The following is a 72,089-nucleotide window of genomic DNA, read 5'->3' as shown; positions in this document are numbered from 1 at the left end:
GCACTCCTCACAACAGTACTGATAACTCAAGCATGTATCAGTATAAAATCCTCACAGCAGTAATGATCAGCAGCAAGACAAGTCAGGTACAAGATCAACGGTATATTTTCAGTCAAAGGTGTGGGTCATATACAAAATTTTGGCTCAGCAATGCACGCTGCTTGAAATATGTTATCATCCGAAATAAAGTCAGAATGTGATATGCTCAAGGAAGACAGTTAAACAAATTTTCTCATGCAAATATCCAGCCATAGAATATCATGGGTGTCTGTGTGTGTGGATTTCAGTCTGCATATCAGTATGAAGTTTTGGATATAAGAAACTCAGTATTCTTCCACACGTTATCGGAAGAAATTTATTATGCAAGGCCCCTCAGCATGATATGTGAATAATTTCTGGTCCACGATACCCGGTATTTCTCAACAAGATACCTCGGTAAAAGCTTCTGACAGACGGAAATGAATCTTTCTCAACAAGCAAAACCGAGGAGAAGCTTCTCAAGTACGGAACTCAGGCTTCTCCTGCACAATACTCATGTCAAGCTTCGTGTGTAAGCTATCGAGGCTTCTTGTGCACGCTACCCAGACAAAGGCTTCGAGCAGAAGCTAGCGAGCCTTCCTCGGCAAGCTACATGAATGGATTTTCTCTGAAGTGCAAGGATCAGATTTGCAATCATTTTGTCCGAAATAGAATGCAACCAAAACATATGCCTACCTCAAGAATCAAGTGTTCGGTGGCATATTCTTCTTCTACATATGGTGAGCATGCATCCCCAATCATATCAGTCATTCATACGAGGTACGGCAAGGATCCAACAGATATACCTAAAGGAAAGTACGGATCCCACAATCTCACGAGTCATGCAAAGGAAAATAAGCAGAGATACATCTCATGAATAACAATCTACAAGAACTGGAGATGACATCACAGAATCCACAGTCTTGACAATGGTCATCAAGGTCATTATTCTCGCACCACACAAGGTGTTATCAGGAAACCTTGTCACCTTCTTGTATGATTGGCCTCAGCAATGAGCTCCGTACAACTACAAACCCCGAGTATATGTCGTATATGTGCGGACACATGTCAGAAAATAAGCAAAAGGAATAATGCCAACAATATTGCACTAATCACGTCCCTGGCCATACGAAGAATCAAGGACCGGTGTGGCCAAGTTATTCCAGTAAGGTATCCTCACAAAGAAAATCATGACCGTTATAGGGTGAGACTGACAGCAAAGGTAAGATGATTTTGCATGACCATCAGGGTCCGGATACCCCAAGTCAGTTGGAGGCCATATTTCCATATGGATCCACAAGGACATACACCTTCAGCGGCCTACTCTGCATTACAAGGATTTCATATCCCGCTGACCCGCTTGGAATGATTAGTGTGGAATATCCAAGTCTGTTCTGTCAGATCCAAGATTCCTTTGCAACCTCAGCAGTTTGAATTCAGCGACAGTGTAAAAGAATCTCACAGCCCATTACCACAAATGGGTATACCGACAAAATGAGAAAATCAAAAGCCGAACAATCAGTTCAGACCCGGTATACTCACCAACGAAATCAAGTACATGGTCAGTCAGTCAGGAAAAGAATTTGGCTGTCAGCCCCCTGTCAGGCCAGTCTCAAGATGTAAATATTTGAGGAATGACTCAGTTATAACTCCATACCCCGTTATATCGCTCACGACAGGAGGCAGTCGAATCTCGGGTACAGGCCCCATGCTCGAGCCAAAGATAAATCGGTGCCACCTATGAGCAGTCAGATCCCGTCAAAAGATGGCCATGACTAATTCTAAGCATTTATTGAACCTAGAAGGCCGGCATTTATTTGAAGCAACCCCATGACAGAAGTAAAAAGGTTTTCATGACCAAAGGAAATTTATGCTCAGATTCATTGGATATCACCGCAGATATGAAAGAATCAACGTCAGCAAAAATAAATTGGTATATGAGCAAAAACCCGTCAGAACTTGGGGAAAGGTGAAGCAAGCCACCCCAGAGCAAGGTAAGTTGATCATCAAAAATTCTTGGGGGAACAATAAATAAAGCAAAAAAGATACCCGAGTTGGAAACGGTGTCCTCAAGACATACTTGTTCCTTGAGCAACTAAATCTCGAGGACGAGATTTCTTTAAGGGGGTAAGAGTTGTAACAGCCGGGATTTTGGCCCTTTTCTTTTTCTTTTTGATTTATTGGTTTTTGCTCTGTTTTTCTTTTTCGAGTGGTTCTGTGGCCTTGTCACCTGGGAAATCAGCTTCATTTCCTCTACCTAGTGGCTCATCATCCTAAAAACTTTGCCAAGATCATGTCACTCCACTGCTTCACCAAACCCTAATTTCTTTTTCTCCGGAATATTCCTTTTTCTATTAAAGGAATAATCCTATCTGCCCTAGGTTGTGAAGCAACCTATATTTCTGTCCATCAAAATTCCCAAATAATTCTCATAATTTCTTTGGGACATATATTGCTCAAATATGCCCAAACTTTCTTGTCCTAGCCCAAGAATAATCCCTCAATAATTAATCTTCATTTCTGTCCAGTGTGCCTTTCTGGGAAGGAAGTGCCACCTATCCAATCTTGTTTGCTCCCAAACTTGTTGGGCATTCTTTTATGTCCAAATAATTGCCTCATGCCAAAATTCAACTTTATTTGCTTAGCCAATCTTCCTCAGCAATTTTTCAAACTTTCTGTCAGTCAGAAGGCCTTGTGAAGGAAGTGCTAGCTAGGTTTACCCAAATGAGTTGAAATTTCGCATGCCTCTTCGTGTGCTCATATCATTACTCTCCTCCAAATTTCAGCTCCATCCCTTGATCTATGTTAGCACAACATCAAATCTTTGATTCTGTCAATATTTTTAGGTTGTGAAGCAAGTCTATTTTACATCGCTTCATTTTTCCTGAAAATTTACCAGAGCGTTCTCCTACCAAAATAACTTCTCTCCACCAAATTTGGCACCATTTCACCTAGCCAATACTCCTCTAGAATTCTTGCAAGATTTTGGCCAGTGAAGATAGTTGTGAAGGAAGTACCATTTTGGTAAAACCAATTGGTATGAAATTTTTACAGCACCTTTGTCTGGCCAAGTCACTAAGCCCTGCCAAGTTTTACCTCAAGTGGTTACTCCATGTGAGTGCATCATCCAAATCTTGATTCTGGACACATAATGTGAGTTACAAAGCAACTATGTTAGTTTGTGCTCCATAATGCCTCAAAACCTCCAAGATCATAGTCCTTCCTTAGTTAATCACCCTAGACAAACTCTTTGGCGCCAGTAAAATCCGTGTTGATCATCAGTGTTCACCCAAGTTTACTGCAGTAAACTTCAGAGGGTGATTTCCAGTTAACCATAGTAGTTTTAATTGAGATACCACCGCGGTTGTAACCTACTCTAGATGAACTACCCACTAGACAACATGGTCAAGCCCCTCTCCCTCGCTCCCTGCCAGTGCACGTGGTGACCGCGTTAATGGCACCATAGTGCATGCGCTCTGTGTGCAGTGGCCGCGTCCAGTGGTCGTTTATGCGTCGGCAGCTCCTCCTCTCGTCGGCTTCGCGCGCGTGAGCATGTCCAAGAATTTTACCGCTTCATCGCTGTCCTCCTGGACCTCTCTCCCTCTCAGTAAAACCCATCACCCACGCTCACCGACACTCGCTGCCGAACGCCCACGAGAGCACAGTGGCGTTTTGGCTCGGTTCATCGCCATCTTCTTCCTCCCTGTGCTCCCTTGGCTTTCTCCTCCCCGTGAGCTCTCCACTGTGTCTCCCTCGTCGCCTGCCTCCAAGTTCATGCGAGTGGACACGCGTCCACGGTGCCGGCCACGCGTCCACGGCGACGCCAGCTCGGCCTCCTCGCCCCGCGGCTATATAAGGCCACCCCGAGACCCCCCGACCTCACCAGCCTCGTCTACTCCCTCCTAGCTACTTCCCCGACCAGTCACCCGAGCTCTAGATCCCCTCATTCCTCCTCCATGTCCGCCATGTCTGCCTCGGGTTCGGCCTAAATTGGCTCAAGCTCGACCTTCTCCCTCCACTCTACCACCACCAGAGGATTCCCCGTAGTCCGGCGCCCCTCCCCCACCCCTCAGTTTGGCGCCGGAGTGCTCGTAGCCGCGAGTTCCCTAGTCCGGCCGCCGCCATGGGTTCTCTGCCACCACGCGGTGCCACGGCCACACCCCTCCCTGACGCCTGCTTTTGCTCCAGGCGGGAGCAGCTCGTCTTCCCGATCTTGCCGGAGACGTCCTAGGTCACCGGAATGGGCGCCGGCAGCCGCGGTCATCCTCTGCCTTCGCGGGCGAGCGTCAGGTAGAAGAAGGAGCCAGGCCAGGAGGGGCCCATCTCCACGTGGCCCCACTTTTCGGCGGGTAGGCGTTGACCCCACCTGCCTAGCTGGATAAGTGACGGGCCCCACAGACCCGCCCATCAGTGGCCACACGCCCGGTCCCGCCTCTGCCTAGTCAGATAAGTGGACACGTATCCTCTGGAATACGTTTTCTTGTCCAGAAAGCGTACTTTGGTTAATTGTGACTAAAAATACGTTTCCCTTTTCTGAAAATGTATTTCAGCCGTAGGCGCTTTCAGTTTTTCTGTTTAGGCCCAAGTTGAAAAATATTTCTTTACAGATGGGTCCCTGGCAGAAAAACAACTATATCTTTTTATTCCCAACTCCAAATGAGGTGAATCCAATGCCCACTTCTTCGTCTCTTCGAGCCCATTCTGTTGGTATCATTTTCATTATGTTTCAACATTCTGAAAATGACCATTTTGCCCTTGCGCTTAATCAGCCCCCTCTAAGAGAGAATGTTTTTCGGCAACTCTTCCCGCGAGCTTCTCGCACTTCTTCTCGGTGATTTCTTCCACCCCAGGCAAGCCACACCCTCCATTTGCATGATTGCAATGCAGTGACATGGTTTGTTTATTTAAACTTGTTTAAAATATTGTTCTAGCTACTTGTGATTTGTTCATGGCATATTTCAGAGTATCGTTTTGATCTTGCTATTGCCATGATATTGCTTGGAGTTCTAGGACCTACATTTTGATGAGTATGTGGATGACATGTGCCTTTGGATTCTTAGTGGCTATTATGATTATTTTCATGATGGTATCTGGTATTATTTTGAAGTATTACTTTGGATATCATGTTGCCTTTGGATTACTAGTGGCTAGAGTTATTTTCATCATGATGCTAGATGATATTATGCTTTGGAGTATGATGTTGGAGGTGATGCTTGCATGTGGATCATAGTTGGATAATTAGTTCTTGACATTTGAGTAGTAGATTTATCATTATTGGATTCATCATGATAGTAGTGTTATGTTGTCCTCGGAGTATTTTGGTATGATGATATTATGCTTAGATTATTTGTTGGATATTGCTATGACTTGGATTATAGTTTGATAGTTGATATCAGAGTAGCAGTTATCACAGTTATATTTTTGGGGATAAATTCCATCATTAAGTTGGTTAGGTGCCACCGAACCGGGCTTTTCCAGTGCAACCACATTTGCCTTTATGGGAAGGCCCTAATACGGTCTATTGCCGTGCCTCTCGCCGGCGCCTCCAACGTAGGGAAGGTTATGGGAACGAGCTACCTTGATCAGGTAGGCGGACATGAACCTTGTGAGCCCGAGTTGTTTTGCACGCTTTGTCCCCGTTTGGGACCATTTTTGCCACGACGGTGGTCGTAAGACCTTTGGTAGGCATGGGCCACCCAGGACTGAACCCAAAAGGGGTGTTGGTCAGAGTGGCCGGGAGAGTGTCATGGTAGTAGATCGGTTTTGTCGGGACGCCGTTGGTCCACCCGAATGGGAGTGCGAGGCCATGGATTCCGTGGTGTGGGTAAAGTATGCTACCTCTGCAGAGTGTATTTAAATCTATCGATAGCCACATCCTCGGTCATGGGCATGGGTTCGTACTATGTCACACCGTTCGATAAACACTCACATGACGGAATGACTTATAGGTGATATATTTATATGTTGATATGTTGAGCAGTACAGATTGGCAGGATGCTGATGATGAAGTTGGAGACCAAGTGTTGGTCATGGTAGTGATCGCCAGAAGGATCACGGTTGAGACCAAGTGTTGGTCGTGGTAGTGATCGCCGGAATGATCACCATTTGGTTTGGATCACGAGGTGATCGAGATGGTATATTGCTTGGTCGGTTAGCGAAGAGAGAAATGGTTATGGAGATCTGAGATGGTGATTTATCAGTATTGTATCAGTTTCATACCATGTTTAGTAGTTGTTTCATCATAATAGTTGTTAATTTAATTAACCTGTTAAATGCTATGTTATTGTCTTGCCTTGATGTTATGGTTGTTGTGAGCTTGCAAGTACATTCAATATACTGACCTGGCGTGTCATGCCAGATTGCAGGTGATGCCATGATTGCTTGATTGCTTGTCAATGGTTGCCGTGCGTGCGAGCTAGATCTGTCCCAGCCAGAGTCCCTACGGAGTGGAGTTCACCACCTTCGTCGTTGTTCCACTGCTAGAAGTATTCCGCTGCTACGAGTTGTTCTGCTGCTAGCATAGAGCAAGTATAGTATATCAGGCATAGTGTCGCAGTGCTGATGTGCCTCTTTGTAACATCAGACCCTTGTATTATTATTCTTGTAATAAGAGCTGATTTGTTCTATGTCAAGCAGTGCTGGATTCCAGAGACTTCTCCTCGATCTCTGGGCTGGAATACGGGGCGTTCCGGTTTCTCTAAGCCGGGGTGCCACAGGCTTGATATCAGAGCAGGTCTGGCTGTAGGACACCCTAGTCAGTGCGAGCGGTAGAAACCGGTAGTAATCAGTAGTTTATAGTTTGGCTTGTTTATTACATTTGGTTGCTGCATTTGTTTGTGCATAGCATGCATATAGCCTTATTTGCTGCTGACGATTTATTTGGTGAGTGTAGATGGCATCGGTTCGGATCCACTATAGCTCAACCTTTGCATTTCTCCAGTTTTCTTTTCCTGCTCGTTCTTCGGTGTTTGGTGTCATTTCTGTCCCAACAGAGTGATGCCAAGTGATCCTGACAATGTTGGTAAAAATGGTGCTCAGGTATCACACCGAATTCCTTCCTTCAGCCCCATTTTATTTCGGTGATAGACATGCTTCTATCCCGGATCGTCCTTTTTATCTTGTCATGTTGGCAACCCTTAATGGTCTCAGTCATCATAAAAAGGGCAATGTCAGCAGCCTCAGTTCCCCCCCGCTATCCTATTCCTTGGACGAGTACGTATATTTTCCGTCCGCTTGATAATAATGTGGCAACGACATTTGTGTCCTGCTACATGGTTACCAAATACGTCCTTGCCTTCGAGCTAGTCCAGGTTGTTACCTGGCTAAGCTAGCAAGTACATTCAATGTACTGACCTGGCGTGTCATGCCAGATTGCAGGTGATGCCATCATTGCTTGATTGCTTGCCGATGGTTGCCGTGCGTGCTCCCAGCCAGAGTCCCTGCGGAGTGGAGTTCACCACCTTCGTCGTTGTTCCGCTGCTAGAACTATTCCGCTGTTACGAGTTGTTCTGCTGCTAGCATAGAGCAAGTATAGCATCGTAGGCGTAGTGTCGCCGTGCTGATGTGCCTCTTTGTAACATCAGACCCCTGTATTATTATTCTTGTAATAAGAGCTGATTTGTTCTATGTCAAGTAGTGTCGTATTCCAGAGACTTCTCCTCGATCTCTGGGCTGGAATACGGGGCGTTCCGGTTTCTCTGAGTCGGGGTGCCACAGAAACCGTCGGGGATATGCCCTCCTGGCACGCACGCTCGGCAAAATGAGATCGTGTGCGACCGGCGAGCGCTCAAATACGGAAATATGTACAGTAGAGCTAACAAAATACAAGTATACGGCGAAATTGTTTCCGATCGCAAGTACATCCCACACAGTCAGTCCCCGCCAAACGTTTCTGTTCGTATGTACACCCCACATAGTCGCTCCAAGGAAAACGTTTCCGTTCACAGGTACATCACAAACATTTTTTCCTATTAAATTGTTTGCGTTATTGAATGTATCACACATGGTCCGTAGAAGAAACTGTGTGGCAAAGGCTCTCCACCACACATAGTTTTTATGTGGTAAACGTTTGCGCAAGGTGGCCTAATGCAAATAGTTTTCAAGAGAAAGTCGTGTGTGATTGTTCATTGATCCAACACGGTTTATTCCTAGAAACTGTGTGCGTTGCCTGAGGTCATCGCCCAGGGTATTTTTTCAACAACCGTTTGCAATAGCAAAACCTAATTAGTAGGCTAATTCACCATTAGCAGGCTAATTATATGATTATTCATAATCCATTTATTAATCTAATTGACATTTCATATTAAAAACACAAAATATTTTATTTTCATAATTGAAATACATCAGAGTACAACATCATATAGCTTCAGCACTCAGCTACTCCATTACACAACTACACCAGGACCAAGTTTCACATGCAACATCTATAACCTTTCAAAATTAGCATCATAGACGGTACATAGATAGATGTATCTCATTTGGAAAACTACTGAAGCAGAAGGCGAATATTGAGCCTTCATTGATGTTGAAGGTCTTTGTAACTTTAGGCCAGTGTCTGTGGATGATTGACCGTCCATCCTTCGTCCTCTTCAGGAACACTTCAATATTGAACCGTGGGTGTTGTATGAATACCTTCCTCGCCTCCTGACCATACATGTGGTTTGAGAGGTAATCATCAGTGAACTGCTTTGGAAAGGCCTGAAAACAAGGATGTGCATAAATATCTTCTCTATATTGGAAATGGGGCAAAGGAATAAAAAAGGCAAGGCATAATAGTTAGTACCATCCTGTAGTGAACTGATGTCTTATTCATTGTGCAGACAAAGATCTTGTTGTTTTTTGTCGCTAATTTCTTTATCCTAAAAATCTTTCTGAGTTTCTTGACTTGACTGATACTCATGGACAACTCATTTCTGTTGGGGAACGTTGCAGAAAACAAAAAATTTTCCTACGTTTTCACCAAGATCCATCTATGAGTTCATCTAGCAACGAGTGATCGGATGCATCTACATACCTTGGTAGATCGCGAGCGGAAGCGTTCAAGAGAACGGGGATGAGGGAGTCGTACTCAACGTGATCCAAATCACCGGAGATCCTAGCACCGAACGGACGGCACCTCCGCGTTCAACACACGTACGGGCAGCGTGACGTCTCCTCCTTCTTGATCCAGCAAGGGGGAAGGAGAGGTTGATGAAGATCCAGCAGCACGACGGCGTGGTAGTGGATGCAGCAGTCACCGCAGCAGGGCTTCGCCGTTCTTCTGCGAGAGGGAGAGGTGTAGCAGGGGAGAGGGAGGCGCCAAGAGTCAAGGGGTGGAGTGCCCCCCAAGCCAGGTGGGGCGCCCCCCCACCCTAGGGTTCCCAACCCTAGGCGCATGGGGTGGGCCAAAGGGGGCGCACCAGCCCACTATGGGCTGGTTCCCCTCCCCACTTGAGCCCATGGGGCCCTCCGGGATGGGTGGCCCCACCCGGTGGACCCCCGGGACCCTTCCGGTGGTCCCGGTACAATACCGGTGACCCCGGAAACTCTCCTGATGGCTGAAACTGCACTTCCTATATATAATTCTTCACCTCCGGACCATTCCGGAACTCCTCGTGACGTCCAGGATCTCATCCGGGACTCCGAACAACTTTCGGGTTACTGCATATTCATATCTCTACAACCCTAGCGTCACCGAACCTTAAGTGTGTAGACCCTACGGGTTCGGGAGACATGTAGACATGACCGAGACGGCTCTCCGGTCAATAACCAACAGCGGGATCTGGATACCCATGTTGGCTCCCACATGCTCCTCGAGGATCTCATCGGATGAACCACGATGTCGAGGATTCAAGCAACCCCGTATACAATTCCCTTTTGTCAATCGGTACGTTACTTGCCCGAGATTCGATCGTCGGTATCCCAATACCTCGTTCAATCTCGTTACCGGCAAGTCACTTTACTCGTACCATAATGCATGATCCCGTGACCAGACACTTGGTCACTTTGAGCTCTTATGATGATGCATTACTGAGTGGGTCCAAAGATACCTCTCTGTCATATGGAGTGACAAATCCCAGTCTTGATCCGTGTCAACCCAACAGACACTTTCGGAGATACCCGTAGTATACCTTTATAGTCACTCAGTTACGTTGTGACGTTTGGTACACCCAAAGCATTCCTACGGTATCCGGGAGTTACACGATCTCATGGTCTAAGGAAAAGATACTTGACATTGGAAAAACTCTAGCAAACGAACTATACGATCTTGTGCTATGTTTAGGATTGGGTCTTGTCCATCACATCATTCTCCTAATGATGTGATCTCGTTATCAATGACATCCAATGTCCATAGTCAGGAAACCATGACTATCTATTGATCAACGAGCTAGTCAACTAGAGGCTTACTAGGGACATGTTGGTGTCTATGTATTCACACATGTATTATGATTTCCGGATAACACAATTATAGCATGAATAAAAGACAATTATCATGAACAAGGAAATATAATAATAATCCTTTTATTATTGCCTCTAGGGCATATTTCCAACAGTCTCCCACTTGCACTAGAGTCAATAATCTAGTTACATTGTGATGAATCGAACACCCATGGAATTCTGGTGCTGATCATGTTTTGCTCTAGGGAGAGGTTTAGTCAATGGATCTGCTACATTCAGGTCCGTATGTACTTTACAAATATCTATGTCTCCATCTTGAACATTTTCACGAATGGAGTTGAAGCGACACTTGATGTGCTTGGTCTTCTTGTGAAACCCGGGCTCCTTGGCAAGTGCAATAGCTCCAGTGTTGTCACAGAAGAGTTTGATCGGCCCCGACGCATTGGGTATGACTCCTAGGTCGGTGATGAACTCCTTCACCCAAATTGCTTCATGTGCTGCCCCCGAGGCCGCCATGTACTCCGCTTCACATGTAGATCCTGCCACGACACTCTGCTTGCAACTGCACCAGCTTACTGCCCCACCATTCAAAATATACACATATCCGTTTTGTGACTTAGAGTCATCCAGATCTGTGTCGAAGCTAGCATCGACGTAAGCCTTTACGACGAGCTCTTCGTCACCTCCATAAACGAGAAACATTTCTTTAGTCCTTTTCAGGTACTTCAGGATATTCTTGACCGCTGTCCAGTGTTCCTTGCCGGGATTACTTTGGTACCTACCTACCAAACTTACGGCAAGGTTTACGTCAGGTCTGGTACATAGCATGGCATACATAATAGACCCTATGGCTGAGGCATAGGGGATGACACTCATCTCTTCTATATCTTCTGCCGTGGTCGGACATTGAGCTGAGCTCAATTTCACACCTTGCAACACAGGCAAGAACCCCTTCTTAGACTGATCCATATTGAACTTCTTCAATATCTTATCAAGGTATGTGCTTTGTGAAAGACCTATGAGGCGTCTTGATCTATCTCTATAGATCTTGATGCCTAATATATAAGCAGCTTCTCCAAGGTCCTTCATTGAAAAACTCTTATTCAAGTAGGCCTTAATGCTGTCCAAAAGCTCTATATCATTTCCCATCAAAAGTATGTCATCTACATATAATATGAGAAATGCTACAGAGCTCCCACTCACTTTCTTGTAAACGCAGGCTTCTCCATAAGTTTGCAAAAACCCAAACGCTTTGATCATCTCATCAAAGCGAATGTTCCAACTCCGAGATGCTTGCACCAGCCCATAAATCGAGCGTTGGATCTTGCACACCTTGTCAGCATTCTTAGGATCGACAAAACCTTCCGGCTGCATCATATACAATTCTTCCTTAAGGAAAACATTAAGGAATGCCGTTTTGACGTCCATTTGCCATATCTCATAATCATAGAATGCGGCAATTGCTAACATGATTCGGACGGACTTCAGCTTCGCTATGGGTGAGAAAGTCTCATCGTAGTCAACCCCTTGAACTTGTCGATAACCCTTAGCGACAAGCCGAGCTTTATAGATGGTCACATTTCCATCCGCGTCTGTCTTCTTCTTAAAGATCCATTTATTTTCTATGGCTCGCCGCTCAACGGGCAAGTCAGTCAAAGTCCATACTTCGTTTTCATACATGGATCTTATCTCGGATTTCATGGCTTCCAGCCATTTGTCGGAATCCGGGCCCGTCATTGCTTCTTCATAGTTCGAAGGTTCACCATTGTCTAACAACATGATTTCCAAGACAGGGTTGCCGTACCACTCTGGTGCGGAACGTGTCCTTGTGGACCTACGAAGTTCAGTAGCAACTTGATCTGAAGTTTCATGATCATCATCATTAACTTCCTCTCTAGTCGGTGCAGGCACCTCAGGAACATTTTCTTGAGTTGCGCCATTTTCCGGTTCAAGAGGTAATACTTCATCAAGTTCTACTTTCCTCCCACTTACTTCTTTCGAGAGAAACTCCTTCTCTAGAAAGGATCCATTCTTGGCAACAAAGATCTTGCCTTCAGATCTGAGGTAGAAGGTATACCCAATAGTTTCTTTAGGGTATCCTATGAAGACGCATTTTTCCGACTTGGGTTCGAGCTTTTCAGGTTGAAGTTTCTTGACATAAGCATCGCATCCCCAAACTTTTAGAAATGACAGCTTAGGTTTCTTCCCAAACCATAATTCATACGGTGTCGTCTCAACGGATTTCGACGGAGCCCTATTTAAAGTGAATGCGGCAGTCTCTAAAGCATAGACCCAAAATGATAGCGGTAAATCGGTAAGAGACATCATAGATCGCACCATATCTAATAGAGTGCGATTATGACGTTCGGACACACCATTACGCTGAGGTGTTCTAGGCGGCGTCAGTTGTGAAACTATTCCACATTTTCTTAAGTGTGTGCCAAACTCGTGACTCAAGTATTCTCCTCCACGATCTGATCGCAAGAACTTGATTTTCCTGTCACGTTGATTCTCAACCTCACTCTGAAATTCCTTGAACTTTTCAAAGGTCTCAGACTTGTGTTTCATTAAATAGACATACCCATATCTACTCAAGTCATCAGTGAGGGTGAGAACATAACGATAGCCACCGCAAGCCTCAACACTCATTGGACCGCACATCAGTATGTATGATTTCCAATAAGTTGGTTGCTCGCTCCGTTGTTCCTGAGAATGGAGTCTTGGTCATTTTACCCATGAGGCATGGTTCGCACGTGTCAAATGATTCGTAATCAAGAGACTCTAAAAGTCCATCTGCATGGAGCTTCTTCATGCGTTTGACACCTATGTGACCAAGGCGGCAGTGCCACAAGTATGTGGGACTATCATTATCAACCTTACATCTTTTGGTATTCACACTATGAATATCTGTAGCATTACGCTCGAGATTCATTAATAATAAACCAATCACCATCGGAGCATGACCATAAAACATATCTCTCATATAAATAGAACAACCATTATTCTCGGATTTAAATGAGTAGCCATCTCGAATTAAACGAGATCCTGATACAATGTTCACGCTCAAAGCTGGCACTAAATAACAATTATTGAGGTTTAAAACTAATCCCGTAGGTAAATGTAGAGGTAGCGTGCCGACGGTGATCACATCGACCTTGGAACCATTCCCGACGCGCATTGTCACCTCGTCCTTCGCCAGTCTCCGCTTATTCCGCAGCTCCTGCTTTGAGTTACAAATGTGAGCAACCGCACCGGTATCAAATACCCAGGAGCTACTACGAGTACTGGTAAGGTACACATCAATTACATGTATATCACATATACCTTTCGTGATGACGGCCTTCTTGTCCGCTAAGTATTTGGGGCAGTTCCGCTTCCAGTGACCACTTCCCTTGCAATAAAAACACTCAGTCTCAGGCTTGGGTCCATTCTTTGGCTTCTTCCCGGCAGCTTGCTTGCCGGGCGCGACAACTCCCTTGCCGTCCTTCTTGAAGTTCTTCTTACCCTTGCCTTTCTTGAACTTAGTGGTTTTATTCACCATCAACACTTGATGTTCCTTTTTGACTTCTACCTCTGCTGATTTCAGCATTGCAAATACTTCAGGAATGGTCTTTTCCATCCCCTGCATATTGAAGTTCATCACAAAGCTCTTGTAGCTCGGTGGAAGCGACTGAAGGATTTTTTCAATGACCGCGTCATCCGGGAGATTAACTCCCAGCTGAGTCAAGCGGTTATGTAACCCAGACATAGTGAGTATGTGCTCACTGACAGAACTGTTTTCCTCCATCTTACAGCTGAAGAACTTTTCAGAGACTTCATATCTCTCGACCCGGGCATGAGCTTGAAAAACCATTTTCAGCTCTTCGAACATCTCATATGCTCCGTGTCTCTCAAAACGCTTTTGGAGCCCCGGCTCTAAGCTGTAAAGCATGCCGCACTGAACGAGGGAGTAATCATCGGTACGTGTCTGCCAAGCGTTCATAACGTCTTGTTCTGCAGGGAGAGCATGTGCTTCACCTAGCAGTGCTTGTAGGACATAATCTTTCTTGGCAGCTATGAGGATGATCCTCAGGTTCCGGACCCAGTCCGTATAGTTGCTGCCATCGTCTTTCAGCTTGGTTTTCTCTAGGAACGCGTTGAAGTTGAGGACAATGTTGGCCATTTGATCTACAATGCATGTTGTAAAGATTTTAGACTAAGTTCATGATAATTAAGTTCATCTAATCAAATTATTCAATGAACTCCCACTTAGATAGACATCCCTCCAGTCATCTAAGTATAACATGATCCGAGTTAACTAGGCCGTGTCCGATAATCACGTGAGACGGACTAGTCAACATCGGTGAACATCTTCATGTTGATCGTATCTTCTATACGACTCATGCTCGACCTTCTGGTCTTCTGTGTTCCGAGGCCATGCCTGTACATGCTAGGTTCGTCAAGTCAACCTAAGTGTTTGCATGTGTAAATCTGTCTTACACCCGTTGTATGTGAACGTTGGAATCTATCACACCCGATCATCACGTGGTGCTTCGGAACAACGAACTGTCGCAACGGTGCACAGTTAGGGGGAACACTTTCTTGAAATTATTATGAGGGATCATCTTATTTACTACCGTCATTCTAAGTAAACAAGATGCAAAAACATGATAAACATCACATGCAATCAAATAATAATAGTGACATGATATGGCCAATATCACATAGCTCCTTTGATCTCCATCTTGGGGCTCCATGATCATCTTGTCACCGGCATGACACCATGATCTCCATCATCATGATCTCCATCATAGTGTCTTCATGAAGTTGCTCGCCAACTATTACTTCTACTACTATGGCTAACACGTTTAGCAATAAAGTAAAGTAATTTACATGGCGTTTCTCAATGACACGTAGGTCATACAAAAAATAAAGACAACTCCTATGGCTCCTGCCGGTTGTCATACTCATCGACATGCAAGTCGTGATTCCTATTACAATAGCATGAACATCTCATAAATCACATATATATCATTCATCATTCATCACAACTTTGGCCATATCACATCACAAAACACTTGCTGCAAAAACAAGTTAGACGTCCTCTAATTGTTGTTGCAAGTTTTACGTGGCTGCAATAGGGTTCTAGCAAGAACGTTTTCTTACCTACGTGAAAGCCACAACGTGATTTGTCAACTTCTATTTACCCTTCATAAGGACCCTTTTCATCGAATCCACTCCAACTGAAGTGGGAGAGACAGACACCCGCTAGCCACCTTATGCAACTGGTGCATGTCAGTCGGTGGAACCGGTCTCACGTAAGCGTACGTGTAAGGTTGGTCCGGGCCGCTTCATCCCACAATACTGCTGAAGGAAAATAAGACTAGTAGCGGCAAGAAAGTTGACAACATCTACGCCCACAACAAATTGTGTTCTACTCGTGCAAAGAGAACTACGCATAGACCTAGCTCATGATGCCACTGTTGGGGAACGTTGTAGAAAACAAAAAAATTTCCTACGTTTTCACCAAGATCCATCTATGAGTTCATCTAGCAACGAGTGATCGGATGCATCTACATACCTTTGTAGATCGTGAGCGGAAGCGTTCAAGAGAACGGGGATGAGGGAGTCGTACTCTACGTGATCCAAATCACCGGAGATCCTAGCGCCGAACGGACGGCACCTCCGCGTTCAACACACATACGGTCAGCGTGACGTCTCCTCCTTCTTGATCCAGCAAGGGGGAAGGAGAGGTTGATGAAGATCCAGCAGCACGACGGCGTGGTGGTGGATGCAGCAGTCACCACAGCAGGGCTTCGCCGTTCTTCTGCGAGAGGGAGAGGTGTAGCAGGGGAGAGGGAGGCGCCAAGAGTCAAGGGGTGGAGTGCCCCCCAAGCCAGGTGGGGCGCCCCCCACCCTAGGGTTCCCAACCCTAGGCGCATGGGGTGGTCCAAAGGGGGCGCACCAGCCCACTATGGGCTGGTTCCCCTCCCCACTTGAGCCCATGGGGCCCTCCGGGATGGGTGGCCCCACCCGGTGGACCCCCGGGACCCTTCCGGTGGTCCCGGTACAATACCGGTGACCCCCGAAACTCTCCCGATGGCCGAAACTGCACTTCCTATATATAATTCTTCACCTCCGGACCATTCCGGAACTCCTCGTGACGTCTGGGATCTCATCCGGGACTCCAAACAACTTTCGGGTTACTGCATATTCATATCTCTACAACCCTAGCGTCACCGAACCTTAAGTGTGTAGACCCTACGGGTTCGGGAGACATGTAGACATGACCGAGACGGCTCTCCGGTCAATAACCAACAGCGGGATCTGGATACCCATGTTAGCTCCCACATGCTCCTTGATGATCTCATCGGATGAACCACGTTGTCGAGGATTCAAGCAACCCCGTATACAATTCCCTTTGTCAATCGGTACGTTACTTGCCCGAGATTCGATCGTCGGTATCCCAATACCTCGTTCAATCTCGTTACCGGCAAGTTAATTTACTCGTACCGTAATGTATGATCCCGTGACCAGACACTTGGTCACTTTGAGCTCATTATGATGATGCATTACCGAGTGGGCCCAGAGATACCTCTCCGTCATACGGAGTGACAAATCCCAGTCTTGATCCATGTCAACCCAACAGACACTTTCGGAGATACCCGTAGTATACCTTTATAGTCACCCAGTTACGTTGTGACGTTTGGTACACCCAAAGCATTCCTACGGTGTCCGGGAGTTACACGATCTCATGGTCTAAGGAAAAGATACTTGACATTGGAAAAACTCTAGCAAACGAACTATACGATCTTGTGCTACGTTTAGGATTGGGTCTTGTCTCTCACATCATTCTCCTAATGATGTGATCTCGTTATCAATGACATCCAATGTCCATAGTCAGGAAACCATGACTATCTGTTGATCAACGCGCTAGTCAACTAGAGGCGTACTAGGGACATGTTGGTGTCTATGTATTCACACATGTATTATGATTTCCGGATAACACAATTATAGCATGAATAAAAGACAATTATCATGAACAAGGAAATATAATAATAATCCTTTTATTATTGCCTCTAGGGCATATTTCCAACAATTTCCCCATATGCAAAAAGGGTCGAACAGTGGGTCAAAACCTTTGACAGAAGGACCTACGTGTGCAAGACCAAATTGTTAAAAATCTAAATATTAGAATGGTTCCTGCAATTGCACAATAATGTGCTAATAGACAACGGACCATGCACGTGCTAACCTCGATTGTAAACCTTAGTGCTTCCCATTGTTTCCCTGCAACACATATAAGGTAGTTAGTCATCAGGTTAAGTAATGGTTCACATGCTATCAGTAAAATATGTTGATGAAAAATAAGCACGTTGCAGATTCATCAGATTAATTCAAGCCACACGGAAAACCCATTTATCCAAACCAAGCATGATTAAGAACTAGGAAATATAGCACTTGTATATGTTTCTCATGTACTAAGTGCATCCAAATTCGATTTATTCCTCACATGCACAACAATACAAAATTCTACCCATGCAATTGGACATCGCATTGCAGAATTGAACCAAGCAGTTAACTAAACACCACAACAAATGAGCCAACATTAACCGAGCACCACATTGCACAATATAACATACTGCTAATAGAAGATCAGAAAATTAAACAAACAGTTAACTACAACCAATTGTAGCAATTGTATTTGTTTCTCATGTATTTACTACAGCCAAATTCAATTTATTCCTCACATGGTATAGAATAACAGAATGCACCCAAAACTATTGAACATCACATTGCAGAATTGAACCAAACAGTTAACTAAACACCACAACACAAATGAACCAAACATTAACCGAGCACCACATTGCATAATGTATAACCAAACCAAGCATGCTTAACAACTTGGAAATATAGCAATTGTATTCGTTTCTCATGTATCTTGTAAAGATAAATTTGATTTATTTCTCACATGGAAGACAATACAAAATTGCAGCCTGAAGAATTGAACATCACATTTACAGAATTGAACCAAACAGTTAACTGAAGATGACAACTAATTAACAAAATAGTTAATAAGTGAGCACCACACTGCGCGACATATAGAACATCTACACTAGAGCAACAGATTGCATGGTAAAATTTGATAGCAAAATTCATTAGAGTTTGTGAAGGTAAGGCAGGAGCAGCATACGCAATGGGTAAACCGAGCATGCTTCACCGGCATAGCTAGCAAATGGCAAGGTGCTCCTTCAAGATCTGGGGGTCGACACGAATGGCAGCCATCGCGACCTCATCCGCACGTGCGACCGCAATTTGCTTCTCCGCAGCCAAATGCTCCTTGAGGTCCTTGCTATACTGCGTGCACCATGGCTTAGGCCAGCGCTTATTTGGTGGAGGGGTCGGTGATTTGGGTGGGAGGTGTCGCGCTCGCACCGGCGGTCAGGGCATGTGGGATGTGGAAGGAGGAGGAGGATGGGGGTCGGGTGTGGATTACCTGCCTGGATAGGCGAGGCCGAGCAGCATGATGGAGGGTCGCCCGCGAGGAGGCGGCGGTGCTGCAAGCAGGGAGTGAAGGTTTCAACTTGGCAAAGAAGGCGGAAACAGGGGAAATGTGGCTTTTGGTAAGGGGGAGGGGGCGGGGAGGTAGATATTTCCGCGGAAGCCAAAAATTTGGAATCGCTTCAGCCAAAAAACTAGCGCGCAAAGTGTCATAAGATACAGTCCCTTATTCAGACACGGTCCGAAGATATTTTGTGCTGCATCTCACACGATTGGTTATAATAAACTGTGTGGGATCTACTTGATTTTTCGTCTTGATTTGAATTACATAATGGGGTCACAACGGCCATGGACGGTGTTTCAATTGCTAGAACTTTTATCTGGAGTGAACATGCAACTATAGGTGTGTCGTCAAAAAATTGGAATTATTCAGGGTTCGTTTGGACATTTTTATACATTAACTGGGTTTTCTAGGCATTTTATGCGCATAATTCAAATTTGAACTACATGCACATGCTCCAGTGCATATAAACTGGTTGAAAAATCAAATACGTGTCCTTGGTTGCATGCTTAGGTCCCATGCAAGAAATGAGAATAAATAACAAATAACCTGCCACCGTCAGTCGACCACACATATTGAGATACCTGGTTTTTAAATTCTAGTAAATCCAAAACTCGTCTGAAATTCATGAAACTTGGCATGCTAGCATGGAGCGGCATCAACATGCAGTGGTAAATTTTTTGTCCCATTTGGGGCAGGTTTGTGTACAAGCTTCTCACAAACCAGCGCTTCTCACAACAAGCGTGATGGTTTCGGTAGGGAACGTGCCACCTTTGGGGACGAAACGATATCCGATGCCCCTTATTGCTTTCAAAAAATTTCGAGGGTCAACATAGAATAGCAAGAGTGTTGTGTTCAATTTTGGAATTTTTGGGGGTTTGTTTGGACATTTTTATACATTAACTGGGTTTTCCAGGCATTTTATGTGCATAATTCAAATTTGAACTACATGCACATTCTCCAGTGCATATAAATTGGTTGAAAAATCAAATATGTGTCCTAGGGTGCATGCTTAGGTCCCATGCAAGAAATGAGAATGAATTTCAAACACCCCGCCACCGTCACTTGGCCGCAAACATTGAGATACCTGGTTTTTAAATTCTAGTAAATCAAAAACTTGTCTGAAATTCATGAAACTTGGCATGCTATCATGGAGCGGCATCAACATGCCGTGGTAACATTTTTGTCCCATTTGGGGTAGGTTTGGGTATAAGCTTCTCACAAACCAGAGCTTCTCACAACAAGCGTGATGGTTTCGGTAGGGAACGTGCCACCTTTGGGGACGAAACGATATCCATTGCCTCTTATTGCTTTCAAAAAATTTCGAGTGTCAACATAGAACAACAAGAGTGTTGTGTTCAATTTTGGAATTTTTCGGGGTTCTTTTGGACATTTTTATACATTAACTGCATTTTCCAAGCATTTATGCGCATAATTCAAATTTGAACTACACACATTCTCAAGTGCATATAAACAGGTTGAAAAAATTAAATATGTGTCCTTGGTTGCATGCTTAGGTCCCATGCAAGAAATGGGAATGAATTTCAAACACCCTGCCACCGTCACTCGGCCACACATATTGAGATACCTGGTTTTTAAATTCTAGTAAATCCAAAACTCGTCTGAAATTCATGAAACTTGGCATGCTATCATGGAGTGGCATCCACATGCCGTGGTAAATTTTTTGTCCCATTTGGGGCAGGTTTGGGTATAAGCTTCTCACAAACCAGCACTTCTCACAACAAGTGTGATGGTTTCGGTAGGGAACGTGCCACCTTTGGGGACGAAATGATATCTGTTGCCTCTTATTGTTTTCAAAAAAATTCGAGTGTCAACATATAACAACAAGAGTGTTGTGTTCAATTTTGGAATTTTTCGGGGTTCATTTGGACATTTTTATACATTAACTGGGTTTTCCAGGCATTTTATGTGCATAATTCAAATTTGAACTACATGCACATTCTCCAGTGCATATAAACTGGTTGAAAAATCCAATATGTGTCCTTGGGTGCATGCTTAGGTCCCAGGCAAGAAATGGGAATGAATTTCAAACACCCTGCCACCGTCACTTAGCTGCAAACATTGAGATACCTGGTTTTTAAATTCTAGTAAATCCCAAACTTGTCCAAAATTCATGAAACTTGGCATGCTATCATGGAGCGGCATCAACATGTCGTGGTAAATTTTTTTGTCCCATTTGGGGCAGGTTTGGGTACAAGCTTCTCACAAACCAGAGCTTCTCACAACAAGCGTGATGGTTTTGGTAGGGAACGTGCCACCTTTGGGGACGAAACGATATCCGTTGCCTCTTATTGCTTTCAAAAAATTTCGAGTGTCAACATAGAACAACAAGAGTGTTGTGTTCAATTTTGGAATTTTTCGGGATTCGTTTGGACAATTTTATACATTAACTGGGTTTTCCAGGCATTTTATGTGCATAATTCAAATTTGAACTACATGCACATTCTCAAGTGCATATAAACTGGTTGAAAAATCAAATATGTGTCCTTGATTGCATGCTTAGGTCCCATACAAGAAATGGGAATGAATTTCAAATACCCTGCCACCGTCACTTGGCCGCAAACATTGAGATACCTGGTTTTTGAATTCTAGTAAATCCAAAACTCGTCTGAAATTCATGAAACTTGGCATACTATCATGGAGCGGCATAAACATGCCATGGTAAAGAATTTGTCCCATTTGGGGCAGGTTTGGGTATAAGCTTCTCACAAACTAGAGCTTCTCACAACAAGCGTGATGGTTTCGGTAGGGAACGTGCCACCTTTCGGGACGAAACGATATCCGTTGCCTCTTATTGCTTTCAATTTTTTTCGAGTGTCAACATAGAACAACAAGAGTGTTGTGTTCAATTTTGGAATTTTTCGGGGTTCGTTTGGACATTTTTATACATTAACTGGGTTTTCCAGGCATTTTATGTGCATAATTCAAATTTGAACTACATGCACATTCTCCAGTGCATATAAACTGGTTGAAAAATCAAATATGTGTCCTTGGGTGCATGCTTAGGTCACATGCAAGAAATGGGAATGAATTTCAAACACCCTGCCACCGTCACTCGGCCGCAAACATTGAGATGCCTGGTTTTAAATTCTAGTAAATCCAAAACTCAGCTAAAATTCAAGAAACTTGGCATGCTATCATGGAGCGGCATCAACATGCCATGGTAAAAAAATTGTCAGCTTCCCCAGGTTTAATTCAGGTTTGCTAGTTTAATTCGGTTTTTAAATATAAAACACTCATCGCAAACGTTTTAGTTAGAACACCCGTATGCAAACCGACAGCTTCCCAGGAAGCCAAGGGAAAATGTACCGAGCAGGATTTGTGCAGCTCTTGATCTCAAACGTTTTAGATAGAAGACCCGTATGCAAAGTGAGAGCAGCGCAGGATTTGTGCATCCCTTCAACGCAAACGGTTGTTTTGGATGACCCGTGTGCAACCATGTACAGACAATTATGGGGTATGTTCCTATTTGTCAAACTGGAAAGATTTACATTTATTGATCTAGTAACGTTGCCATTTGTCAATCCTTGTAACACTGTGATTTGTCAAAATATGCAGCTAGAAATCATTAGCACTATCTAATTTTTGCAACTAAGATTCAGTAATTAAGCATAGATTTCATTCATAGATTAAGCAGTTGTTCTTAATTTATACAAACAGTTCAACTCGACAGCTGAACCAACCAAACTTCTCCCCAATTGTTGCCAACCACGTACTGAAATAGCTAGTTCAACTATATATACTAGCTAATTTTAAGTACGTTGTACAGTTCGACCACACATCTATAGTCAGATGTACTGAACAAAATAGCCCCTAAGTACTACTACCACAGAGGGGCTTTGTGCTACTTCCGGCAGCCTCTCCTCTGTCGAGCGTGCTCACCCCATCAGTATGAGGCAGAGGAGGAGGAGCATACCGACGAGCTGGACAAATGCAATACGGTGCCTGCCGGTGCTGCATTTTCAGCGACGCTCGCTAGCTCGAACGCCCACTACCGCTCCAGACGATCCCTCTCGAAGCGGCCGGACTGCTCATAGATCTCCTGATTCCTCGCCTCTGCGTCGGTGTGTGCTGCGGCCATGGATGTGGTAAGGTTCTTTTCATGCTCGACGAGGCACCCCCCTCCTCCCGCAGAAACTCGATGTAGCACGCAAGGTCATTGACGCACGTGCGGGCCTCCACCTCCGCCTCCCGCCTTTGGGCCGCGGCGGCAGAGCGAGTGATAATCCCGGCGGTCGACGGTGGGCTGGCGGCCACGGCGGTCGATGATGGGGTGGCGGCCACGACCACCACCTCCCGCCTTCGGGCCACTGTGGCGAAGCGGGTGATGGCCACGATGGCCGGCAGTGGGGTGGCCGCCATGACGGCCACCTCCCGCCTTCGGGTCGCGGCGACAGAGCGGGAGGTGGCCCTGGCTTTCGACGGTGATGTGGCGGCAACAGCGGCCGGCAACAGCTGCCGACGGGCAGCGGCGGCGGAGCATGTGGTGGGTGTTCCGCGCACACCCAACAGGGACGCCACGCACACTACACTACGCCGGGGACTACGTCGCCGCCACGGTGTAGCCTCCCTGCTGGAGCTGTCCTCTGATGATGGTGGAGTGGCCGAGCGATGACGACGGACCTGTGCCATTGGCGATTGTGGGAGAAGCAGACGAGATAAGCTACAGTAGGGATGGCAATGGGTAGGGTATGGGTGGGTACAACCTCCTTCTACCCAAACCCATACCCATAGAAACTTTTTATACCCACCCACTTCAATACCCATGGGTATAAATTGACACCCATGCCCATACCCATCGGGTATCCTATACCCAATGGGTATCCATTGGGTACAATATATAGCATTCAAATTCTTAAGAGGTAGAGAAATGAGTTCAAAATTCAAGTGATCATGGTAGAGTAGTATAGCACGTATGTGGCCTCCTCCAGTGGGTGGCCTCTTGGAGGCATCAGGGGAGTATGAGCAGCGGTTGGTGGAAGGCCGATGTAGTGGAAGGCGGTGGTGGGAATTGGGGATCACTGGATCGAGTGTTCGACAAGAGTCTGGTAGCGAAGAGTCGATATTTCATCTTTTTGAGGAGTCACATAGGACGTAAGAGGAGTGGCGAGCAGGTGATTATGAGCCTATGAGCTATGACTTGTTTAAGGAATAGGAGATTTAGGGTTGGACCATATGAGTTGGATGTTAACCCCACATATTATAGGAGTTATTTTCATTTATTAATTTTTTCTGGGTATCCATTGGGTTACCCATGGGCACAATTTATTACCCATGCCCTACCCATATATTTTGCGGGTATGGGTAGCCATTACCCGTGGATAGAAAATCTCTTCAAGTCTTGCCCATACCCATTATTTTCGGGTAGGGTACCCGCAGGTACCCATACCCATGGGCAAAACTTCCATCCCTAAGCTACAGGGAGGGAGGGGAAAATGCGACGTAGGATTCGCTGGCCGTGAGGGTTTTTATAGAAGGCCGGTGTCGGATTTCGGGTTCCGGCAAAACCCTTGAGGTTCGAACTCTGGGGTGCGCATGAAGATCTCTCCTCCCCCTAGCTCACGCTCTCACCGCAATCTCAAAGATCAGCACGTCGAACTCGCAAAACAAAGGACACAAGGTTTATACTCGTTCGGGGCACCGATGTGGTGTAATACCCTACTCCAGTGTGGTGTGGAGGATTGCCTCTTGGGCTGAGGATGAACGAGTGCAAGGGAAGAACAGCCTCTTGAGGAGAGGTGTCCTTGAGCTTGGTGAGCTTGTGTGGTTGAGGATGATCTGAATGGTCCCAGATCCGTTCCCTCCTACTATGGTGGCTAGTCCTATTTATAGAGGCCCTGGTCCTCTTCCCAAATGTTAGGCGAGAAGGGATCCCACAACGGCCAATTTGAAGGGGGACAGCTAGTACAAGCTATCCTCATAATAGGTGGTCTTCGCCTGCCAAAGGCTCTGGTGGTGACGCCGTCCTGGGCTCCACGGTGACCTCCGACTTGCCGTCCTGCTAGTCTTGGTCTTGTTGCATCGATATGGAAACCTTTGACTGATGCCTTGGGACTCCTCGCCTGTGCTTGCCTCTTTAGCACCAAAGGTGAAATGAGTACACTGTGCGCGTTGGCGCCGCCTGGCCTTGGTCGTCATGGCTTGCATCACAGGGACCTCGCGAGGTGCCCCTCGCCTGGATCTCTCCGCCCCTCACGAGCCATCCTGGTGAGGCCGTCCCCGAGGAGGTCTTGCATCGTCCTCCTCGCGAGGCTTGGCCCCTCGTGAGGGTCTTGAGTGTTCGCTAATGAAGATGGGCCGTACAGGGCTGCAGGCAGGCAAGTCTGGGGACCCCCGTTCCCAGGACATCGACAGTAGCCCCCAGGCCCAAGGCACGCTCGTACTTAGCTTTGAGGCGAAGCCAAGGGGCAAGTGCGGAGCGCCGCGGGCCCCGACAGCCTGCGACCTCGGTTGACGCATGGCGATTGATGGGACGTGGGCATCTCCGCTTCCCCATGCTACCTCGGCAACTGCTCGACTTGACGAGTCCCTGATACATGCAGAGAAAACCATCATTACCTGTGATCGTGGGGGTCGCCGGTTGGCCTTCTCCTGCTATAAATGAGGAGGGGGCAGAGCCCCCATCGCCCATCTCTTCCTACTCCGCTCGCTTCTCCTCCCTTGCTTCATTGCTTGCAGCGACACCCATGGCGCCTGTGAAGAGGTTCTCGGCCGCAGAGAAGGGGAAGGCCCGCCTGGAGGGGCCTGGCTCGCCGCCTCCCAAGAGGGGGCGCGGTCGCTGATACGTCTCCAACGTATCTATAATTTTTGATTTCTCCATGCTATATTATCTACTGTTTTGGACTATATTGGGCTTTATTTTCCACTTTTATATCATTTTTGGGACTAACCTATTAACCGGAGGCCCAGCCCAAAATTGCTGTTTTTTTCCTATTTCAGTGTTTCGAAGAAACGGAATATCAAACGCAGTCCAAACGGAATAAAACCTTCGGGAACGTGATTTTCTCACCGAACGTGATCCAGGAGACTTGGACCCTGCTCCAAGGAACAAAAGAGGCGGTCACGAGGGTGGGGGGCGCGCCCTCCCTAGGGCGCGCCCCCTGCCTTGTGGGCCCCTTGGTGCTCCTCTGGCGTACTCCTTCCTCCTATATATACCTGCGTACCCCCAAACAATCAGAACAGGAGCCAAAAACCTAATTCCACCGTCGCAACTTTCTGTATCCACGAGATCCCATCTTGGGGCCTGTTCTGGAGCTCCGCTGGAAGAGGGCCATCATCACGGAGGGCTTCTACATCATCATAGCCTCTCCGATGAAGTGTGAGTAGTTTACCTCAGACCTTCGGGTCCATAGTTAGTAGCTAGATGGCTTCTTCTCTCTCTTTGAATCTCAATACAAAGTTCTCCCCCTCTCTTGTGGAGATCTATTCGATGTAATCTTGTTTTTGCGGTGTGTTTGTTGAGACCGATGAATTGTGGGTTTATGATCAAGTCTATCTATGAATAATATTTGAATCTTCTCTGAATTCTTTTATGTATGATTGGTTATCTTTGCAAGTCTCTTCGAATTATCCGTTTGGTTTGGCCAACTAGATTGGTAGTTCTTGCCATGGGAGAAGTGCTTAGCTTTGGGTTCAATCTTGTGGTGTCCTTTCCCAGTGACAAAAGGGGCAGCAAGGCACATATTGCATCGTTGCCATTGGGGATAACAAGATGGGGTTTATTTCATATTGCATGAATTTATCTCTCTACATCATGTCATCTTGCTTAAGGCGTTACTCTGTTTTTAACTTAATACTCTAGATGCATGCTGGATAGCGGTCGATGAGTGGAGTAATAGTAGTAGATGCAGAATTGTTTCGGTCTACTTGTCATGGACGTGATGCCTATATACATGATCATGCCTAGATATTCTCATAACTATGCTCAATTCTGTCAATTGCTCAACAGTAATTTGTTCACCCACCGTAGAATACTTATGCTCTTGAGAGAAGCCACTAGTGAAACCTATGGCCCCCGGGTCTATTCTCATCATATCAATCTCCATCACTTTAATCTTGCTTTGCTTTTTTACTTTGCCTTTACTTTTTACTTTGCATCTTTATACCAAAAATACCAAAAATATTATATCTATCAGATCTCACTCTCGTAAGTGACCGTGAAGGGATTGACAACCCCTAATCGCGTTGGTTGCGAGTAGCTATCATTTTGTGCAGGTACGAGGGACTTGAGCATGGCCTCCTACTGGATTGATACCTTGGTTCTCAAAAACTGAGGGAAATACTTACGCTACTCTGCTGCATCATCCCTTCCTCTTCGGGGAAAACCAACGCAAGCTCAAGACATAGCAAGAAGGATTTCTGGCGCCGTTGCCGGGGAGTCGACGCAAAAAATCAATATACCAAGTACCCATCACAATCCCTATCTCTCGCATTACATTATTTGCCATTTGCCTCTCGTTTTCCTCTCCCCCCAATTCACCCTTGTCGTTTTATTCGCCTCTCTCTCTATCCTCCCTCTCTATTTGCCTCTTTTGCCCGTTTGCTCTTGTTTGCTCGTGTGTTAGATTGCTTGTTTATCGCGATGGCTCAAGATACTACCAAATTGTGTGACTTCACCAATACCAATAATAATGATTTCCTTAGCACTCCGATTGCTCCTCTTACCGATGCTGAATCTTGTGAAATTAATACTACTTTGTTGAATCTTGTTATGAAAGACCAATTCGCTGGCCTTCCTAGTGAAGATGCCGCTACTCATCTGAATAGCTTCGTTGATTTATGTGATATGCAAAAGAAAAAAGATGTCAATAATGATGTCGTTAAATTGAAGCTATTCCTTTTTCGCTTAAAGATCGTGCTAAAGCTTGGTTTTCGTCTTTGCCTAAGAATAGTATTGATTCATGGAACAAGTGCAAAGATGCTTTTATCTCTAAGTATTTTCCTCCCGCTAAGATCATCTCTCTTAGAAACAATATTATGAACTTTAAACAACTTGATCATGAACATGTTGCACAAGCTTGGGAGAGAATGAAATTAATGATACGTAATTGCCCTACTCATGGTTTGAATTTGTGGATGATTATACAAAATTTTTATGCCGGATTGAATTTTGCTTCTAGAAATCTTTTAGATTCGGCCGCGGGAGGCACTTTTATGGAAATCACTTTAGGAAATGCTACCAAACTCCTAGATAATATTATGGTTAATTATTCTCAATGGCATACTGAAAGATCTTCTAATAAAAAAGTGCATGCGATAGAAGAAATCAATGTGTTGAGTGGAAAGATGGATGAACTTATGAAATTATTTGCTACTAAGAGTGTTTCTTCCGATCCTAATAATATGCCTTTGTCTACTTTTATTGAGAATAACAATGAATCTATGGATGTGAATTTTGTTGGTAGGAATAATTTTGGTAACAACGCTTATAGAGGGAATTTTAATTCTAGGCCATATCCTAGTAATCCTTCTAATAATTATGTGAATTCCTACAACAACTCTTATGGAAATTATAATAAGAAGCCCTCTGAATTTGAGAATAGTGTTAAAGAGTTTATGAATTCACAAAAGAATTTTAATGCTTTGCTTGAAGAGAAATTGCTTAAAGTTGATGATTTGGCTAGGAACGTTGATAGAATTTCTCTTGAGATTGATTCCTTAAATCTTAGATCTATTCCTCCTAAGCATGATATCAATGAGTCTCTTAAAGCCATGAGAATTTCCATTGATGAGTGCAAGGAAAGAACCACTAGGATGCGTGCTTCCAAAGATGCCTTTATTAAAGCGTGTTCCTCTAGTTCCTATGAAAATCAAGATGAAGATCTAAAAGTTATTGATGTGTCCCCTATTAATTCTTTGTTTTGCAATATGAATCTTGATGAAACTGAGTATGATCTTCTTTTACCTAGAAGGCGTTCTAAAAATTTGGAGTATTTAGATCTTAATGATGAAATTGATGAAAGTGTAATTGAAAGAAATAAAAATCTAGATGTTGCAAAAACCCACTATATTGGATTTCAAGGAATTTAATTATGAAAGTTTCTCTTTAATTGATTTTATTTCCTTGTTGCAATCCATGCTAAATTCTCCGCATGCTTATAGTCAAAATAAAGCCTTCATCGAACATATTGTTGATGCCTTGATGAAATCTTATGAAGAAAAACTTGAGTTGAAAGTTTCTATCACTAGAAAACTCTATGATGAGTGGGAACCAACTATTAAAATTAAAATTAAAGATCATGAGTTTTATGCTTTGTGTGATTTGGGTGCTAGTGTCTCTACTATTCCCAAGACTTTGTGTGATTTACTAGATTTCCGTAATTTTGATGATTGCTCTCTAAACTTGCATCTTGCGGATTCCACTATTAAGAAACCTATGGGAAGGATTAATGATGTTCTTATTGTTGCAAATAGGAATTATGTTCCCGTAGATTTCATTGTTCTTGATATAGATTGCAATCCTTCTTGCCTTATTATTCTTGGTAGACCTTTCCTTAGAACGATTGGTGCGATTATTGATATGAAGGAAGGGAATATTAGATTTCAATTTCCATTAAAAAAGGGCATGTAACACTTTCCAAGAAAGAAAATAAAATTTACATATGAAACTATCATGAGATCCACTTATGGATTGCCTACCAAAGATGGCAATACCTAGATCTATCCTCACTTTTATGCCTAGCTAGGGGCGTTAAACGATAGCGCTTGTTGGGAGGCAACCCAATTTTATTTTTATTCCTTGCTTTTTTCTCCTGATTAGTAATATATAAATTATTTAGCCTCTGTTTTGGTTGTGTTTTTTGTGTTTAATTAGTGTTTGTGCCAAGTAGAACCGTTGGGAAGACTTGGGGAAAGTCTTGTTGAACTTGCTGTAAAAACAGAAACTTTAGCACTCACGAGAACTGCTGTCATTTTTATTTGAAGAGTGATATTTAGTTAATTATTTTTGCAGATGATTAATATATAAATTAATCACGTCCAGCAATTTATTTTAGAATTTTTGGGGTTCCAGATCTTGCGCTAGCTACAGATTACTACAGACTGTTCTGTTTTTGACAGATTCTGTTTTTCGTGTGTTGTTTGCTTATTTTGATGAATCTATGGCTAGTAAAATAGTTTATAATCCATAGATAAGTTGGAATACAGTAGGTTTAACACCAATATAAATAAATAATGAGTTCATTACAGTACCTTGAAGTGGTCTTTTGTTTTCTTTCGCTAACGGAGCTCACGAGTTTTCTTCTTTAAGTTTTGTGTTGTGAAGTTTTCAAGTTTTGGGTGAATTCTTGTGATGGATTATGGAACAAGGAGTGGAAAGAGCCTAAGCTTGGGGATGCCCATGGCACCCCCAAGATAATCCAAGGACACCAAAAAGTCAAAGCTTGGGGATGCCGCGGAAGGCATCCCCTCTTTCGTCCACTTCCATCGGTAATTTACTTGGAGCTATATTTTTATTCACCAACATGATATGTGTTTTGCTTGGAGCGTCTTGTATTATTTGTGTCTTTGTGTCTTAGTATGCCACAATCATCCTTGCTGTACACACCTTTTGAGAGAGCCATACATGAATTAAAATTTGATAGAATACTCTATGTGCTTCACTTATATCTTTTGAGCTAAGTAGTTTTGCTCTATGTGCTTCACTTATATCTTTTGAACGTTATAATTTTGCTCTATGTGCTTCACTTAGATCTTTTAGAGCACGGTGGTGGATTTGTTTTAAAGAAACTATTGATCTCGCATGCCTCACTTAAATTATTTTGAGAGTCTCTTAATAGCATGGTAATTTGCTTAATAATAATATGCTTGGTATTCAAGATTTGTAAAACTTTCTTTTGAGTGTGTTGAATACTAAGAAAAGATTGAAGCATGATAATTGTATTGAGATATGGAGGTGATAATATTAAAAGTCATGCTAGTTGAGTAGTTGTGAATTTAAAGAATACTTGTGTTAAAGTTTGTGATTCCCGTAGCATGCAAGTATGGTGAACCGTTATGTGATGAAGTCGGAGCATGATTTATTTATGGATTGTCTTCCTTATGAGTGGCGATCGAGGACGAGCGATGGTCTTTTCCTACCAATCTATCCCCCTAGGAGCATGCGTGTAATACTTTGCTGTGATAACTTCTAGATTTTTGCAATAAGTATATGAGTTCTTTATGACTAATGTTGAGTCGATGGATTATACGCACTCTCACCCTTCCACCTTTGCTAGCCTCTCTAATACCGCGCACCTTCCGCCGGTATCATACACCTACCATATACCTTCCTCAAAACAGCCACCATACCTACCTATTATGGCATTTCCATAGCCATTCCGAGATATATTGCCATGCAACTTTCCACCATCTAGTTCATCATGACACATTCATCATTGTCATATTGCATATCCCGGTACACCGCCGGAGGCATTCATATAGAGTCATATTTTGTTCTAAGTATTGAGTTGTAAGAAAAATAAAAGTGTGATGATCATCATTATTAGAGGATTTTCCCAAGTGAGGAAAGAATGATGGAGACTATGATTCCCCCATAAGTCGGGATGAGACTCCGGATGAAAAAAGAGGCCAAAGAAGCCCAAATAAAGAGGCCATAAAAAAGAAGAGAAAAGGCCCAAATAAAAAAACGATGAGAGAAAAAGAGAGAAGGGACAATGTTACTATCCTTTTACCACACTTGTGCTTCAAAGTAGCACCATGATCTTCATAGTAAAGAGTCTCTCATGTTATCACTTTCATATACTAGTGGGAATTTTATATTATAGAACTTGGCTTGTATATTCCAATGCTAGGCTTCCTAAAATTGCCCTAGGTCTTCATGAGTAAGCAAGTTGGATGCACACCCACTTAGTTTCTTTTTGAGCTTTCATATACTTATAGCTCTAGTGCATCCGTTGCATGGCAATCCCTACTCACTCACATTGATATCTATTGATGGGCATCTCCATAGCCCGTTGATACGCCTAGTTGATGTGAGACTATCTTCTCCTTTTTGTCTTCTCCACAACCACCATTCTATTCCACCTATAGTGCTATATCCATGGCTCATGCTCATGTATTGCGTGAAGATTGAAAAAGTTAGAGTATGAAACAATTGCTTGGCTTGTCATCGGGGTTGTGCATGATTTAAATATTTTGTGTGGTGAAGATAGAGCATAGCCAGACTATATGATTTTGTAGGGATAACTTTCTTTGGCCATGTTATTTTGAGAAGACATAATTACTTGGTTAGTATGCTTGAAGTATTATTATTTTTATGTTAATATAAACTTTTGTCTTGAATCTTTCGAATCTGAATATTCATACCACAATTAAGAAGATTTGCATTGAAATTATGCCAAGTAGCACTCCGCATCAAAAATTCTCTTTTTATCATTTATCTACTCGAGGACGAGCATGAATTAAGCTTGGGGATGCCTGATACGTCTCCAACGTATCTATAATTTTTGATTGCTCCATGCTATATTATCTACTGTTTTGGACTATATTAGGCTTTATTTTCCACTTTTCTATTATTTTTGGGACTAACCTATTAACCGGAGGCCCAGCCCAGAATTGCTGTTTTTTTGCCTATTTCAGTGTTTTGAAGAAACGGAATATCAAACGGAGTCCAAACGGAATAAAACCTTCGGGAACGTGATTTTCTCACCGAACGTGATCCAAGAGACTTGGACCCTGCTCCAAGGAACAAAAGAGGCGGTCACAAGGGTGGGGGCGCCCCCCCTAGGGCGCGCCCCCTGCCTCATGGGCCCCTCGGTGCTCCTCCGGCGTACTCCTTCCTCCTATATATACCTACGTACCCCCAAACGATCAGAACAGGATCCAAAAACCTAATTCCACCGCCGCAACTTGCTGTATCCACGAGATCCCATCTTGGGGCCTGTTCCGGAGCTCTGCCGGAAGAGGGCCGTCATCATGGAGGGCTTCTACATCATCATAGCCTCTCCGATGAAGTGTGAGTAGTTTACCTCAGACCTTCGGGTCCATAGTTAGTAGCTAGATGGCTTCTTCTCTCTCTTTGAATCTCAATACAAAGTTCTCCCCCTCTCTTATGGAGATCTATTCGATGTAATCTTCTTTTTGAGGTGTGTTTGTTGAGAACAATGAATTGTGGGTTTATGATCAAGTCTATCTATGAATAATATTTGAATCTTCTCTGAATTCTTTTATGTATGATTGGTTATCTTTGCAAGTCTCTTCGAATTATCCGTTTGGTTTGGCCAACTAGATTGGTAGTTCTTGCCATGGGAGAAGTGCTTAGCTTTGGGTTCGATCTTGCGGTGTCCTTTCCCAGTGACAGAAGGGGCAGCAAGGCACGTATTTTATCATTGCCATCGAGGATAACAAGATGGGGTTTATTTCATATTGCATGAATTTATCTCTCTACATCATGTCATCTTGCTTAAGGCGTTACTCTGTTTTTAACTTAATACTCTAGATGCATGCTGGATAGCGGTCGATGAGTGGAGTAATAGTAGTAGATGCAGAATCGTTTCGGTCTACTTTTCACGGACGTGATGCCTATATACATGATCATGCCTAGATATTCTCATAACTATGCTCAATTCTGTCAATTGCTCAACAATAATTTGTTCACCCACCGTAGAATACTTATGCTCTTGAGAGAAGCCACTAGTGAAACCTATGGCCCCCGGGTCTATTCTCATCACATCAATCTCCATCACTTTAATCTTGCTTTGCTTTTTTACTTTGCCTTTACTTTTTTTCTTTGCATCTTTATACCAAAAACACCAAAAATAATATATTCATATCTTACTCTCGTAAGTGATCGTGAAGGGATTGACAACCCCTAATCGCGTTGGTTGCGAGTAGCTGTTGTTTTGTGCAGGTATGAGGGACTTGAGCGTGGCCTCCTACTGTATTGATACCTTGGTTCTCAAAAACTGAGGGAAATACTTACGCTACTCTGCTGCATCATCCCTTCCTCTTCGGGGAAAACCAACACAAGCTCAAGACATAGCAGTCGCCCGCGTAAGCACACCGCGACCCTCGCCGTGGCCCCTTGCGGCCACAGCGGCGCCTCCTCGCGCAGTGGGAGCCGCCCAGGTCGTGTCAGCCCCGTCGACGAAGTGAGGCGTGCCATGGTTGCACAGCCTCCTCGGTTGCGCTTCCACTCGGTGGAGGTGTTGTCGGAGTTCATTGTGTGGTCGGAGAACCCGGTCGGCACCTGGCTTCAGCTCCCGCGCTTCTTCGCCGGCGAACTGCCAGCCATGGGTCCAAGCGGTCTCTGGCTGCAGGTGGACGGCTACTGCAGCAAGGCTTCGTGGGTCGCGATGGAGGTCTCCGCCGTGGGCAACGCGGCCTTGGCCCGCGGCTGGCAGACATTTGCCCGCGCGTGCGGCCTGGGCAGGCGGTGTACCCTCCACTTCAAGTACGACGGCAACGTGACCCTCTATGTGAGGGTGTTCGGGGAAGATGGTCGCCACGTCGGGTGCTGCCATGAGGACAATGACCGCGGCGAGGTGCTCGGCCTCGGCGATGGTTGTGACGAGGGTGAAGGTGGACTTGTCCTTGGCGCCGGCCGTGACTCGTCCAGCTATGGCGACTCTTCCTCCAGCGACAGCTCCAGCAGTGGTGGCTATGACCAGCCGCCATGCCTCTGTGCCCGCTTCGAGGGCGGTAGCGGGTCGTCTCGTTGCCGTGCCCCAGTGAAGCGCGAGGAGGGGTCTGGCTGAGTCCAGGAGAGCGCCGAGGGCCCACCCTCGCGAACCGCTGCGGGGGCGCGCGCTGCTTTTGTTTTGTTCTTTCCGTTCTTCCTGCATTTAAAAAGAAACAAGTATGGGGCCCTGCAGGGGTGTGCAACAAACCGTGATTTCCAAGTCACTATGTTATGTTTATCGTTCCTGTGTCGTGTTGATGTATCAGCGTTTTATGTAGGCGTGCAGAGATAACTTAGCTTGATGTGTCTGAAGTAGTTTCCGCCTCGTGAGGCGCACCTCTCCTAGTACCTGGAGAGACCTCCTTGCTGTTGGCTTGGGAGGCGTCGATGAACTACAAAATTTTGTTAAGAACCTCTTATTCTTCCAAGTCCAGGTCGTAGGCGCGGCCAGTCATGACGAAGAGTTCCGCATCGCGGTACCCGAGGGGCACAGATTAAGGGAGGAGCACCAGCTTGCGAGCTCGAGCGAGGGTGCCTCGCGAAGAACAGGAAAAACAAAATGCTCACGAGTGCACCTGTCCAGCCCCCTTGCGAGGCATGTGAGGAAGAGTACGGGCCAAAACAAAGAACCGAGGGAAGAACAGAGGAAACGGCGATCGAACCAAGATGACAAGAAACACCATAATGCGAACTTCCATTAAAAAGGGGCAAGCCAACTACGTAAAGGAAATGAAAAGCCACGTCCGGCACCTAGTCTAGTCTTATCACCCATGCGGAGCTAAGTGCTGCCACTAGGACGTGGGAGGGAGCCCCCGAGGCCTGAGGGCGGCACTCCTGAGACTCCGGGGCGTGTACAACCCCACTCATTATTACGTGAGAGTGTCATGAGCCGAGACCTTCACAGGAACGGGGCCTTGCTTCACAGGCGCTGGGCCTTGCTTCATGGGTAGAACTTCCGAAGGTGCTGGATGTTCCAGGCGTTCTGGATGGGGACCCCGTCCAGCGTCTCCAGGCGCACGGCGCCAGGCCTGGAGACGTGGGCGACCCTAAACGGGCCCTCCCACATGGGCAAAAGCTTATGCAGCCCTTCCCTGGAGAGCACCCACCTTAGGATGAGGTCACACACCTCGAGCGTCCTGGAGCGGACGCTGCGGCAGTGATACTGCCGCAGCGCCTGCTGGTATCTTGCCGCTCGAAGCATGGCTTTGCGGCGGCGTTCCTTCCCCAGCACAAGGTCCATACCCCGCATGGCATCCTGCTGCATCTCATCAAACGTTTGGACCCACGCGGAGCAATGCTTGACCTCATGAGGGAGAACCGCTTCTGCTCTGTAGACGAGGAAGAACGGGGTCTCGCCTGTTGGCTTGGTGGCGGTGGTGCGGATGGACGACATCACAGACTGGAGCTTGTCGTGCCAGCCCCTGTCGCAGGCCTCGAGCTTCTTCTTGAAGGTCCTAGTCTTGAGGCCTCTCAGGACCTCCGCATTGGCGCGTTCGGCTTGGCCATTGCTCCTGGGGTGTGCCACCGAAGCATAGCAGATCTGCGTTCCAAGGTTAGCACAATATGTGTTGAAGAGATTGCTAGTGAACTGCGAGCCGTTGTCGGTGATGATGCGATTAGGGACCCCGAACCGGCTCACGAGACCCTTGATGAACTTGACCGCAGATCCGACCGGGATGGTGCGGACAGCTTCTACCTCCGCCCATTTGGTGAACTTGTCAATGGCGACGTAGAGCTAGCGGTAGCCCCCAGGCGCTCGAGGGAACGGGCCTAAGATATCCAGCCCCCAGACTGCAAACAGCCACAAGAGCGGGATGGTCTGGAGGCCCTGAGCTGGCTGATGGATCTGCTTGGCATGGAATTGGCAGGCCTCGCGGGACTTCACCAGCTCGGTTGCGTTGTTGAGCGTCGTAGGCCAGTAGAACCCGCTGCGAAACACCTTGCCAACGAGGGTTTGTGACGACGAGTGGTGCCCGCAGTCTCCACCATGTATGTTAGCTAGCAACTCGTTCCCTTGTTCCCTGGAGATGCATCGCAAGGGAACATCATTTGGCCGCTTCCTGTATAACTCACCATCCTGGATGCAGTATGCCGTAGCCTGTCGGGCCACACACTGTGCGTCCTCCTCTTTCTCCGGCAGCGTCCCTTGCGTCAGGTATTCCTTGAACTCCTTGGTCCAGCACCCCTCCTGAGGCTCGAGCGCCAGGAGTAGGCACGCTCCCGAGGTCGGGCTGTAGGCCGGGGCTCCCGAGGCAGGTGATTGGGGGAGCTCCTCCCGAGGCGGCGCCGGCCCCGAAAGCGGAGGTGCTACCGACGGCTTGAAGAACCGCTCCTCAAAGACGCCAGACTCTTGGGGTTGTCGCTTGGACGCCCTTTTGGCAATGTTGTTGGCCTCCTTGTTGGTGCCACGGGGCACGTGCTGCAACTCTAGACCCAGGAAATGCTTTTCCATTTTGTGTACCTCCGCGAGGTATGCCTCCATGTGCTCGTCCCTCGGCTCGTATACCTTGTTGGAGAGGTTGACGAGGAGCTGCGAGTTGCCCCTGATGGTGAGGCGCTTCACCCTCGGCCACCGCGGCCTTAAGGCCAGCGATGAGGCCTTCGTACTCTGTGATGTTGTTGGAGATCTTCTCGCCATGCTGGAAGCAGAGCTGCACGACGTAGTAGAGCTTGTCCTGAGTGGGTGAGATGAGCACTGCTCCAGCTCCTGCGACCTGGCGTGCGAACGCGCCGTCGAAATACATGACCAAGCCATCTGGTGCTTCACTTCCCGGCGAGAGAGATCGGTCCTCGCCGGCTTCAAACCCCGGGGCGTCAGTCCATTCTGCCACGAAGTCGGCGAGCGCGACTCCCTTGATGACCCTAGTGGTGCTGAACTCTAGCTGGAACGCTTGGAGCTCGATGTTCCATTCAGCGACTCTTCCAGTAGCGTTGGGGATCCTGAGTACCCTCTCCAGCGGGTAGGCCGATACGGCCTTGATTGGGTGACCTTGGAAGTAGTGCCACATTTTATGCAAGGCCACCAAGAGCGCGAGCAAGAGCTTCTGAGGCATGGGGTACCATGCCCTTGCATCCCGCAGTACCGTGCTGACGAAGTACACTGGGTGCTCGACGAGGGCGGGAGCGTCGATGGATCCTGCACCTGCCGGAAGTTGGGGCGTCTCCTGAGGTGACGGGACCCCAAGAGCCTGGTCACCCACTGGGGCCTCTGCTGGCCCGCGAACGTCGCCTTGCTGGGCCTGGTCACTCGTTGGCGTTGCTGCAGCCTTTGCGGTGCCCTCTGGGTCTTGTATCGCCCCGGCTAGGGGCACGGCACGGCGCGGCAGACCCTTGGCCTGGCGCTCTTCCTAAACCGCCACTAGAGCCGCGCTAGCAGAGTAGGGAGTGGCGGCAAGGTAAAGCACTAGGGGCTCGAGAGGGCGAGGCGCCACCATCACCGGAGGGCTGGTCAGGTATCTCTTGAGGTCTTGAAATGCTTGGTCAACCTCCGGGGTCCACTCGAACGGGCCCTTCTTCTTCATCAGCTTGAAGAATGGCACGGCGCGCTCTCCCAGCTTGGAGATGAAGCACCCCAGCGAGGTCACGCAGCCTGCAAGCTTCTGCATCTCCTTGAGAGTTTATGGTGGGCTCATGTCTTCTATCGCCTTGACCTTCTCCGGGTTAGCCTCGATCCCCCTGTGGGACACGATGAAGCCCAGCAGCTTGCCAGAGGGGACACCGAACACCCACTTCTCTGGGTTGTGCCGCAGGTCTACCTGGCGCGGGCTTGCGAAGGTCTCCTCCAGGTCTTGAATCAAAGTTCTTGCCTCCCGAGACATTACCACAATGTCGTCGACGTATGCCTCAGTGTTCCTCCCGAGCTGCTGACCCAGGCGATGTGCATCAGCCATTGGAAGGTCGCGCCTACGTTGCGTAGTCCGAATGGCATGCAAGTGTAGCAGTACACCCCACACGGGGTCAGGAAGGCTGTCTTCTCCACATCCTCCACCGCCATCTTGATCTGGTGATAGCCTGAAAACGCGTCTAGGAAGCACAGCAGGTCGCATTCGGCGGTGGAGTCGACAATTTGGTCAATGCGTGGAGTAGGAACGGGTCTTGGGGATAGGCCTTGTTAAGGTTGGTGAAGTCAACACACATGCGCTCCTTCCCACCTTTCTTTGGTACAACGACGGGGTTCGCCAGCCACTCGGGGTACCGAACCTCGCGAATGACACATGCTACCTCGAGCTTGCGGGTTTCCTGGACGATGAAGGACTGCTTCTCTGTGGACTGTCGCCGCGCCTTCTGCTTCACAGGACGCACATTGGGGCACACCCTCAAGTGATGCTCGATCACCCCTCTTGGGACCCCTACTAGCTGCTTGGGTTCCTAGGCAAATACATCCTTGTTCGCGTGCAGGAACCTCACCAATGCCTCCTCTTGATCCGGGTCGAGGTTGGCGCCTATGGTAAAGGTGGCGCCTGAGGACCCATCTTCCTCGACTGGCACCTGCTTGGTTTCGGCCTGATCTTGAGTGAACAATTGCTTCTTCTTTGCTGAGCGCAGCCTCCTTAACCCCTGGGGTGGCCTCGTTGGCCGGTCGCGCTGCCGTGGCGGTTTTGAGGGCACACTTGAGTGCCGCCAGAGCCTCCTTGGGGTCTCCAACTACGGCGAGGACGTCCTTGCTCCCGGGCATCTTCATGAGGTTGTAGGCCAAATGGGTCGCCGCCATAAACTGAGCCAGGGCCGGGTATCCGAGGACATCCTTGCTAACCAGCCAAAGACCTTCAGCAATTGTGTTGAGGCAACTGATGCTGACGATTGGCTTGTGGACTTGTGCAAGCATTTCGAGTGCAGTAACGTCAGGCCTAAGGACTTTGTCAAGTTCGCTTCCTTCCAACTCAAAGACCAAGCTGCATAATGGTTTCAGCAGTACAAAGATTCCAGAGGAGGCCGTGTGATTACCTGGGATGAATTCCGTCAAGACTTCAAAGCTCATCATATTCCTTAGAGCGTGGTTGAAAGCAAGCGTGAGGAATTCCGCAACCTGAAGCAAGGCTCTATGTCTGTCTATGATTACAACAAGTTGTTTCAGAAGCTCGCCCACTTTGCTAAGCAGGACGTCCCTGACGAGAAGAGCATGATATGCCAGTTCAGGGGTGGTCTCAGAGAAGAAATCCAGCTAGCTCTTGTCCTCTTTGAGCCCTTGAGGTACGATGAGTTCTACAACATGGCATTGAAGCAAGAGGCTGCTCAACTGAAGTGTGATGCTTCTAAGAAGCGAGTCAGAGATGCTACTCCTTCTTCCTCAACTCAAGTGGCTAAGCAGCAGAAGTATTGGCTTCCTCCTCCTCCATTCCATCAGCCGTATCAACAGAAGAGCAAAGGTGGCAGTGGATCTTTCCCCCCCCCCCAACCCCGGCTTTCAGAACAAGACTTCGTCTCAAGCTTCAAGATCGAGTGCTCTGTATCACTGTCCGCTTTCAGAGGTCACGTGCAACAAGTGCCAACAGAAGGGTCACTATGACAACAAATGCTTCAATCAGAGGCGTCTCCCTCCTCCTCCTCCTGTGAGATCGGCAAGTACAACTGTGGTCAAGCATAAGCCCAAGCACGCCAAGGTCAACTTGATGAATGCAGCTCAGGCAAAGGACTCGTCAGATGTCATCATGGGTAACCTTCCTGTTAATGATATTCCTGCAAAAGTACTTTTTGATACTGGTGTATCGCATTCTTTCTTGTCATGCCCATTTGCATCGAAGCACAATGTTGATACTGAGGTCATGCCCAAAGTCATGCAAGTTGTTTCTCCCGGCAAGCTTTTGACTTCTAGTTTGGTTGCTCCCGATATCTCTATCACGTTGGGCGACTACAAGTTTCTTTCTTCTCCGGTGGTTCTTGGCAACTCGGATATTGATCTTATTCTCGGAATGGATTGGCTTTCTAAGCACAAAGCGCATCTTGATTGTGCTGCCAGGCAGATTCAATTGACTCATTCGTCTGAGGATGTAATTGTCTTTGCCGCTCGTGATGATACAATCCGTATGTTTTCTCTCAATGAGAAGGGTGAACTGGATGCCATCTCGCAAATTCCAGTCGTTTGCGAATATCAAGACGTCTTTCCAGAAGAGCTTCCAGGAATGCCTCCACACCGGCCAGTTGAATTCGTCATCGATCTTGAGCCTGGCACGGAACCGGTGTGCAAGCGTCCTTACAAGCTCGGATCTGAAGAGTTGAAGGAGCTGAAGAAGCAACTCGATATTCAAGAGCGAATGGGTCTCATCCGACCTAGTTCCTCTCCGTGGGGTTGTGGAGTACTTTTTGTGAAGAAGAAGGATGGAACGAACCGACTCTGTGTTGACTACCGTCCATTGAACAAGAAGACTACCAAGAACAAATACCCACTTCCCAACATCAACGAGCTATTCGAACAACTCAAAGGTGCCCAAGTATTCTCCAAGCTTGATCTCCGTATGGGTTATCACCAGATTCGAATCCGCGAGCAAGATATTCCCAAGACGGCTTTCAGAACAAGCTATGATTCATATGAATACACTGTCATGTCTTTTGGCCTCGTCAACGCTCCTCCGAATTTCTCTCGCATGATGAACTTCATCTTCAACGCCTACACAAATGACTTTGTTTTGGTCTATCTCAACGACATTCTGGTCTTTTCGAAGAACAAGGAAGATCATGCCAAGCACTTGCGTTTGGTGCTCGATAAGCTCAGGGAACATCAGTTCTACGCCAAGTTCTCAAAGTGCGAGTTTTGGCTCGATGAGGTTCTATATCTTGGGCATATCATCTCTGCCAAGGGCATTGCGGTGAATCCTGAGAAGGTGTCTGCAACTGTGAATTGGGAACCACCTCAGAACGTGAAGCAACTCCGTAGCTTCCTTGGTCTCGCAAGCTACCGTCGAAGGTTCGTTGAGAACTTTTCAAAGATCGTGAAGCCTCTTTCAAACCTTCTCCAGAAGCACGTCAAGTACGTTTGGTCTCCGGAATGTGACATCGCTTTCAACACTTTGAAAGAGAAATTGGTCACTGCCAGTTCTGACTCCTCCTGATAAATCCAAACCGTTCGAGGTCTTCTGCGATGCCTCTCTTCAAGGTCTTGGTGCAGTGTTGATGCAAGAGAAGAAAGTTGTGGCTTATACCTCTCGCCAGTTGAAGCCCAACGAGAAGAACTACCCCACTCATGACCTCGAGTTGGCGGCAGTTGTGCATGCTCTTTTGACTTGGAGACATCTCTTATTGGGAAGAAAAGTGGACATCTTCACTGACCACAAGAGTCTCAAGTACATCTTCACTCAGCCTAATCTCAACCTCAGGCAGACTCGCTGGGTCGAAATGATTCAAGAGTATAATCCAAGTATCGAGTATACTCCAGGCAAGGCCAATGTGATTGCTGACGCTTTGAGCAGGAAGGCTTACTGCAATAGCCTGATTCTCAAGCCTTACCAACCCAAGCTTTGTGAAGCTTTCCGCAAACTCAATTTGCAAGTTGTTCCTCAAGGTTTCCTCGCCAACCTTCAAGTCTCTCCTACCTTGGAATCAGATTCGCGAGGCTCAACTTCTTGATGCTATGGTGAAGAAGGTGAAGATTGGGATTGCCAAGAGTCAACCCAAGTACAAGTGCTACCGCCTTGATGACAAGGATACTCTCTTCTTCGAGGATCGTATTGTTGTGCCCAAAGGTGACCTTCGTAAAGTTATCATGAACGAGGCTCACAATTCACTCCTCTCCATCCACCCTGGGAGTACGAAGATGTATCAGGACCTCAAGCAGGCTTATTGGTGGACTCGAATGAAGCGCGAGATTGCTCAGTTCGTGAATGAGTGTGATGTCTGCAGAAGTGTGAAGGCAGAACACCAAAGGCCAGCTGGTCTCCTCCATCCTCTTGCCATTCCAGAATGGAAGTTTGACCACATTGAGATGGACTTCGTGACTGGGTTTCCAAAGTCCAAGCGTGGCAATGATGCTATATTCGTTGTCATCGACAAACTCACTAAAGTGGCTCACTTTCTGCCTATCAAAGAGTCTATCACTGCAGCTCAATTGGTAGAGCTCTATACCTCTCGGATTGTCTCTCTGCACGGTATTCCACAGGTGATCTCTTCAGACCATGGCAGCATCTTTACCTCCAAGTTTTGGAATTCTTTTCAGAAGGCCATGGGCACCAACATCCGCTTCAGCACAGCTTTCCATCCTCAAACTAGTGGTCAAGTCGAGCGTGTCAATCAGATTCTTGAGGATATGCTCAGGGCTTGTGTGATCTCCTTCGGCATGAAGTGGGAAGATTGTCTTCCATACGCCGAATTCTCCTACAACAACAGTTTTCAAGCAAGTTTGGGCAAGGCCCCATTCGAAATTCTGTATGGCAGGAAGTGCCGTACTCCACTCAACTGGTCTGAAACTGGTGAACGTCAACTTCATGGAAATGACTTAATCATAGAGGCAGAGGAAATGTGCAAAGTCATTCGTGATAACCTCAAAGCCGCGCAATCGCGCCAGAAGAGCTACTATGGTAGTAAGCACCGTGATTTGGCTTTCGAGATCGGAGATCATGTTTACCACCACGTCTCTCCAATGAAAGGTACTCGTCGCTTCGGTATCAAAGGGAAGCTTGCCCCTAGATACGTGGGTCCTTTCAAGATCGTCAGCAAGAGAGGCGATCTTGCCTATCAACTCGAGCTTCCTTCAAACTTTGCAAATGTGCACGACGTGTTCCATGTCTCTCAGCTCCGCAAGTGCTTCAAGACTCCTGACTGCACCGTCAACTTCGAAGACATTGATCTCCAAGAAGGTCTCTCTTATCGTGAGCACCCCGTTGCTATTCTTGAAGAGACTGAACGCAAGACTCGCAATAAGGCAATCAAATTCCTCAAAGTCAAGTGGTCACACCATTCTGACCGTGAAGCCACCTGGGAACGCGAGGATCACCTCCGTTTTGAGTACCCGGCGTTCTTCCAGTCCTAGATCTCGGGACGAGATCCTTTCGTAGTGGTGGAGTGTTGTAACACCCCAGATGTAATTTACCTAATATGTACTCCAACTCTTGCCGTTTCCGGCACTAAGTTATTTTATTTCCTCAGGTTCAGGTTTTTGTCTCCATGTGTTGTTGTCATTGTCAGGCATCTCATATCATGTCTTCATGTGCATTGCATTTGCATATGTGTTCATCTCATGCATCCGAGCATTTTCCCCGTTGTCCGTTTTGCATTCCGGCGCTCCTATCTCCTCCGGTGGTCCTTTCTACCTTCCTTTCGTGTGTGGGGGTTAAACATTTCTGGATTGGACTGAGACTTGCCAAGCGGCCTTGGTTTACTACCGGTAGACCGCCTGTCAAGTTTCGTACCATTTGGACTTCGTTTGATACTCCAACGGTTAACCGAGGGACCGAGAAGGCCTCGTGTGTATTGCAGCCCAACACCCCTCCAATTTGGCCCAAAACCCACCAAAACCCTCTCCATCATCTAGAGCGTTCGATCACGACCGCGTGGCCGAAAACCGCACCTCATTTGGACTCTCCTAGCTCCCCCTATGCCTATATATAGGTCTCTCCCCAAAATTTCGGATCTCTCCCCCCGAAACCCTAGCCTCCGTCTTCCTCCGCGCGCCGGACAACGTCCGCCGGCGCCGGACGTGTCCGGTTCCACCCCCGTCGCCATGTGGTACGCCTCCATTAGCCCGCACCGCCGCCCCACTTCGTTGCCGCCGCCGGCCCGGGAGGCCCAGGTCGGGCCCCCGAGGCCCATCGCCCGTGCCCCGCCGCCTGGCAGCAGGCGCCGCCCGAGCGTGCCCGTGGCCGCCGCCTCTACCCCACACCGGCGAGCTCGCTGCCCGGCTGGCCCCGGCGACCTCCGCCGCCCCGCCACGGCACCAACTCCGGCCACCACCACCACACCCCGGCGCGCCTCGCCCTCACCTCGCCGGCCCCGGATCCGGCGACCCGGCCCCCTCTCCGGCGACCTCCACCTCTTCCCCGACGAACTCCGGCGAGCTATAGTAAATCCGGCCGACCTCGACTTCTGCGCCGACCCGGATCTAGATCTAGGATATTTTCTCTCGGTTGACTCTCTCCCGAAACCCTAAATAATTTGCATTTTTCATCATGCTATATCTCTGCATCCGTAGCTCCGTTTTGGGCGTGCAGCATATCAAAATGTTCGTCTCAGAGAGTACATCATTTCATCTCATTGCATCATTTTCATTTGAGCTCATCTTGATGCCCGAAATTCTGTTGGAAGAGAGCTATTTGAGTTAATTGTCAGATCTGCTGCACCAAATAGCTATTTGTCATTTTTGCCATGATTAATGTGTGCATGATATGCTCATGAGCTCTACATGTGTTTTGTTATATGCCTTGCCATCTTTACAGAGGTGCTATCCATGTATTTTTGTGATATGTGTGGTGACTAGCACAAGCTTGCAAAGTAGTGCATTCGTTTGCCATCTTTACAGAAGTCCTTGATCTGTTTTTATCAATATGCCATATGTTCATGTTGTTTCCTAGTGATCCGTGCCTCTTTTGAGGATGATCAGTAAGGATGATTTGTTAATTGTATGGTGCTCTATCCATCCATGTCTTTTTTTGCATTTATGGAGCAACCTAGCTTGAGTCAATCGAGCTCTACTTTTGCTATTTCATGAATCCTGGCAGATTGTCTACTTGTTAGCGATTTTGCCGAGGATGTTGTTGTTGATCCGTGCATGCTATGTTGTTGTTCTGGCCATTTCTAGCTTATATAATGTGTATTCTTGATGGGTTTATGCTTAGTTTGTCATGACTTGCTCTGTAGTGAGTGCATCGAGCTCGTGAACATGCCTACTCGTTAAGATATTTGCATGCTCCAGTTTTTCTCAAAGTCTGAGATCTGATTATGTTTTTGCCATGTTCACATGCTTGTAGTTGTATTTTCTGATCCCTTTTGGCTCAAGGTCACTAAGGGACTTTTGTTAAGCTCCTTGAGTAGCTCCATGCCATGCCTTGCTTTTCCATGTTAAGTTCCTGTACCATATAGTTTTCATGCTTCAAAGTGTGCTACCTGATCTGAAATTCCAGGCTTGTGTTAATTTCACTAAGTCTGAAACCTGTTTACCAATTGCACTTTTGCCATGCTTGTTTGAACCTGTTAATGGATGAATTGGCCGTAGCTCAGTGTTCATCTTTTGTCAAGCATTATGAGTGGATCCCTGCCATTTATTTTGTTGCCATGTTTGAGTGCTGTAGCATAATTATCTTGATGCATTTATATGGCTACTTGCTATTTATCGTAGACCGGTGCCATATTTGTTTTGCTTGCCATTTCCAAACCGTGCATCCGATTCCGGTGATCTTTATATCGTTTTCAACCGAAATCACCTCACCTTTCCAGTGGCACTCTTGGATTTCCAAGTTGAGGCCAGGTTCATCCATTCCTTGTCAAATATTGCATATGCATCACATACCGCATCCCGCATAGCATACCATGTTTGCATCATGTTGTTTGAGCTTTGCACGTGGTTGATTGTGTTCCTCTTGCTTTTTTGTCTTGTTTGGGTAGAGCCGGGAGACGAGTACTCTAACGAGGAGCCCGTTGAGTTTGCTTTCAAGGATCCAGTCAACTCTGACAACTTTGCAGGCAAGATGATCATACCCTCGAAATCACTTCTATCTTTGCTTTGCTAGATGCTCGCTCTTTTGCTATGCCTATGCTACGATGCCTACCACTTGCTTATCATGCCTCCCAAATTGCCATGTCAAACCTCTAACCCATCATGTCCTAGCAAACCGTTGATTGGCTATGTTACCGCTTTGCTCAGCCCCTCTTATAGCGTTGCTAGTTGCAGGTGAAGATTGGAGATCGTTCCTTGTTGGAACATTATTTTCTTGTTGGGATATCATTATATTACCTTGTTATATTAATGCATCTATATACTTGGTAAAGGGTGGAAGGCTCGGCCTTTTTCCTAGTGTTTTGTTCCACTCTTTCCACCCTAGTTTCCGTCATATCGGTGTTATGTTCCCGGATTTTCCGTTCCTTACGCGGTTGGGTGATAATGGGGACCCCTTGACAGTCCGCCTTGAATAAAACTCCTCCAGAAATGCCCAACCTTGGTTTTACCATTTGCCACCTAGCCTCTTTTTCCCTTGGGTTTCCGGAGCCCGAGGGTCATCTTATTTAAACCCCCCCGGGCCAGTGCTCCTCTGAGTGTTGGTCCGACCGAGCAGACTGCGGGGCCACCTCGGGGCAACTTGAGGTTTGGTTTTACTCGTAGGATGTCTCATCTGAGTGTGCCCTGAGAACGAGATATATGCAGCTCCTATCGGGATTTGTCGGCACATTCGGGCGGTGTTGCTGGACTTGTTTTATCTTTGTCGAAGTTGTCTTGTAGAACCGGGATACCGAGTCTGATCGGAATGTCTCGGGAGAAGGTATATCCTTCGTTGACCGTGAGAGCTTGTCATGGGCTAAGTTGGGACTCCCCTGCAGGGATTTGAACTTTCGAAAGCCGTGCCCGCGGTTATGGGCAGATGGGAATTTGTTAATGTCCGGTTGTATATAACTTGAACCTTAACTTAATTAAAATGAATCAACTGCGTGTGTTACCGTGATGGTCTCTTGTCGGCGGAGTCCGGGAAGTGAACACGATGTTGGAGTAATGATTGCCGTAGGTTGTTCCATAGTTCTTCGTTCGTGCTTTGCCTTCTCTTCTCGCTCTCTTTTGCGAACAGGTTAGCCACCATACATGCTAGTCGCTTGCTGCAGCTCCACATATTACCTTGTCTTACCTATAAGCTTAAATAGTCTTGATCGCCAGGGTGCGAGATTGCTGAGTCCCCGTGGCTCACAGATTACTTCCAAACCAGATGCAGGGCCCGATGACTCCGTTCCAGAGGATGCGCTTGAGCTCAAGTGGGAGTTCGACGAAGACTCATGCCGTTACTATGTGTCTTTCCCTGATGATCAGTAGTGGTGCCCAGTTGGGGCGATCGGGACCATGTCGCTTGTTGGGGTTGATATTTTATTTTGGTACTGTAGTCGGACCATGAGTGTATTGGATGTTGTAATGCTATTTATGTACTTTGTGTGACGTGGCGAGTGTAAGCCAACTATGTACCTTTCCCCTTATTATCTATTTACATGGGTTGTTGTTAAGATTACCTTACTTGCGACATTGCTTTCAATGCGGTTATGCCTCTAAGTCGTGCTTCGACACGTAGGAGATATAGCCGCATCGAGGGCGTTACAATGGTGGCCTATTTAACGTGAATGCAGACGTCTCTAAAGCATAACCCCAAAACGATAGTGGTAAATCAGTAAGAGACATCATAGATCGCACCATATCTAATGAAGTGCGGTTACGATGTTCGGACACACCATCACGCTGTGGTGTTCCAGGTGGTGTGAGTTGTGAAACTATTCCACATTGTTTCAAATGAAGGCCAAACTCGTAACTCAAATATTCGCCTCCGCGATCAGATCATAGAAACTTTTATTTTCTTGTTACGATGATTCTCAACTTCACTGTGAAATTCTTTGAACTTTTCAAATGTTTCAGACTTGTGTTTCATTAAGTAGGTATACCCACATCTGCTCAAATCATCTGTGAAGGTCAGAAAATAACGATACCCACCGCGAGCCTCAACACTCATCAGACCGCATACATTGGTATGTATTATTTCCAATAAGTTAGTGGCTCGCTCCATTGTTCTGGAGAATGGAGTCTTAGTCATCTTGCCCATGAGGCATGGTTCTCAAGCATCAAATGATTCATAATCAAGTGATTCCAAAAATCCATCCGCATGGAGTTTCTTCATGCGCTTTACACCAATATGACCTAAACGGTACTGCCACTAGTATGTTGCACTATCATTATCAACTTTGCATCTTTTGGCATCAATATCATGAATATGTGTATCACTACGATCGGGATTCAATGAACCATTCACCATGGGTGTATGACCATAGAAGGTTTTATTCATGTAAACAGAATAACAATTATACTTTGACTTAAATGAACAATCGTATTGCAATAAAGATGATCCAATCATATTATGATCAACGAAAACACCAAATAACATTTATTTTAGGTTCAACACTAATCCCGAAGGTAAAGGAAGTGTGCGATGGTGATCTTATCAACCTTGGAATCATTTCCAACGCACATCGTCACCTCGCCCTCAACTAGTCTTTGTTCATTTTGTAACTCCCGTTTTGAGTTACTAATCATAGCAACTGAACAAGTATCAAATACCCAGGGGCTAGTATGAACACTAGTAAAGTACACATCAATAACATGTATATCGTATATACTTTTGTTCACTTTTCCATCCTTCTTATCCGCCAAGTACTTGGGGCAATTCCGCTTTCAGTGACCATTTCCTTTGAAGTAGAAGCACTCAGTTTCAGGCTTGGGTCTAGCTTTGGGCTTCTTCATGGGACTGGCAACTTGCTTGCCATTCTTCTTGAAGTTCCCTTTCTTTCCCTTACCCTTTTACTTGAAACCAGTGGTCTTATCAACCATCAACACTTGATGCTTTTCTTGATTTCTACCTTCGCCGATTTCAGCATTGCGAAGAGCTCGGGGAATCATTTTCATCATCCCTTGCATATTATAGTTCATCACGAAGTTCCAGTAACTTGATGATAGTGACTAGAGAACTTTGTCAATCACTATCCTATCTGGAAGATTAACTCCCACTTGATTCAAGCGATTGTAGTACTCAGGCATTCTGAGCACATGCTAACTAGTTGAGCTATTCTCCTCCTTCTTGTAGGCAAAGTACTTGTCAGAGGTCTCATACATCTCGACATGGGCATGAGTCTGAAATACCAATTTCAACTCTTGGAACATATCATAAGCTCCGTGGAGTTCAAAACATTTTTGAAGTCCTGGTTCTAAGCCGTAAAGCATGGCACACTAAACTATCGAGTAGTCATCATACCGAGCTTGCCAAATGTTCAAAACATCTGCATCTGCTCCTGCAATAGGTCCGCCACCGAGCGGTGCATCAAGGACATAATACTTCTATGCAGCAATGAGGTTAGTCCCAAATCACGGACCCAGTCCGCATCATTGCTACTGTCATCTTACAACTTATTTTTCTCTAGGAACATATCAAAAATAAACGGGGAGCTACATCGCAAGCTATTGATCTACAACATAGATATGCAAATACTATCAGGACTAAGTTCATGATAAATTAAAGTTCAATTAATCATATTACTAAAGAACTGCCACTTAGATAGACATCCCTCTAGTCATCTAAATGATCACGTGATCCATATCAACTAAACCATGTCCGATCATCACGTGAGATGGAGTAGTTTTCAATGGTGAACATCACTATGTTGATCATATCTAATATATGGTTCACGCTCAAGCTTTCGGTCTCACTATTCCGAGGCCATATCTGCATATGCTAGGCTCGTCAAGTTTAACCTGAGTATTCTGCGTGTGCAAAAACTGGCTTGCACCCATTGTATGTGAACGTAGAGCTTATCACACCCGATCATCACGTGGTGTCTCGGCACGACGAACTATAGCAACGGTGCATACTCAGGGAGAACACTTATACCTTGAAATTTAGTGAGAGATCATCTTATAATTCTACCGCCGTACTAAGCAAAATAAGATGCATAAACGATAAACATCACATGGAATCAAATAAGTGATATGATATGGCCATCATCATCTTGTGCCTTTGATCTCCATCTCCAAAGCACCGTCATGGTCACCATCGTCACCGGCTTGACACCTTGTTCTCCATCGTAGCATCGTTGTTGTCTCGCCAACTATTGCTTCTACGACTACTGCTATCGCTTAGTGATAAACTAAAGCAATTACATGGCGATTGCATTTCATACAATAAAGCGACAACCATAAGGCTCCTTCCAGTTGTCGATAACGGTTACAAAACATGATCATCTCATATGACAATTTATATCTCATCACGTCTTGACCATATCACATCACAATCATGCCCTGCAAAAACAAGTTAGACATCCTCTACTTTGTTGTTGCAAGTTTTACGTGGCTGCTACGGGCTTCTAGCAAGAATCGTTCTTACCTACGCATCAAAACCACAACAATTTTTCGTCAAGTGTGCTGTTTTAACCTTCAACAAGGACTGGGCGTAGTCAAACTCGATTCAACTAAAGTTGGAGAAACAGACACCCGCCAGCCACCTGTGTGCAAAGCACGTCGGTAGATCCAGTCTCATGAACGCGGTTATGTAATGTCGGTTCGGGCCGGTTCATCCAACAATACCGCAGAATCAAAGTAAGACATTTTTGGTAAGCAGTATGACTATTATCCCACAACTCTTTGTGTTCTACTCGTGCATATAACATCTACGCATAGACTTGGCTCTGATACCAGTGTTGGGGAATGTAGTATTTCAAAAAAATCCTACGATCATGCACGATCTATCTAGGAGAAGCATAGCAATGAGATGGGATAGTGTGTCCACGTACCCTCGTAGACCGAAAGCGAAAGCGTTTAGTAACGCGATTGATGTAGTCGAACGTCTTCATGATCCAATCGATCCAAGTACCGAACGTACGACACCTCCGTGTTCAGCACACGTTCAACACAATGACGTCCCTCGAGCTCTTGATCCGGTTGAGGACGAGGGAGAGTTCCCTCAGCACGATGGCGTGGCGACGGTGATGATGAAGTTACCGGCGCAGGGCTTCGCCTAAGCACTACGACGATATGACCGAGGTGTTAACTGTGGAGGGGTGCGTCACACACGGCTAGGTAGAATTGATGTGTGGTCTAGGGGTGCCCTCCCCACATATATAAAGGAGGGAGAGGGAGGGAGGCAGCCTAGGGCGCACCCAAGTAGGAGGAATCCTACTTGGGTCCCTAGTCCAATTCGGGCCCCTACCATATTTGGACAAGGGGGAAAGGAAGGAGGGGGGAAGGGAAGGCAGTAGGAGTCCTACTTCATACTTTCATTTTCCTCCTCTCCTTTCCCTTTCTCCCCACGTGGCTGGCCCTATAGGGGGCGCACCAGCCCCTTGTGGGTTGGTGTGTTCCCTTACTTGGCCCATTAAGCCCATATCTTTACCGGGGGTTGCCGGAACCCCTTCCGGTGACCCGGTATCACCCGGAACACTTCCGGTGTCCAAATACTATCATCCTATATATGAATCTTTACCTCTCGACCATTTCGAGACTCCTCGTCATGTCCGTGATCTCATCCGGGACTCCGAACAAACTTCGGTCATCAAATCACATAACTCATAATACAAATCATCATCAAACGTTAAGCGTGTGGACCCTACGGGTTCGAGAACTATGTAGACATGACCGAGACACATCTCCGGTCAATACCCAATAGTGGAACCTAGATGCTCATATTGTCTCCTACATATTCTACGAAGATCTTTATCGGTCAAACCGCATAACAACATACGTTGTTCCCTTTGTCATCGGTATGTTACTTGCCCGAGATTCGATCGTCGGTAATCTTGTTACCGACAAGTCTCTTTACTCGTTCCGTAATGCATCATCCCACAAATAACTCATTAGTCACATTGCTTGCAAGGCTTATAGTGTTGAGCATTACCGAGAGGGCTTAGAGATACCTCTCCGATACATGGAGTGACAAATCCTAATCTCGATCTATGCCAACCCAACAAACACCATCGGAGACACCTGCAGAGCATCTTTATAATCACCCAGTTACGTTGTGACGTTTGATAGCAGACAAGGTGTTCCTCCGGTATTCGGGAGTTGCATAATCTCATAGTCAGAGGAACATGTATAAGTCATGTTGAAAGCAATAGCAATAAAACTAAATGATCGTTATGCTAAGCTAATGGATGGGTCTTGTCCATCACATCATTCTCTAATGGTGTGATCTCGTTCATCAAATGACAACACATGTCTATGGTTAGGAAACTTAACCATCTTTGATTAACGAGCTAGTCAAGTAGAGGCATACTAGGGACACTCTGTTTGTCTATGTATTCACACATGTACCAAGTTTCTGGTTAATACAATTCTAGCATGAATAATAAACATTTATCATGATATAAGGAAATATAAATAACAACTTTATTATATCCTCTAGGGCATATTTCCTTCAGTATATGCATCACACTCATGTGCATGATGATTTCTTGCTACCGTACATATTGTTTGCAAGAAGGAATCATGAACATGGAGGTAGAGTTCCTATATTCATATCATTTGCTCTGATGCATATAGCCAAGATACATGTAACTCATTGCTTGCTCTGTCATGATTATGCATTCACATGCTCTTATATTCCATATTCACATGATTGCATACATGTAGGGGAGCCTATGCATGTTACATGTCCTTCCAAAGCTTTACTTATTATTTTTCATATCTTTATCTAAAGCTTTGATGTATGTTGACATCAATTACCAAAAAGGGGGATTTTGGTAATTAATATCAACATATCTCTTGTTGTACTAATATTTTCATCTACTATATTTCAGATGAGTTCAACAGTGGAGTGGCTTGGACAAGAGGATGTGGAATCCCTTCAAGATGGTAAGGACAAAGATTGGCAAAAGCTCAAGACTCCTCTTTTTCACTTTAGTGATCCAAGATTACATTGAGTCCATAGGAAAGCCAATACTATTAAAAGGGGATGAGGTGTTGCTTAATGGCTTGCTTGCTCAAAGTGCTTAGTGATATGCTCCAAAGTCTTCAACCAATTTCTCATTTCCACATATGTCCCAAACCTAAAGTCAAACTCGGCCCCATCGATTTGATCTATCCGGCGCCACCAAGTTCATTTGACATAGCCACTGCCAGAAACCCTAATCAATTCGGTCTCACCGATGGGATCTCAGTCTCACCGAGATGGGCTTGCAATCTCTTTGTTGCCTGTTGCATCTATTTCGGTCTCACCAAGATATGCAGTCGGTCCCACCGAGTTTGCTTGACCAACTCTCTGTTTTGCTTATTACAAAATCGGTCTCACCGAGTTTGTGTAATCGGTCAAACCGAGTTGAGGTTTTACCCTAACCCTAGCACATCGGTCTCACCGAGTTGATCATATCGGTCCCACCGAAAACTATAACGTTCACATTTTGAACCATATCGGTCTGACTGGGTTTCTCGATTCGGTCCCACCGAGTTTGGTGAATTATGTGTAATGGCTAGATTTTGTGTGGAGGCTATATATACCCCTCCACCAATCCTCCATTCGGGGAGAGAGCCATCAGAATGTGCCTACACTTCCAGCATTCATTTTCTGAGAGAGAACCACCTACTCATGTGTTGAGACCAAGATATACCAATCCAACCACAAGAATCTTGATCTCTAGCCTTCCCAAAGTTGTTTTCCACTCAAATCATCTTTCCACCATATCCAAATTTGTGTGAGAGAGAGTTGAGTGTTGGGGAGGCTATCATTTGAAGCACAAGAGCAAGGAGTTCGTCATCAACACACCATCTATTACCTTTTGGAGAGTGGTGTCTCCTAGATTGGTTAGGTGTCACTTGGGAGCCTCCATCAAGATTGTGGAGTTGAACCAAGGAGTTTGTAAGGGGAAGGAGATCGCCTACTTCGTGAAGATTTACCCAAGTGAGGCAAGTCCTTCATGGGTGATGGACATTGTGGGATAGACAAGGTTGCTTCTTCATGGACCCTTTGTGGGTGGAGCCCTCCGTGGACTCGCGCAACCATTAACCTTCATGGGTTGAAGTCTTCATCAACGTGGATGTACGATAGCACCACCTATCGGAACCACGCCAAAAATCTCCATGTCTCCAATTGCGTTTGCACACTCCAATCCCATCCCTTTACTTTATTGCAAGTTGCATGCTTTACTTTCCACTGCTCATATACTCTTGCCATGCTTGCTTGAAATGTATTGTGAATGTTTAAACTTGTGCTAAAACTCCACCTTAACTTAAAGAAATTAAAAACTGCTACTTTTCCCTGTTGAGGGTCTAATCACCCCCCCTCTAGACACCTCTTCTTGATCCTACAGTTGGCAAGCCCATATGTGGGCATTATGTTCTCTTTACCCACCAGTTTTAGGGATATTCTAAAATGTTTTCTCTTCTTTTCCTTTTTTCTTTACCTTTTCTGATTCATTTTTCTCTCCCGGTTCTTTCTATTTGTTCATCATCTTTGCCAAAAATTTCCATAATATATTTATAAATTTTACAATGGTCACCATTTATTTTAATATACATCTTTCTATTTTTCGTGCCCTTGGTTTCTTAGTTGTGCTTAGTTTTGCCCCCGTCAAAAACTCAGCTCAGTCCTCTATTGAGTTAGGTCTAAAACTCTATGTATTGTTGGACAGTGCTTGTCGTTATATTTCCAACAACGTTGGTTTCATATTATTTGGAGCTCCGGTGCTTATGTTATTGCAGTTTTGGTTTGCATTTTTTTTGCCTATTTCAGCCCGACGAGGGCAAAACTAAGCAAAACTAAGAAACTTGGGCATGACGATAAATATGCCCTAAAAATATTGGCAGTGTACTTTCATTTTTATTTAATTGTTTAAACGCGCATCAAATTTGTATTGCGTACACATTGAAATTTGTTGTATACAAGTAGAACTTTTTAAAAATACATGTTAAACATTATACTGGAATATGTGTTTAACTTTTTAAAATACATAGTGAACATTTTTCTAATAAACTTGAACATTTTCTAAATAATTCGTGAACATCATGAAAATTTAAAAAAGCTTGGAAACATATGATAATTGTGAGAATATATTTTAAAACTGCACAATTGTTGTCGTATGATATGAACATTTTTCTAAAATTTCATGTACAATTTGTTACATTTCATGACCATTTAGAAAAATTGTGATGGTTACAATTTTAAATGTGTGAACATTTTGTAATGCCACGAGGAACTTTCTAACTGGTAAGAACATTGTTTTGGAATTAAAAAAAACATTACATGAACATTTTTGAAATCTCATGAACATTTTTTTTACAAATTTCTTTAAGAATTTTGTGCATTTTATTGAAATTTTTTTGAAAATTTGTCACTGGGACTTTTGTAATGTGTGAACAACTTTATAAGTGTAATTTCTTTTAGAAATTTCCAGAACCAATTTTCACATTTCATGAATATGTTTTTAATAAGCGTTGAATTTTTTAAAATTTTAGATAAGGTAATATATATATATATATATGATACAATATTTTGAAACGTAATCAAAATAAGGGAAAATAAACGAACAAAGCTAATGAACCATTGTACTAAAACACGGGAAAGTAAACCAAAAAGAAACAAAACCCGGCTTCCCATCTGGTCGGCCGAAAAGAGGCTCGCTGAAGGCCACGTGGCCTTTTTTCTCGCTACAAGCGAGATATAGCCGCGCCCATGAAAGAGCGCAACATACAAGCAAGCAGGGTGAGCGATGGGCCCAGCCCACAGTGCGTCAGAGGGAATGCAAACATGCACTTTTGGTGACTACTCTCTACATAGCGTGCGTGGTAGGTGCTTTCTTTTCCTCTGGCTACCAGAGGAACTCTAGGAGACTTTCCACATCTGTGATGGCCATTGGTCATATGGAATACATTTCATACGTATATGGACGCTGAGCAGAGGACACACACTCAAAGTCACCATATCGAATTGACGCACATGGGATTGAAGTGGGACCAATTTATCTTAATATTGTGGTTGGGTTTCCTTAATAAATTGGTTAGTAGTTGCGGATGCTTACTAATAGTTCCAATCAAAAGTGCATAAAATTTTGAGAAAGGGATAATATGTTAGCAGAGACCTCCCCACATATAAAATTTCAATGATGATTATCTGTCTAGTTATCAATTGCCTAGTGACAATTCCGCACATCCCACCACCACTTTTTGACACTCGCTATATTTTACTTTATTTTTATTTTATTTAAAAAACACCTAACTTTTATTTCAAAGTTCTTTATATTCTTGAAAAACTATCTTTTCACACCCTCAAAGTATTTTATTTCTTATTTCTAGTTTATTCCTCAAAGTTGTATTAGTGGTTAATAGAACTTGAGAGAACATTAATTCTACCTTTAGCTCCTCATTGGGTTCGACATTCTCACTTATCGAAGAGACTACAACCGATTCCTTACATCTGTGGATTATCATGACCTTTTTCTCGCGCCATTGCCGGAGAGCAATAGCCTAGGGTGAATATTCTCATGTGCGTTTGTTGGCTTTATCACTAAGTAGATTTTATTTCCTATTCTAAGTTGTTATCTCTCTTAAGTTATGGATATGGAACACGAAACACCAAAAAAATAGTTGTACTTGCTACTCGCGGAGATGAGGACCCTCCTAAAACCCTTGATGCTGCTTATGTGTGGAACATTAAATATTACTTTGATAATCCTAGTAAATCCCGTTCAACATGGTAATGGGGTATAATTTGGATCAGCGCAAATACTTTAGAGATTATCGTATGCCACAAAAAGGGAAACACTTATGGAATAAAATAAAAATATTACATTAGTATCCTTATAATTTGTGCCATATGTATGATTTTAGTTGTTGCTCTAGAATGGATATTCAACACCTTCCCTTCCAAATGCGAGTTTAATGATAATTAAATATTGGCTTCTAATGCTAATGGTGTATATGATTACTATGATGTAGAACAAATAGAAGAACTTTTCTCTTTTAAGAGTGCTTATGAAATTGCTTCTTTGCTTTATAAGTATGAAAAGTATGATGATGCTCTTTACAAATTTGAAAATCATGACATACTTAAATATTGCGATGAAAACTATGAATACAATGCCCACATAAAAGAATTTGTTGAGAGAATGCCTGCTGCCCTAGAAGAGACTAATATTTTGTAGGAATCTATGGAAGAAGGAATTGCTGAAACTATGAGCTCATTAGAAAATAAGATGAGGGGAAGAGCGAAGAACAAAAGGATGAAGAGTGAATTAGCTACCCCTGTCCATCTTCTAATGCGAGTAACTCTTTAAAGCATGCATCATTTAATTTCCCTTCATTCTTACTAGGGGATGAATGCTATGATCCCTTGAATTTGTTGGAAATATTCCTTTTTGATGAATTTGATGCTTTCTATACTAATGGCCATGATGCCACTATTAATTATGCCCATGGAGATGAATTTTCTATAGTTCTGCATGTTAAGAATGAAATTGTTGATATCACACCCACACATGATAGCCCTATTATCTTTCTGAATTCTCCCAACTACATTATATCGGAGAAGTTTGTGCTTATTAAGAATTATATTGATGGGTTGCGTTTCTGTTATGCACATGATCACTCTAATAGATATAATATGCATGTGCTTACTGCTCATACTTGCAATTATTATGAGAGAGGAACCTATCTATTTTTCTAATGGAATAAAATTGCAAGAAACTGATTATTCAATGTATTAGCCTTTAGTTTGTGTGCATGCATTGTTCTCTTATGACATGCCAATGCATAGGAAGAGAGCTAGACTCCATTGTTATATGATATATATTACTGTGTGCTCATATTTTAGATCCAAATCTTTGTTTACTAAAATTGGATTTGATGTACCTTGGGATCCTTGTTTAATGATTACTTGAGCACTATATGCCTAGCTTAAGGCTTTAAAGAAAGTGCTACCTAGGAGACAAATGTGGCACCCCGGCTCAGAGAAAACTGGAATGCCCCGTATTCCACCCCAGATATCGAGATGAAGTCTTCTGGAATACGACACTGATTGACATAGAACAAATCAGCTCTTATTACAAGGGATAATGATACAAGTGCCTGACGTTACAAAGGATCACATCAGCACGGAGACACTACGCCTGCGACTACACTTGCTCTATGCTAGCTGCAGAACAACTCGTAGCAGCGGAACAACGACGAAGGTGGTGAACCCCACTCCACAGGGACTCTGGCTGGGACAGATCTAGCTCGCACGCGCGGAAACCTCGATAAGCAATAAATCAAACATGGCATCACCTGCAATTTGGCATGACATGCCAGGTCAGTACATTGAATGTACTTGCAAGCTCACAACAACCAAAAGCATCAAGGCAAGACAACAACATAGCATTAGCAGGTTAACTAATTAACAACTACAATGATGAAGCAACTAATAATCATGATATGATAACTATTGCAATACTGATAAACCAACATCTCAATCTCAACAACCATATCACTCTTGGCTATCCGGCCAAGTAATATACCATCTCGATCACCTCGTGATCCACTTGATCACCTTGTGATCAAAACATCCACATGATCACCTCGTCACCACATCATAAATTGAATGATCATGGCCAAGCTGAGAGAGCCAATCAAGAAATCTTGAGAGGCATCAAGCCAAATAGCGGAAGTAACAACAAGGTTGTGGATTCCCATCAACACCATTAACCCAATCAAACTAATTAAATAAAGTGTTGAGATCAACATGATAATTCAAGAACCAGATACTCAAGTTGTCCATAACTGGGGACACGGCTAACGATGATTAGTTTGTACACTCTGCAGAGGTTTGCACACTTTTTCCTACAAGACTCGATCTTCTCCGTTGCATTTCTCGCACTACATGGTGTTTGAGAAACGGATGACCGAGACACAGTCTTTCAGAAGCACTAACTCTTTACTCTGGGTGGACAGTTACACCTACTTTCCCCTACATCTGCTAGCCCACCACTGAAAGAGGTCATGCAACATACTCAACTATGCTAGAGCCCATAATAGCTTGTGGCTGCACACGGAAGTTTCTAGCATGAATAATCTTATGATCCCTTTGAGCCTGGGTGGCATTCCATAGGATGATCACACGGGTCCTCCGGGATATCCTAGGACAACACTGGATTCTCCAGGTGCCTGGGCAAACCACTGGGTGCTCTAGGGTGCCCCTACCATTCCACCCAGATGTGTATTAAAGTAGCCACCTTAAGTTAATCATTAAATAATAACTATCACATCTTTCATGAATTCTCTCAAAACAAAACCATGTCTACGAGCATAGTATAGCAGTGTGTAACATCCCAAATTTCCAATTTGGAATGTTATGCATTAGATCATCATTGAATATCATATTTTAATGCATTTTGGTTTGATCCTAGAAATTCTACGCAACTCAAAGACCCACGGAGAGAGTTGGGGATTTCGTTATTTTCATATTTTAGTTTTCCCAAATTTTGAAAAGAGGATCGTTTGATTTTAGTTATTTTTCTCTTCAAATATATCTTTTATAAAAAATAAAAGAGGGGTATAAAATGACTTTCCCAAAATAAAGAAATATTGGAGATTTAATATTAAAATCAAATAAGATTTTATTCGAAGTTTATTGCTATTTTATTTGAATTAGGAAAAATATGCATTTTTCAAAATTGCATTTTAGGCCCAAATAAATGTTCACCTTTTCCGGCATATTTTTTGAGGACGGGGAAAATTTATTTCAGGATTTTTGGGGTCCGTTTAGTATTTCTTTTCTTTCTTTTTCTGCACGTCGGAGTTTTTAAAAAAAAAAGGAAACCGACTCCGGGCCGTAACCGACCAGGACTCCGCCCGGCCGGGCTTTTAAGCCCGAGGAGCCGAGCCGCCCCAACCCCTAGCCTCGCCTCCCGCCAGCGCCGCCGCCGCCGCCTCACCTCGCTGTCGGAGCCCCGCCGCAGCCCCCCTGCCGCCTCGCCGACCCGTCGGAGCGGCGCCGCCGCCGCACCGAAGTCCCTCCGCCGCCTCGCCGACCCGCTGGAGGTAGCCGCCGCCGCCGTCGGTTTTCGCGAGAAAACCGATCGGTTTTTTTCTCGAAACCCTAGATCTCGTTTTTTTCTATTAGATCGGGTTTTTTCGGTTCGGTTAAATAGCGGACGTTCGTCCGTACATTCGTTTTAACGAACAGTTTTCGCCCGTTAGTCACAGACAGCAAATGTTCGTTCCTTAGCCTGTTCGTCAGTTTTTCTTTTTCTCAGATTTTTCGCGATTATTTTCGATCGCGATTTCTGATCCGATTTTCGTTTTAGTTTATCTTTTCGCTCGTTAGTCGGAATCAGGCGATTCAAGCGCCTAGATATTCGTCTCGAAGCCCTCTTTATGTTTAACCAACTTAAACAAGATTTTGCTACTGTAAAATTTGACTTTAGCTCAGATTAGTAATCAGATCTTGTTTCTTTTGCAGTTTGTGTTTCGTTGCTTCGTTCGATTTGATTCTTTTTGCAAACCAGAGTTCTTAAGTTGAACTTTTTGGTTAAATCTTCTTATTTGACTTTTACCCATGCTTCTAGTTGAGTGCTTATTGTATGCTTGTTTGTCTGCGATAGAGTACCCGGAGTGCGAAGCGTGCTACTACGAGTCTCTAGGTTTTGCGGATCATCAGCAAGGCAAGTAGCACTTTGATCATACCTCTTTACTACCCAGTTTTATTGCATTAGATCACTTCTCAAACACTTGCATGATTAGGATCTGATCAAATTGTGGGTTTTGAGAAGTAGTTGTGGTAGTACCTATGCACCTGTTTTAATATCAAACCCTCGGGATTTACTTCTGCGTTGCCTATATTGCTATGCTATGCTCGTAGACGTGGATTGGGTTTGAGAGTATTCATGACAGATGTGAGCTTGTTAACTAATGGTTCATCTTAAGGTGGCAACTTGAATACACATCTGGGTGGATTGCTTGTGGACACCCGGAGTACCCAGTGTTGTCCTAGGATATCCCGGAGGACCCGTGTGATAATCCTACGACCCGTCACCCAGGCTCAAAGGGATCATAAGATTATTCATGCTAGAAACTTCCATGTGCAGCCACAAGCTATTATGGGCTCTAGCATAGTTGAGTAAATTGCATGAAGCTCTTGAAGAGGTAGACTAGCAGATGTAGTGGGTTGTAGGTGGTATAGTCTACCCAGAGTAGAGAGTTAATGCTTCAGAAAGATTGTGTCTTGAATCTCCGACCATGGATGTATTCGAGTCTTGTAGGGAAAAGTGCGCAAACCTCTGCAGAGTGTGTAAAGTAATCATGGTTAGCCGTGTTCCGGTTATGGACATCTTGAGTATCTGGTTCTTGGATTATCATGATTGATCTCATCACTCTTAATTTAACTTGATTGTGTTTAATGATGATGTTTAATTGGGATTGAGTTGGAGGAACCTTATCAATGTTTAACAACTACCATGATAGTTAAATATTTTTTTCCTTTGTTGTAGGGAAAAATTGGCTTTTCGCAAAACATGTTAACCATACAGCCTCCACTAGCCAAATATGCATGTAGAGATAGAAATTATTTTGTTCGTTATTTCTCTTGTGTTACTTTGCCAGCATATTCCATGTGCTGACCCGTTTCGGGCTACAACGTTCATGTTGCAGACTTTTCAGATGACGAGGAAGGAGCTATAGGTCATTGTCTTTCACTCAGTGATGCCGTTGGAGTTGATGGACTCATTTTCTCTTCCAAGCCTTCCGCTGTTATCGTATTAGATGGCCTTAAGCCATATTTATTGTTTTTAAGTTCTCTTTTGAGACATTCGATGTAATAAGTGTGTGATTGCTACTCTGTTATAAATCCTTAAGTACTGTGCGTGTCAGCATTACCGATCCAGGGATGACACTGATGCACAGAGATCGGACTGTTTGTGGTCTGGTCTCTACACAGTGCAAGCATAACGCGATAATACCCTAGGTTTGAATGCAAGACAATAGGTTCTACCTCATCAATTACTTCCCAATACCCACATGTTATCAATCCTACTCATGCAATGTTTGAGGGTTGAAACTAATGCGTAAAAACTAGGTATGAAAGGGATATGATCAAAGTGTGAACTTGCCTGTACTATTGATGAAGATGATTCGCACTCATAACTCCTGATAGTTCTACTCGTCACACTCCGGTCAATCTATCGTAAACAAGCAATAGTAACCACACATAAGCAATCACTCAAAAGATCGGGAAGAACGAAGAAGATAATTCGGAAGACATCAAAACCAAGAAAATAAATCTTGCAACATAAAACAATTTCTAACAGTACCAAAATTATGTGAATTTGGCCCTATCAGAAAGTTTAGGTCAAGAGCTTTAATTTGCAAAAAGATTCAACTAAATCGGAGTTATAAAACTCAAGTTACGATCAAACGAAGTTCAAATACAAATATGTTTGAATTCAAATTTTAAAACTATGAAAAACATGTTTAAGTTGTCTTACTGGATAGAGGGGATCATAACAAAGAAGTAGGCGTTGGTTTCGTTGGATTTGGACAAACGAGCAAAAAGTAGTGATCGTTTGAAGTACATGGACATTTTTTTAAATAGTCAGACGAAAAGACTAAAACAAAAAGAAATAAAACAAAAATATTATATAGGCATATAATATATCAAAATTTTCAGAAAAAGATTTTCTACAGCATGAACATTTTTCGAACATCAAATAAAATCCACAAAAATTTAAATAAAGTAAAGAGTGCTACAGCTCTAATAAAATCTAATAAAAATCATTTTAAAAATACCAAAATGATTTCAAATTTATTTCTCTCCAATTTTCTAATGTAGGGAATCATTTTACCCTATTTTCCATATATTTTATTTTTGGAGAAAAATATTTTGAATAAAAACCAAAATAACTCCAAATTGTAAATGATTTCAAAGGGGCGTTAAATTTGGTTTCTTTGAAACTTCCAATTCGTATTTCATATAATTTGAAGAAGTCATTTTATCTTCTCTCATGAAAATCATTGAGTTGCATAAAGTTTCTAAGTTGGAAAATATATTTCCAAAAGAAATTCAAATATTTTCAAAAACCCTTTTCATTTATTTAAATGGAAGAAGTCGTGTCATCTTCTCTCTAGGGTTTTGTATTTGAAAAGAATTTGAATTCACGAAGATCATAAATGCAAAATGAAAGTTTGGGAAAGTCCTTTTATTCCCTCTCATTCAACTTTCAAAAGTTTGAAATTTCACTCACTTTCAGTCAATCAATCACACAACAATCAAACAAACGATCAAAACTATTTATTTATTATAACATTCCAAAATTTAGAATTTTGGGATGTTACAAACCTACCACCCTTAAAATGAATCTCGTCCTCGAGATTCAGAGAGGCTAGAAAGAAATAGGTTAGGGTCGGGGTCTCCTCAAAGTCCATCAATCATCACAGGGGGTGTCGGGTGATACCACCCTTAGAAACATCGTTATGGTCTCATCAATACCCATATACTCCATCCTTATTGTTGACAGTGTCGGTCTCCTCAGATTCTCGGAATAATTCCTTCTCTGGGCTCTTCCGGTAGTGGCGTAACCTTTTCCTCGATTCCTTGGGTCGTCCTTTCATCTTGGCAAGGTTATACCATGACTGGGTCTTCTTAGCTGACGGGTCTGGCGCCAATACTAAACAACTTTCGATATCTCATGGTGATCATCAAACAATTAGACAGGGTCCCTGCAGAAAACAGGTTTGGGTTTCATTCTCACCGTATGACCTATGATTGGCAACAACTGCCTTGTACAAGGGAAAATTTTCATACCATTCTAAGGTTTAAACAAGGTTTTGATCGGCGTCACTCTACTATAGGAAAGTCACTCAGATTTAACTTTCCATATAGAAAGGCGAATAATAAGAGTAAGTCGGTATGGTGATCAATCCATCCCGCACCCAAATCATTACCTTGTATATGGTTTAGCGAATCTCGCATTCTAACACTCGGTCATCCTCACAAGCATTGCATAATTTCTCTTGTCGACAAACTAAGTTTGGATAAATCCATTGATTCTGCAAGCCAAACAAAACATCTATCGTTTCTTCACAACTCTCAGGTTTTGCATAAACTCCTATAAGATCATTGGTGGGTAAGGTCGTAATCTCTTCTAGGGTTTTTCCTTCAGCAAGAGTGTGCTTGCTTCTTGGTAGGTCCTGGAGCCTATGGGTTATGGCCCATCTCATCACTTGTAACCTTGAACTCATCATCGGGGCAACTGATCATCATTCTAACATCCAGCTTCCTAGCATTTATTAAATCCATCCAATTGTACTATCTCTCTTCCTTCTATTGGCACCAAACTAAGACGTGATTACTCAGACTCATCATGGAGTTACAATTGCTCCATATTACCAACATTATACCTCCTTCATATCCAATAGTACTTCATCTCTTCATATCCTTGGGGTATCCCATATATCGAGATAAACCCGTACTTGTTTTGTCCGAAATCCACCTCGGGGAATATCATCATTTTTTCCAGGGGTCAAGGGTCCTCACATGGTACTACCACCCCTTGAAATGCACAAATTCATCCATAGACCATATTTCTCATATCCTCGAAAATGGTCAAAATCTTCCTTCGTAGAGTAACAACTAGTCAAATCCAAATCAGTACCCACGATACTAACTTTATTGATTCTCAAAGTACTACAATCTCCTGCACTTCCATTACATGCCTCAACTCAACACCTCAATAATAAAAGAATTGTTCCCACTGCTACTACTATATTTCTCACAGACACAACTAATTATCACAAGTCTCCTTCTCTTTGGGACAATCTCTGTCAAAGTGCCCTGCTTCATTACAGTAGAAACATATTACTTCTGACAAGGATCGGGGTTTCTTTGTGATTACATAGCCTCCTTGGGTCTTTAGCTTCCTTTTTGGGCAACTGCTGAGGTAGTGCCCTGACTCCTTGCACCTGTAACAGGTGATATGACTCAGGTCCTTACTGGAATCCAATCTACTTCTCTTCCTGGACTTTTTCGTTCCAATCAGGGCTTCTGTTTCCTGTGGGCCATACTCTACATCCTCTGTCGGGAATTCTACTAGATCCCCATTCATACAATTCTAGGAGATGTGTCCTTCTTCTCCACATGAATAGCATGACTTGGTGCAAGGTTGAATTTGATCTTCTTCGGGTGTGTCCTCCACCATCTTCCTTCACCATAGGTTCTTCTAAAATTTCCATGAGGGCTCCTTTCATTGCTTCTTTCTTCTGTTGGATGGTTCTTTGAACCACGAGGTAAATGTGACACTGAGCATGGTAGTGGGTAGTCCCTTCACACAAGAAACAAGTATTCTGCCTAGTTGGGCATTCTTCAGCTGGGTGACTTCCTTCACAATTAGGGCATTCATCCCTTGTGTTCTCTATGGTTGTGTACTATTTCTCCATAGAGCTTGCATGCACAAGGTTTCTTCATATCACTTACATCAGGCTTCAATTTCTGGGAGACAAACCGAGACTTTGGCAAAGTCAACTTAAATTCTTTCCAAGTGGTTACTCCTTGCCATCCATTGATGGTTTGGTACATCCTCCACCAAGTAGCAGTACCTCTTTCATAGCATGGAAGAGCATGCTGGGCCATATCCTTTCCGGCTATAGGGTTATTCTTCATGTGATCTTCCCTATTCTAAATCCATCGGTCTGTCTCCAATTGACTCATCAGTCCAAAAAATACAAGCTCATCTCCGTTCATCCTCTATTGGGTCCTTGGGTTTTGGGGTGAGATAAGAGAGAGATAGAGAGGGATACACACAATGCAAACAGTAGTTTTGAAAAGACAACTTTTATTTTTGTGGCTGTCGAAAAAAAACATCAAACAAAATGACAGCTCACAATCGTCGCATCTAACGTAAGTGTATAACAGGGGTTTGGTCTTCTAGAGGTCAAAAAATCTTCAAAGTCACCAAACTCTTCAAGTCTTGTTCATGTCTCCGATGGCTTCTTCCGATCGTGCTTGTCCTTCTCAAGTTCTTTTGCTAGATCAACTCTGTTGATGCGAAGTTTCTCGTGACACCCTTTAATATTTCTGGAGTTGCGTTCCAAAGTTCTGGGTTTCAACTTCCTTGTCAAGAACCATGGTCCTACTATCCTTCAGTTCCTGACGAATCTCCGATATCTCGAGGTTTTGCTCCTCCAGCTTGGCTACTTTCAGCTTCTGGCTCCCGAGTTCTTCATGAAATACTTTCTTATCAAATACGACTTCCTGCAGGTCCATCTTAAACTTCTTGATGTAATTCTCCAGATCCTGGCGATACACCGGCTAAGGTTAAATCTGCATCCTTTGCTGACAGATGCTCCATCAGCCGTCCACCATCCAATCATTCCAAAGAAATGCATTCTTAACTCAGCACAGTGACAATAGCATAAGAGGGCGATAACATCATGGATAGCCGTGTTTCTGCCCTTGTCATTTCCATGAGCTATTATTCCATAGTTGATATCTCCTGCCTTAGGATTTTCTTGACAAAAAATTAAGTTGTAATGCTCCATGTTCCGGTCTTTCTCCGACACACCTTGATCCCAGTTATTGACAGCTTCAATAGTCTCACATGTTCCATAAGGGTAGTTTTCCTAGGCCATACCAATCTGGAAATTCTTTAGAGCCTTCAAATTCTCCAAGTCTTCGGAGTCTTCAACCGTTGTAGTATCCATTATTATAATGCATGGTAAAATCCTCTTTATTCCAAAGTGGTCTTAGTTGTCCGATATCTTGTACTTCTTGGGGTGGTCTCATCAGTCAAATTTTCGTGTGGTCAAAAGGAGAAAGGGGTATAGTCTCACTAAAAGAGAATATTTGAATAAGCTCAGAAGAGAAGAGAGGTAAAAGATCCTTTTGAAAACAAAGTTGTAGAGAAAAATCTTTTCCTATGGGCTTGCCGGTTTCTAGGGTCACGCCCTACAGTCAACATGTGCATTGATACCATCTTGTAGCGACCCGACCTCAAACGGTCAAGTCTCTGTTCTTAAGTGTCATCCCTGGATCGGTATGCTGACACACACAATACTCGAGGATTTATAACAGAGGTAAATCACATGTATAAAGTAACATAAATACTATTACCTCAATCCAAATAGCGAAAGTAACAACAAGGTTGTGGATTCCCATCAACACCAACGGCAAAGTTGAGTGTAGAAATCGTAACCCTAACGTATCACTTACTCGTCGTAAGAATTCTGCAACATGAGACATTGCAGCCATGTAGGTCAGTACATTGAATGTACTGGCAATTTCACAATGTAGAGCAATGCTGAATAATGGCTATCACTACATGCATATTTGGCTGGTGGAGGCTCTAAGTTTAATTTGGCATAAAGCAAATTTTTCCCTACAACAAAGGAATAAATTTTATTTTTCTACCAGGTTGATTGAAAATTATTGAGAAGGTTCCTCCAACTCAATCCCAAAATAGTAATCATTAACCCAATCAAACTAATTAAATAAAGTGTTGAGATCAACATGATAATTCAAGAACCAGGTACTCAAGTTGTCCAAAACCGGGGACATGGCTAACGATGATTAGTTTGTACACTCTGCAGAGGTTTGCACACTTTTCCCCATAAGACTCGATCTCCTCCATTGGATTTCTCGCACTACATGGTGTTTGAGAAACAGATGACCGAGACACAGCCTTTCAAAAGCACTAACTCTTTACTCTGGGTGGACAGTTACACCTACTTCCCCCTACATCTACTAGCCCACCACTGAAAGAGGTCATGCAACATACTCAACTATGCTAGAGCCCATAATAGCTTGTGGCTGCACACGAAAGTTTCTAGCATGAATAATCTTATGATCCCTTTGAGCCTGGGTGGCATTCCATAGGATGATCACATGGGTCCTCCGGGATATCCTAGGACAACACTGGATTCTCCAGGTGCCCGGGCAAACCACTGGGTGCTCCAGGGTGCCCCTACAATTCCACCCAGATGTATTAAAGTAGCCACCTTAAGTTAACCATTAAATAATAACTCTCACATCTTTCATGAATTCTCTCAAAACGAAACAATGTCTACGAGCATAGCATAGCAGTGCAAGCATAACGGGATAATACCCTGGGTTTGAATGCAAGACAATAGGTTCTACCTCATCAACTACTTACCAATACCCACATGTTATCAATCCTACTCATGAAATGTTTGAGGGTTGAAACTAATGTAGAAAAACTGGGTATGAAAGGGATATGATCAAAGTGTGAACTTACCTGTACTATTGATGAAGATGATTCGCACTCATAACTCCTGATAGTTCTACTCGTCACACTCCGGTCAATCTATCGTAAGCAAGCAATAGTAACCACATATAAGCAATCACTCAAAAGATCGGGAAGAACGAAGAAGACAATTCGGAAAACATCAAAACCAAGCAAATAACTCTTGCAACATAAAGCAATTTCTAACAGTACCAAAATTATGTGAATTTTGTCTTATCTGAAAGTTTAGGTCAAGAGCTTTAATTTGCAAAAAGATTCAACTAAATCGGAGTTATAAAACTCAAGTTACGATCAGACGAAGTTCAAATACAAATATGTTTGAATTCAAATTTTAGAACTTTCAAAAACATGTTTAAGTTATCTTACTGGATAGAGGGGATCATCTTGAAGAAGTGGCCGTTGGTTTCATTGGATTTGGACAAACGAGCAAAAAGTAGTGATCGTTTGAAGTAAATGGACTAATCTATAAATATAATATTCATGGATGGGTCCCTGGCCGAAAATAAAAACAAGAAGAAAAATCTAGATGGAGGAGAGCAGTTCGGTCAATGAGCATATACTCAAAATGTCTGGGTATAATAATCACTTGATTCAATTGGGAGTTAATCTTCCAGATGATTGTGTCATTGACAGAATTCTCCAATCACTGCCACCAAGCTACAAGAGCTTCGTGATGAACTATAATATGCAAGGGATGAATAAGACTATTCCCGAGCTCTTCGCAATGCTGAAAGCTGTGGAGGTAGAAATCAAGAAGGAGCATAAAGTGTTGATGGTCAACAAGACCACTAGTTTCAAGAAAAAGGGCAAAGGGAAGAAGAAAGGGAACTTCAAAAAGAACAGCAAGCAAGTTGCTACTCAAGAGAAGAAACCCAAACCTGGACCTAAGCCTGAAACTGAGTGCTTCTACTGCAAGCAGACTGGTCACTGGAAGCGGAACTGCCCCAAGTATTTGGCGGATAAGAAGGATGGCAAGGTGAACGAAGGTATATGTGATATACATGTTATTGATGTGTACCTTACTAATGCTCGCAGTAGCACCTGGGTATTTGATACTGGTTCTGTTGCTAACATTTGCAACTCGAAATAGGGACTACGGATTAAGCAAAGATTGGCTAAGGACAAGGTGACGATGCGCGTGGGAAATGGTTCCAAAGTCGATGTGATCGCGGTCGGCACGCTACCTCTACATCTACCTTCGGGATTAGTATTAGACCTAAATAATTGTTATTTGGTGCCAGCGTTAAGCATGAACATTATATCTGGATCTTGTTTGATGCGAGACGGTTATTCATTTCAATCAGAGAATAATGGTTGTTCTATTTATATGAGTAATATCTTTTATGGTCATGCACCCTTAAAGAGTGGTCTATTCTTATTAAATCTCGATAGTAGTGACACACATATTCATAATGTTGAAGCCAAAAGATGCAGCATTGATAATGATGGTGCAACTTATTTGTGGCACCGCCGTTTGGGTCATATCGGTGTAAAGCGCATGAAGAAACTCCATACCGATGGACTTTTGGAACCACTTGATTATGAATCGCTTGGTACTTGCGAACCGTGCCTTATGGGTAAGATGACAAAAACACCGTTCTCCGGTACTATGGAGAGAGCAATAGATTTGTTGGAAATCATACATACAGATGTATGTGGTCCGATGAATATTGAGGCTCGTGGCGGATATCGTTATTTTCTCACCTTCACAGATGACTTAAGCAGATATGTGTATATCTACTTAATGAAACATAAGTCTGAAACATTTGAAAAGTTCAAAGAATTTCAGAGTGAAGTTGAAAATCATCATAACAAGAAAATAAAGTTTCTACGATCTGATCGTGGAGGAGAATATTTGATTTACGAGTTTGGTGTACATTTGAAACAATGCGGAATAGTTTCGCAACTCACGCCACCCGGAACACCACAACATAATGGTGTGTCCGAACATCGTAATCGTACTTTACTTGATATGGTGCGATCTATGATGTCTCTTACTGATTTACCGCTATCATTTTGGGGTTATTCTGTAGAGATGGCCGCATTCATGTTAAATAGGGCACCATCAAATCCGTTGAGACGACGCCTTATGAACTATGGTTTGGCAAGAAACCAAAGTTGTCGTTTCTAAAAGTTTGGGGTTGCGATGCTTATGTGAAAAAGCTTCAACCTGATAAGCTCGAACCCAAATCGCAGAAATGTGTCTTCATAGGATATCCAAAGGAAACTATTGGATACACCTTCTATCACAGATCCGAAGGCAAAACTTTTGTTGCTAAATTCAGAAACTTTCTAGAGAAGGAGTTTCTCTCAAAAGAAGTGAGTGGGAGGAAAGTAGAACTTGATGAGGTAACTGTACCTGCTCCCTTATTGGAAAGTAGTACATCACAGAAACCAGTTTCTGTGACACCTACACCAATTAGTGAGGAAGCTAATGATGATGATCATGAAACTTCAGAACAAGATACTACTGGACCTCATAGATCAACCAGAGTAAGATCCGCACCAGAGTGGTACGGTAATCCTGTTCTGAAAGTCATGCTACTAGATCATGATGAACCTACGAACTATGGAGAAGCGATGGTGAGCCCAGATTCCGCAAAATGGCTTGAAGCCATGAAATCTGAGATGGGATCCATGTATGAGAACAAAGTATGGACTTTGGTTGACTTGCCCAATGATTGGCAAGCAATTGAGAATAAATGGATCTTTAAGAAGAAGACTGACGCTGACGGTAATGTTACTGTCTACAAAGCTCGACTTGTCGCAAAAGGTTTTCGACAAGTTCAAGGGATTGACTACGATGAGACCTTCTCACCCGTAGCGATGCTTAAGTCTGTCCGAATCATGTTAGCAATTGCCACATTTTATGATTATGAAATTTGGCAGATGGATGTCAAAATTGCATTCCTGAATGGATTTCTGGAAGAAGAGTTGTATATGATGCAGCCGAAAGGTTTTGTCGATCCAAAGGGAGCTAACAAAGTGTGCAAGCTCCAGCGATCCATTTATGGACTGGTGCAAGCCTCTCAGAGTTGGAATAAACGCTTTGATAGTGTGATCAAAGCATTTGGTTTTGTACAGACTTTTGGAGAAGCCTGTATTTACAAGAAAGTGAGTGGGAGCTCTGTAGCATTTCTGATATTATATGTAGATGACATATTACTAATCGGAAATGATATAGAATTTCTGGATAGCATAAAGGGATACTTGAATAAGAGTTTTTCAATGAAAGACCTCGGTGAAGCTGCTTACATATTGGGCATTAAGATCTATAGAGACAGATCAAGACGCTTAATTGGACTTTCTCAAAGCACATACCTTGACAAAGTTTTGAAAAAGGTTCAAATGGATCAAGCAAAGAAAGGATTCTTGCCTGTGTTACAAGGTGTAAAATTGAGTAAGACTCAATGCCCGACCAATGCAGAAGATAGAGAGAAAATGAAAGATGTTCCCTATGCTTCAGCCATAGGCTCTATCATGTATGCAATGCTGTGTACCAGACCTGATGTGTGTCTTGCTATAAGTCTAGCAGGGAGGTACCAAAGTAATCCAGGAGTGGATCACTGGATAGCGGTCAAGAACATCCTGAAATACCTGAAAAGGACCAAGGATATGTTTCTCATATATGGAGGTGACAAAGAGCTCATC

Source organism: Triticum urartu, chromosome 2, assembly GCF_003073215.2.
Source record: "Triticum urartu cultivar G1812 chromosome 2, Tu2.1, whole genome shotgun sequence".
NCBI classification, from domain to species: Eukaryota; Viridiplantae; Streptophyta; class Magnoliopsida; order Poales; family Poaceae; genus Triticum; species Triticum urartu.
Note: the sequence above shows the minus strand (reverse complement) of the source record.